Source organism: Gordionus sp. m RMFG-2023, chromosome 4, assembly GCF_954871325.1.
Source record: "Gordionus sp. m RMFG-2023 chromosome 4, tfGorSpeb1-WG-v2, whole genome shotgun sequence".
NCBI lineage: Eukaryota > Metazoa > Nematomorpha > Gordioida > Chordodea > Parachordodidae > Gordionus > Gordionus sp. m RMFG-2023.
Window position 1 is genome coordinate 31,819,825 of NC_088778.1, and position 60,948 is coordinate 31,880,772.

The following is a 60,948-nucleotide window of genomic DNA, read 5'->3' on the forward strand; positions in this document are numbered from 1 at the left end:
AACAAAAAAATAATTATCTTCAAACTATAATTAATTTTTTTTTCTGAAATAAAATTAATAAAGGTGAAAAATATAAAAATAGAATTTACGAAAAAGGATAAAGGGTTAAAAAAAAATAAAAACTAGAGAAGGGAAGAGAAGGCATAGGAATAGGCATGGAAGAGATAAAACTTAGATAGTTATAGCCAATAGTGGTGGTAGCAAGTCTTTGTCTTTAGAAAAGGGATTCCTTAGCGTGGTCGGTTTTTTTACCACACCGTTTGCCAAATTCTATAAAAAACATAGAGCTTTGCTACGTAAGATGGAATGGAGCTGGCGATGAGTATGAATAAGAAAGAGTCTATGGAACTATATTTGGTGATTTTCCGGGATTCTGCGAGAGCGATGGCATCAACATTGTGGTTAGATGGTGCGTTTGGGTTAATGCAGGTGAAGTCCTAAAGACCCCTTGATCAAGGAATCATGGACATTCCATCAGGACGTTTTCCATAGGTTTTAAAAATGCCGGTTGGTTCAAGTTTAGATGGAATGCGGCAATGGAGGCAATGTCTACCCTTGCGAACAACGTTGGTTTTGCAGTGTTTACATTAGTACGGTAAAACAATTCGCAATTGAGCCGTAGTCCAATAGCAAATCTTAGCTCGTCAGCGGAAAACAATAAATCAAGGGTGTTAGAAAGTATGGCTTCCAGAAACTCGTAACCAAATCCTTGGTTCAATTGATGAAAAACTGTGTGATCGTCATCACGAAGGCTCGATTTTAGATAAGAGACGGAGTCTTCGTTGATTGGAATATCCCAGTCTTTCTGTGAACACGAGGAGGGTCGTGGAGTGTGTTTGGGACAACGGAATTGTCCCAAATGGTCTGGGCCTCAGCTAATAAGGGGTCAGAAAAGTGAGAAAGCTGACTAATGAGTGAGTCAGATGAAAGACGGGAAGCGATGAAAAGAATTAGAGGTGAGCGTTAGCCGGGTCTGGACCCCGGGTCTGTGCTCGGGGTTCGTGCTCAGAGCTGGTTTGGTCGATTATTTAGACCCAAACCCCGGGTCTGGGTTTTATACAACCAACCAATTAACAACACTACCCTCGAGTTTGCATGGAAGTGATGTTTGTTGGAACCATAAATAAATTTTAAAGCGGAGATTAAGGATCTCTTCAGCAATTTGACGGAAGTTTCGTCGTATGATTTTAGTGAGTCGGGAAATTTGAAGATTGAGATCATTTAAACTGTAAATTTATCATATTTTGGCGCTATTTTATTTTATTTTTTTTTAGAATGGCAATGAAATGAATCATGATTTATATTTTAATCTCTTAACTTATTTATAACACGATAAATTATATATACATTATCATATATACTATATAAAATTACAATGAAAATAAAACTTGGTTATGTTTACAATATTTTTACAAAAATTTTAAAAACCAAAATTATTTTCGCATTTTAAAAAATAAATATGGAAAATTTTCTGTTGGTGCCCCTGGTTGTTATTGGTCTAAAAAGGAAAAATTAATCAAAATGGCAGTAAAAAAAATATTAAGAGAATAAAATGAGGAATTTTTATTTTATAACCATTTCCGGTTTTTGGTAATAAACTTATTTCCCAATAAAATAAATTTTATATCATGTTAAAGGGCTATTCTAGGGTTATTTAATAAAATTATTTAAATTTGGTTTTTAGTATTACTTTATGAAATATTTTAAATAATATAATATAGTGGAGACCAGGGCTAGTCGGCGCAATTTTCATCAAAATCATCATAGCTCCGAAAATAATGATCATATAATATCTTACAAAATACCCATAGATACCTTAAACATCTTACTATAAATATATACTGTTATATTTTTTATATATTTAATAATTATATCTCTAGAAAGGTTTTAGTAAAAGTCATTTTTTGAACATAGTGGCCCCGAACCCGTGGTTAGTCGGATCATCGATGGGACTGGTCGAATCAAGTGGTTTATTAGGCTTCTTATGGGACGAGAAAATTTTTTTTTAAGATTTTAATATTTAACTATGATACTTTATTTATATAATATTATCTACATTTAAATATATACTGTTATATTTTTTATATATTAAATAATTATATCTCTAGAAAGGTTTTAGTAAAAGTCATTTTTTGAACATAGTGGCCCCGAACCCGTGGTTAGTCGGATCATCGATGGGGCTGGTCGAATTAAGTGGTTTATTAGGCTTTTTATGGGACAAGAAAATTTTTTTTAAGATTTTAATATTTAACTATGATACTTTATTTATATAATATTGTATTTACAATTATTACAAATAAAATAACCATCTTTTTTGACAGAGAACCACTCACTCTACATTGAAACCAATCTTCAAAATTATGAAAATTTTTATAATACTGTTTACATATAATACACACATCTTTTATTAATGTTTATTTTTATTAATAATAAATTTACTCAAAATTCTATATTTAAATATATAACATCATTTGATTTTATTATCAGGCTAAATATAATCTGATGACTAAAATGTTATATCCAATAAAATGAATTAATTTGAATCATATTATATTGTCAATTAAAATAAATATATTTATAAATATTTGTTTGTTAGATATAATTCATTTTAAATATATTGATATTTATCAGGCTAAAATTTATATGCTAAAATGTTCATATCTAATAAAATGTATAAATTTGAATCATATTATATTGTCAATTGAAAAAAAAAATATATATATTATATTTGTTTGTTAGATATATTTAATTTAAATAATTGATCTTATTATCAGGCTAAAATTTATATATGCAATATATATAATAATCTGTGACAATATATAATATATTATCACATTATGTATTCGAAGATTTAGCTTGCAAGATATTTATTTAGGTTTGATATTATATTAAAATTGAATGTATTATGTAAAATCATTAATATATTACATTTATAAAATATTATATTATCTGTGACAATATATAATATATTATCAAAATATGTATATAAAGATTTTAGTTTGCAAGATATTTATTTAGGTCTGATATTATATTAAAATTGAAATGTATTATGAAAAATCAATCACATTAATAAATTTATATAATAATATATTACATTTATAAAATATTATATTTTAACCTGTAATAAATGGTATTTTTTTTAATGAGATATCAATACAGTTTTATACTTTTGGGTACCATAATAATATAATAAAAATTGACTGATTGCGCCGACTAGCCACGATTCTACTAACCTCAATGGTGGTAATATTTCTAATTAGATCTTAACATATATTTAAGCATTATATATCAATTTGAAACTTTCCCAATTAAAATAGATATTTACTTTCATATAATGTTTATTTTGTCATGCTCAAACTTTTATATTTTTAATACAACCTAATAATATTAAGTGAAAATATTCTAATTTTTAGGTCAAAAACATGTCATAACGGATAAAAATTTAAATAGCTAATTATAAATTATTTTCATCCCTAATTATGGATATTATAGAATTCTATTTTAGAACTTCATTTCAATTTTTATTATTTACTGGTTTTAAATAAAATCCTTAGAACCGAAGCCCCTTGCGCCGACTAGCCCTGGTCTCCCCTATTTTGGAATTTTTTGCGTTTCTAAAGATGGGTATATCTCATGAAGTAAGCTGAGTTGGGAGTTAAAATTTTATATTTTTTATTAGTTAGTCTATATACACTACCATTGTACAAATTTTATAAAAAAATCAAAGAGGGTCGGGTTGAATCTTTAGTTGATTTGATATGGAATGCAACATTTCGATCCAGCAAGTATTAATTTTTTTCTGAAGCTAAGTGGTTGTATGCTAGGGGGGTATCGCATAATTCTGTATATGAATTTATGCTAAAAATGTATAATTTAAAAACCCGGAAAACAAAATCTACTTTTCAAAATTTTAGGAACTAGAACCACAGTCAAAAAATATCTTGAACCGGAAGCAGAAGCCATTTTAGTCTCAGTTAGTGAATGCAAAGCAAAATTCCTTCATTTGAGCCGATTTTTATAGACGAATAACTCAGTATTTTATCGAAAGAAATATTAAGCGAGTCTACACATTTTGCTCATAGATGACCGAAAGGTTTGGAGCACCTTTTGGATAAATCTTGAGACTTAGGCGATATTTACTAGGATTGAGTTAGCCGTTTTTAAAAATCGACCCAAATTGAATAATTTTGCATAAGTAGTTCTAGTTTTAAAACTATGATGTCCTTGATGTACATACATAAAATTTTGTTTAAAAAAAATAATATTACTCAGATCCTTACCTTTTGTCACATTCTATAATTGACATATCGGCTAAATGTCTTGTCATTCGGTTGTTCCCCCATTGATTTTGGCAAGAAATGAATTCTTCCAATGTCAACATCGACAAATTTTGAAGGTGATCGAAGCAGGTAGGTCGAAAAATCAACGTTTCCTCCTGGCACATTATAAATTGTTCGGGCCAATCTGACTCTGTGCGAATGTGGTTGTATTCACTTAGGTATCTTTTCAAAGGTTCCCTCAGCATTGTCACAAAATGTCTGTTCTTGTTTTATTATAGCATATATATTTCAATAAGTAGCTTGCGTAAATATATTATATTTATCTAAAGTGCTAAGTAGCGGCTCCTGGGGAGAAAATAAATTTCAGCTTTTTATTAAGAACCAATACAAATCGAGATTATCGAGAAGATAAAAATTTAATAAAAATTAACGCCCAATAATCAAAATTTGGTGGCCCGCTCGCTTCCCCGTTTACGCGGACCCGCTTCTTATCAATGTCAGCTGTAATTATTAGGTTAATCCTCGAATCTTATAAATTAAAAAAAAATAGTTTTATCCCTTCAATCATTTTGTAAATTGAAGTTCAATTAAAAAAAAATATTTCAATCCCAAATTTCTGAAATTCTGTTTTCCAATCCTATTATGATTGAATTGATTGAATGAGAGACATTTAGTGGTCAGACTTCTTAAAAACCTTTATAGCCATGTCCTAGGGCGTCTTAATTTGGATATTTAATTGCTTACAAAGTATGCTATTGCACCTTATTTTACTTTTAAAGTATTTGGATGCATTTTTTGCTTTTTTTTATTTTATTTTTTTATTTTGTATTTTTGTGTTTTTTATTTTTTTTCTTTCTTTTTTATTTTACTTTTTGACTTATTTCGCCAAAAAAACGGCTAAATAGCTAGCTATTTAAATATTAAGCCGACCTAGGAGACGGCCTATGACCTTGCAAATTGTTATTTTAGCGTTTTTTTTTAAAAAATTTTTTATTCACCAACCATTTTCAAAATTCACCAAATTGAGCGCCTGCCAAAAAAAAAATTTAATCAAAAAAATTGTGGCTTAGCCTTACATTTCAAGTATTTTTTAGCTACATTCAATCATGAAAATCTAAAATGCAAGTCCATTAGAATATAATAATCGATTAAATAAAAATTAGTTTAGAAATAAAAGAAGAATCTAACATACAATGGATCTTGTGTTAATTTTCTTTCGTATCCCTTCTTCGGATACAATATTTTAGAATCTATTTTAATATCGTTTTCGGCGATAAATTGTTGGTAATAATTATTTCCGGTTGTTGATAAACTACGAAGTTTCATTGCCATGGGAAGACAGTCTCTCAAACGAACATATATGGGGTGTAATCCGCAATATATCCAACCATATGTGAGTCGACTATACAGCCAACCTTCAGTAATGTATGCGCTCTCATTATTTATCGTATTCTTCAAAGATTTCGTATTTGGGCGTTCGCAGATGCATTTTTCTACTTGAACATTTTGAATCATTTTTGGTCGGCATAAACACTCAGGATCCACTTGAACATTATGCGCTAATATGGAGGTAAATTCTGTTCCACCGGTCTTTTGTATGTGCACGAAGGCAAGGATATCTCTGTGAAAGTTAAAAGTGATTGGTATGATGGGGTCTAATAAACAATCGCTAGCGAAATCATAGCACTTACCAACAGCGCATTTACAACTCGCCTCAATATTTTGGTGATAGTCGGGGTAAGCCCGCGAAAGTTTTAAGTAAGTATATGAATTAATAACCGACCCGATCAAAGTGTTACTGTACTGGTCATAATTTTTGTTGACGATTAAATTCACTTTACCATTTTGGTGGCGAGAAATGTCATTGATCTCTAGTTGAAAATGATACCTGGAGAAAATTCTGGGAACATTGATAAATTTAGGTGGATAGATTGCTATTCGAATGGGATAATACCAAATAAATACATAAAGAAATATTATTATACACGAGAGCGGCTTACATATATTTTTGACACGTTTTATTAAATACATATATATATATATATATTAGTAAAAAAAAAATTTACAAATAATACTTATTACGATATTGTATAATTATTTATTTTCATCATTTTGTGCTAAATCAGCCAAAAATATTGATAAATATAGTAAGGTACAAAATTTATCAAATATTGTTTACATACCATCCATGGTAAATAAATAAAAATTGGATATCATAACTATTTATTCAACCCCTTTTATTATTGGCGGATTAAATGATTATTTCTTCCTATTTGGACAGAAGTCCCTAAAATATATCATATAATAATATCTGTAGTAGGAATGATTATTGTCAACGGTAGAAAAGAATAGTGAAAATTTTTGAAAAGAAACAAAACTGAGTAAATTTGTCTAAATCAACAAAAATATATATGTATCAGAGACCTGCACGTATTTCAATTTTGTTAAATTTACCCGGGCCGGGCCCGAAAATTTTTTTTAAAAACTATATCCGGGCCGGGTCAGGTCGTATATTTTAAAACCAAATATTTGAAATCGTTATTATTAGCTGTAAAATTCAAAAATTAATAAAATATATTTTAAAAAAAATCTGGGCCGGGCCTGTTTTATAAAAAATAACTCTGGCCGGGCCGGGCCAAAATTTTTTAAAAAAAATCCGGGCCGGGCAGAAAAAATATTTTAAAAAAAATCCGGGCCGGGCGGTACAAATGGTATTTCTGCAGGTCTCTGATATATAATATATAATTAATATAGCAAAAAATAAAGCACTTTAACAAAAAAAAACATTTGCATTTTATAAAAAATATAGAATTTCAATGAAAAAAAAACCATATACTCCTTTACTAAAATAAACAGTAGTATTTAATAAAAATAAAACATAATTTTAATTTTAATAAAATAGAATTTTAATTAAAATAGATAGCACATAATTTCTTTGTTCCCCTAAAAAAATTTTATAAAAAAAAAATAAATAAATGGTAAAAATAAAATAAATGGTAAACGTGAAATGAGATGAAATGATTAAGATATTTTCTTGGAAAACATGTAGTGATTATTGTTAAACGGCTCATTTTTGAGAAGATTTTTTAAGACGGCTAACTCAATATTTTAGCCACAAAACTATCGCCTATAAGCCTCGATATTTCGTTAATAAATGTCTAGACCATTGTTCCTTCTATAAGCAAAATCTTCAGGCTTGCGTATAATATTTTTCTGGTTAACATATTGAGTTAGCCGTTTCTAAAAATCGGCTCAAAACGAGCCGATTGACATCACTAGAAACATGACTAAATTTAAATCGCATACAAGACAAGGTAAAATAATCAAATTTGCTGGAAACATTATATTAGTAAAATTCTTTTCGTACCGGCCGAAGATAAAATAAATAAAAATTTAAAAAAAGCATGAAAAAAAATAAAATATATAATCGATGTTTCACTTTAATATTATAGAAATATATAAGTGTATCGCTGCTATGGGAGACATATCGAACTCATTTACACAATTAAGTGCATTTAGAGATCAGCAAAAGTAGGCCCTGTCCGTACCCGGCGCGGCCCGAGGCCCGTTATGGCGGGTCGGGCCTTAGAAATATATTAAAATATATTTAAATTTATCAATTTCATGTTTAATTTTTTATGTAAAATAAAAATATGAGATTTTATTTATAGAAAGTAGACGCCATATAACTCGTTTATCTTGAGTAATTATAAAAATTAATTTCTATATTTAAATAAATATCGGCCCGGGCTGTTCTGGCAAAATTTTTTCAAAAAAAATATCGGGTTCGGGCCGTGTCGGGTAAAATTTTATAAAAAAATTTTGGGTCGGACCCGGTTTGAAAAATTAGGTCTGATTCAGATCACTAATGTATATTATTTATAGAGATGTAAATTTCCCGCGAAAATTGGTTCAGGGGAAATTTCCCTAAGGAAAATTGGGGTAAAAAAGGGAAAATAACCACAAAATACACTTTAAACCTTTCAATTATTTTTATTAAATATGGAGAACTAAGGAAAAATAAAATAATTAAACAATAAGGTCAAAAATACAATGTAAACATTTTTTTAAATAAATTTATTAATTAAAATAAGCATAAATTATATATTACATTTAAAATTCATGGGATGATTATGAAATAGCATCATCATCTTTATTGGATGTAATTAAAATATCATCATTATAACTTGATATTGATAAATCGAAATCTAAACTCTTTTAATGATATCCAGAACTTGATGTATTTGTGTGATCCTTTAAATGTATGTTATGCCTGATTGATTTCATCTTTATTCTATTTCTCGTTTTTGAATGAATTTTTCCAAATGCTGACCAGACTCTCTCTAACGAGTCCCTAAAGGGTGGTATCGAAAGACATCTTACTGCCAATTGACAAATGGGTTGATTTGTACACAACAGGGTTTAGTATGGATTGAGCTCTCCCATATGCCAGCTCCTTTTAGAAACCTTGTTTTGAACGATAATCTACTAAATTACCCATAATTTTTCCAATCTCGCAATTAATTTAGCCTGGAATAATATTAAATTTAAAGCTATTGTTAACTCAATTTAGGATCCTGAAGATTTGTTACATAATAATATTCTTGGCATCGTTCATCTTAACACTTTTCCTATCATTTTCATTAAAAATAAAAGTGATAGTTTATCTTTTATATCCCAAAATATTTCTGGTACGTCAGATAATATCGCTGTATCCGATTCTACAATTATAATTTTGTTATAAATAAATTTCAAAAAAGTCCATCCTTCTTTGTCCAATATAAATACGCCTTCTTGTTTGTATATAAATAATCCTGAAATTGCAATTTCTTGCAAAACTTCCTTATTTTTTCACGTAACTTCGCGACATTATAACAAAACTCCCCATCTTGTCGGACTTAGATTTTGTTAAGGAAGATTTATATCCTTTCAATTATTTGTCTCTCCTTAAAAGTAACCAATAAAATACGATTAAATTTTTTTTTATATTTAATTATTTGTTTGGTTTTTTTTGGTGATCTTTTCAATAAAACATATTTGGCATAAGGCTGCATTGAAAGTGGAGACGGATCCATTTTTTACAGCCGTTCCGTCAAAGGTAAATCTCATTAAAAATGATACATATGTTCAAAGTGCTTCCGTTCCGATAACCTTCCGTCTTAAAAACGGTTCCCGCAAATTTCGAAGTCAAAACATTCTGACTTTTTGATCCGTAATATTTTATGGAGTGTTATAACGTTACTTATAATTTTTTTAAAAATGAAAATCAATATACATCATTTTTAATGAGATTGACTTTTGACGATGTAAAAAAACGGATCTGTTTCCACTTTGGAATGCAGTCTAAATCTTTAATGGGCAGATTCAAGGCATGTGCGGCACATTCCAAGGCATTCAATATAATTATATTTTGCCTTAACAAGACTCCAGGCCTTTTCCATATTCATTGCATCATCAATTACTAGTGAGATAAATTATTTATTACCAATTTCTTCAATTACCATGATATCAGCTCAGATGCGATATCATCACCAATGTGAGCACTTAGATCCTGTACAAATGGATTTAAAGAAAATGGGTTTTGGGGTCATAATTATGAAATTTAAAATATAAATCATAATTTTGCCATAAAATATTATTATATTAAAGGAAAATTCGGGAAATTTCCCTACCTTTACATCTCTAGGTGGGAATATAGTGGAGTACAGTGGTCATTAAAAGTGATAGTGAAAAATTGTATAGTGGGTTACAGTGGTGTTAAGTGTTGGTGAGAAAAGGTGTTAAGTACTGTTTTGTCGTTTCAGTGCTGATTTTATTAATTATATCATATTGTTTTAACTTAGCAAATAGTTTAAATATTTTTTAGATAAGTTAATTATTAATTTTTTTTATAAATATTATTTAAATTAGATTGTTTTTTTAGAATATTTATATGTAAAATGAAAGTAACGAAATACAAAAATTCCATTAGAAAGAAATAACGAATACCAAAAATCTATACATATATATATATATTTATTTACCTTTCCTTTTTTAAATATTAATTATATATCTTTTACCTCTTCACTTTTTAAATAATTATAGATCTTTTCTTCCTTTCTTCTTTAATTAATAATTAATGAATCTTTTCTTCTCAAATATTTCTTTATTCAAAAATTTCCATAAAAATAATAAGTGATAGTATATACATTAAATTTCTCTAAACATCTTTTTCCTTTGTTGCCACTGTATTTTTCTTTTTCCACAAAAATAAACAAAATACATGGCTAACAACAGGTTCGTAAATATATATATATATTAATTATAATCCTTTAAATATAATGAATTATTATCATCCTAATACAACAATATGGATTTAATTAATTTAAAGATAAGTAAAATTTTTGTTTCAAATTATTTTAATTAATTATTTTTTAGTTAAATGAAGAATTTTAAATTAAATATATATGTTGGTTGAGGTACAATATAATATACTATGGGCAATGGTGATATTGGTAATATGGTTGAGATATTAATAGAGTGCGCCGATATAGGAGTATTAAAATACTAGGGCAGGCGTTGTTAATTGAAAGACCAATGGGAAGAGAATAGATAAGGAGGCTAATGTGGTTGCCTGTGCAAGAGATGTTGCAGGGGTGGGCAAGTAACGAAGACTTGCGAATCGGTGAGGATAGGATGGAAAGTGAAGAGGAAAGAATGGCGATATATCAATGGCATAGGGAATCGATACGGTTGTTTGCTGCGGAAGGGTCGATGAATAGAAAAATGTTATGTTATAGATGTAGGGTAAGAGGACACATCGCCGTAGTGTAGTCTGTAGGGATATTAAATGTTTTGAGTGTGGCCACAGTGGTCATATTTCGACATTTTGTCCTGATAGGCATAACAGCATAGGGTGGCGGTGAGAATGACCCATGGTGTTTGAAGGGCCGGGTGAGGAGTACCAATGTGGTATATGGGTGGTTTGTTGTGACCAATGTGTTTTGGGGGTCAGTCAAGAAAAAGGGCACAATAGTTGCTTTTGAGAGTACCAGTGTGTGATAAGGGAGTTTTATTTGCCGAGGAAATGCCCAATGTGGTTGGGGGGAGGGAGGTGAGAAAAAAATGGCTCAATGCGTTGTGGAGTCGTTTGAGTATCCCAGTGTATACCAGCGTGTGATATGGAAGGTTTAGGCTTGGAAAAATGACCCAATAGTTGGGAGGGTGGGGATCGGGAAAATATGCAGAATGTTATGCCGTATAAGATTTCTGGGTGGGAGAATGTGGGGTCAGGCATGCTGACCAGCTAAGAAGGGAAATAGAACCAGGTCGAGGTCGGTTGAAGTCAGGATTTTTTTTCAAGGACATTTGACAATCAACGGGTTACTCTCCTCAAGATGGGCTGAAGAGTAAAAAAAAATATGATATCTAAAAGATTATTTTCTTATCATCTTATTCTATATATATATCTTATTTTGTAAAATGATATTATCTGTAAAATAATTTGTTTTTTTAGAAACTTAACGAAATCTGAGACTCGGTTAATGAAAGAAGCTATATATTCAAAAGCCTGTATCGAAATATTAATTTTTTTTGTAAGTTTAGTGGGCGGGAAAGCTAATATAATATTGCGGGTTTATAAGTCATGTAAACTGGAGGAATAAAGAGTTGTTTTTAAAGTTAAGTTTTTTTTTAAAGTTTTTTTAAAGTTTTTTTTTAAAAAAAAAAGAAGGTAAGTTTAATTTTTTTTTCAAAGTAAATATAAATAGTGGTGTTGTTAAATGGCCATTTTTTATTACGACTAACACAATATTTTAGCCAGAAAAATCTCGCCTAAACCTCGAGATTTCGATAATATATGTCTAGACTATTGTTCCTTCTCCGAGCAAAATCTTCAGGCTTGCGTAATATTTTTCTGGATGAAACATTGAGAGCGCCGTGTTAAAAATCCAAAACGAACAACACCAATAAATAGAATAAAGAATAGCAGAAAAAAAAATAATATACGGTAGCAGTTAAATATATATGTGTTAGCGTCAAGGTGTCTTTTTCCGTCATTGGGTTATATTATTACAACTTTAAATCATTTTTTTAGGGCGTTTTTTTTTTAAAAATAAAAATCGGATATTACCGGAAATGTATTACAGCATGTTTAGAATTCCTATCTCATGGATTATAAATTATTTTTACGGTAAATATATATTATATTAAGTTCAAAATTTCATAGCGGGTAGGTTATTCCAAATATGATTGAATATGCATTTCCGGTAAAATAAAATTTTTAAATTTTTTTAAAAAAAAAAACACGCTTTAAAAATGATTTACAGTTGTAAAAGTAACACATTGCCGGAAAAGAAAACACATTCGCGCTAACATATATGAATTATTAGTGAATGTTTAAGAGCCTGTATTTTATTTTTTGTAAGTTGATCTTAATAATCATTATTTGTAATATACCGGTAAATTGCAAATAAATCTTTGTAAGAAAAAGACCCATAAGAATGAGGAAGAATTTGGATCACATTTTTATTGTAATAATTTGAGAGAGAAAAATAAAATAGATAGAAAATTTTTGTTGATAGAAAGAAAAATATATATATGGTAATAACGTTTTTTTTTTGTAATTGAAAAAATAAAAATGAGTGTAGTAAAGCGATATGAGATGAATAAGATAGTGATTTTATATAGAGGAGTGTTGAGATTGGAAAGGGAACGGGAATAGATGTTTTACAATTGAGTTTAGTGAACCAAAGTTTTTATATGAAAAGTAGAAATTCTTATTGGTAAAAAGTATGGAGAAACGAAAAACATATTAATTCTGTGGTTCCCTTGATTATTTCGAGTTTTTGAAAGTTAGGACAGAAACCTAGACTTAATGTTAATTAATTTATAGTCTAGTGTTGTTTACATTTTTATATTTTTGCGATATAACATAATAATTTAAATTTCTTAATATAATGATGGGACTTTAAAGATAATGTTCAATTTGTTTTTTATAAGATTGGATGAGGGATGTTTGGGGTAGGTATATTGTTCTTCTAGGTATTTTGTGGACTAAGAATCTCATGATATTGTCATTGTAAAATGCCAACTACCCCGTTTGACTTAATAGAAGACGAAAGAAGAAAAAGAGTTCATTGAAAACAACTACTATGGCAAAACGTATGGTCGGGGGTAATGCAGCAGTCAACAGCTGGGAGAGACGTTAAAATTGGTGTTGTTTTTCTTTATTTTGTTGCGTATATTTTTTTATCCTTTTTATAGTTTGTTTTTTTTACGTGCAATAATTTGGCGTGTAACAACGGCGCCAGCATTTGACTTTGAATGGCATGATTTAGACTCAGAATGAATCCTATTTTTATTTTTAGAGAATTATTTATTAATTGTTTTATCGTAGAGTAAAAAAGTCCGATTTTGAGGCAATATATGATCATCATATTACTTTATTTTAATAAAAAAAATTTTCTCAGACAAGCAATAGCTTGTTAAAAATAATTCTCAGTGGATAACCGATAGATAATACTTTTAATAAAGATTAATAATATATTCTCATATTATAAATGAGAATATATTCATAATCGTGAAAGATGTCCAGCTACAAATGCGGCATGTAACAAATGTAAAAATTTGTCATTTTTCGATTTGTAAAGAATTTAAAGTATACAAGAGTGTCATCAAGTGATTCCATTCATAATACATGGAAGATTCAACAAAATTGATAGAACCAAACAAAACTAATTGCATTAATGATGAATTTGATTTTGACACCGGTGCATAGGCCTCATTAATCCGTAATATAAGGACAAGTATTGGACGGCCAAAAATTATGCCAACCAGTCTATTGACCGCATACAATCCGTTAGACGTTAAGGGCGAGACCCAAGTTAACGTTAAGATTGATCATGGACAAGGACTCTTCCAGTGGTAATAATGAAGACTACTAGGATGCCTCTCTTCAGGTTACCATGAATAGTAACCTTAAATTTACAAATTCCTCGTCAAGTTAGAAAAAACAAGTGCGGAATTCGGTTAAGAATGCTTCCTTGAATCAATCTAGAACATCGAATTACTCTAGAATTGATTAATAACCATAAAACAATTTTCGATGTTAAGATGGGACATATACATGATTTTGCGGTGCGAATACATTTAAAGGATACAGCTGTACTGATATCGTTTCCAGCCCGTGACCGGCTAGTGGCCTCTGGGATTAACGAAAAGATTGATTTGACTATAATTAGGGAACAATGGTCAACGTCAACCTTAAATGTGCAAAAGAGTAATGGCGATATTTAAATTTGCGTTGATAACTAAGTTACGCTTAACCCGTGTTTATTGTATGACCATCATATTATTCTTATTTTAGATGATTTGTTAGAGAAATTCCAAGATGGTGATAAATTTACCATCTTGGATCTGATGGATGCGTATTTACAGATGGAAGTAGAATCGGAATGTCAGGAATTTCTAACGATAGCGACTCATAAGGATTATTTCTGTTATCAACAAATGTCTTTTGAATTGGCAAGTGCACCTACTTTCTAGGGATACCTGGATGAGTTGTTAAAAGATTGTCAAATGACGTGTGCATACTTAGATGACGTTATTAGTTCTGGTCGAAACGATGAGTAGCACATAAAAAATTTGCAAATCGTTTTATACAAATTACAGACGGCTGGTCTTATAAGGTTCGATTTTTTTAAAATCGGTATCATTTTTAAGGGTGATTATTCTAATCCAAAGGTGAAGGCTAATAGTAAAGCTGCGCTATTTCATAGATTAATGAGGGGGAAAGTATCTTGGCGGTGGACGAAAGATTAACAAAATTCATTTGAAGAGGTTAAAAAATTATTGTCACCCGAGGAAATGTTAATTCCTTATAGCACGCAGTTGCGGATAATTTGGAATTCGACGCGTCTGATTCAGAATTAGGGGCTGTGTCATTAGTAAACTGAAGGACAAACTATCTTGTTTCAGAATCAGAGAAATACTACCCTCCGATTGATAAAGAAGCTCTATCTTTTTTATTTGGTATTGAGAAATTTCATTCATTTATTATGGTAGAAAATATTTACTTCGAACTGATCACAAATCATTAGAGCGATTATTTGGAAAGAAAAACGTGAAATACCTTTTAATAATCGTTTGACTTGTTGGGACTAGAAGACAAATTATTTCACAATTGAATATAGGCTTGGAAGAAAAAAAGTGATCGCAGATGCATTATCAAGGATTCATATTAGACGTAGAAGAAAATTAAGAATTTAAACATGCCTTGGATATTCTAGGTATTAATTTGGTTGACATGCTTTGTGAGAAAATATTCTACGAAAAGCGTCGAAGCAAGATTTAACTTTAAAATAATAGCATCACATATTCGTTGGCAAAACTTTAATTGTCATAAAGGTAGAGATATTGTTAATTTTTATAATCGACGGGAAGAGTTAACTCGGAATATAATAGAATGGAACAGAAGATTGGCTAAATCTAATAAATTAAGGAATGCAGCTAGGAATAATTTATATGAGACATCCTGATGAAAATGTAATGAAATCTACTTTTAGATAATATTGTTGGAGGCCCAGATAAGATATTGATATAGAAAATTTTATCAATATATGCTCTGGGTACCAGAAAAATAGATCTTGAATTCAAGAAATACCTGTATTCTTGGATTGTAGTTAAGGAATTTTGGGATATAATTCTTATTGACTTTGCTAGACCAGTGTATTTGCAACACTGGCTAATTGTTGTCGATTCCTATTTCAAATTGCTAGGTTGATCTAATGCAGAATATCTCTACTGATTTTATGATAAAATGATTAAAAAAATAGTTTCCTAGGTTTGGAATACCAAAATACATTGCATCAAATAATTGACCACAATTCATATCTGGGGAGTTCCACCGGTACTGTAAATTAAATAACATACGCTATATGTTCGACACCCTATCATCCGAAAACTAATGGATTAGCTGAGCGTAATCCGAACTTTGAGTGGTCGATATTACGCAAGGAGCGAGTCAATGTTTTGACAATCTATCACATACCTAAAACGAATTATTTGTTATTCGATATTCGATTCGTATTTTACGAATACGAATAACACAATTATTCGATTCGAAAATTCGAATCGAATTCGAATAAGGAAAATATATTATTCGTCGAATAATATTTTATCTATAATTCGATCGAATTATTCGAGATTATTCGACTAAAATAATTTATAGTATTAATATATATTGGAAAATAATCATATATAAATCATATATTATTATTAGGAATTATTTGAAATTATTTCAATTTAATAAAATCTCCTAGTGGAATAATGAAAATTGCGCCAAATTTTGAAACTTCATTTTAATTTATCTCATAATAGACCATTACTTTAGAAATTTCTTTTATGATAGAGATGGACGAAGAAGGTAATTTATATAACACATAACATATACAATTATAATAAACTGTTAATCCCATCACATCAAGAATGACGGGCAAACCTGATATTTCTCTTTCATTTGATGATGGAGAAATCATAAATTTGACTTTTTGCTTAAAGTTTTTACCACTTTATTTGTAAAATATTGCTAATGCCGTGTTATCTAAAATGGCGAGGGACATATTGTCGATACAGGGATCTTCAACCCCATGTGAGCGACTTTTTTCTGTTGGAGCTCATATGGTTACAAAATACAGAATGTCGTTAAAGGAGGAAACAATCCGAAAAACTTTATGTTTGAAAAATTGGCTGTTGTCAGATTTATCTTCTACATTATAAATATGAATATTATATTGATTTTTCCACATTGTATATAAATATATTATATATGTATGCTTCTATTTTGTCTCACTAATAAAATTTGTTTGTCTTTATCCTTAGTTAAATTTTACAAAATAAATTTTATAATAGATCTTTTTTAATTCATGGTAAATAAAATTTTCGAATCGAATAATCATTTTATTATTCATACGAATACGAATAATAAATTATTCGATTCGATTCGTATTTTTGTAGGTATAATCTATCAACTGGGGGATATAGCTCTATGGGGAGATTTCCTGCCAAGATTATGTCAAGACAATTGAAAACGAGTTTGGATTGGATAAGACCAAATTGAACATGAAAGGCAAAAGAAAATCAAAATCATGATGCGAAAAGGAGAGAAAAGATTTCACAACATGTGATTAAGTAATGAGAACACTAAAGGTTGGAGAAAGGGAGGGATTAAAGATAGGATAGGGTTCAATTCTTATATCGTTGAAATTTTCCACCACAGTACATTGCGTAAACATGCAGATCAGGTAAGAGATCTTTCATTTATTCTGACTCATCGAAGTTTATCGGAAGTTCCGGAAATGTTGTACCAATAAATGAAGAAGATACAGATACTACATTACGTTGTTCATCAAGAAACCGTAAATTCACAGAGAGGCTTATTGAGAATATTTGACTAAAAAATGTTTGAAGGAAATATACATAGTATTTATTATTTTAATGCACTAAATTATTATTTATTATTTATTTATAAAAAGAATGAAACATTCTATTAAAATTAATAAATATGATGTGATAAAAAACGATATTGAAAATTTTTTTTATTTTTAAAAAGCATTTCATTTAAAAAAAAATTAAATACAAATAGAACAATATCAAATTATATTTAATGCAAATAAGGGTATATTAAAAATCATATATATATATATATATATATTTAAAAGGTACATACCCTAGAGAAGTATAGTCTATTCATGATAGTTTTCTAAAGAGTTTAATTCTTGGGAATTTTTATTATATTGTTTTATCAATGAATAAAGATAATTTTAAGTAGCCATTAAAATATACTGGGTTACGGAATAAAGCGCATACGCCCTCTCAACGTTGTAGAATTTTAAGAATTGCACATATAAAATTATTATATATTGCACTATAAATTCTACATAAAATATTGTACCGAGTATAAATTTTATTGTATACATATCAGAGTTGTTAAAAGATACTTTTTAAATGGATCTAGATACAGATACATCGTCGATACAGATATTTTAATCAAAAATCTATCTAGGTTATAAATACATTATTATTATCAACATTTTATTCATACACTCATTTATGTTTAATGGTTTAAAAAATTTTCGACAAGTTATAAAATTAGGTGTAAGATACCGTAAATACGATGTGACAGAAAATATTGTGAGACACGAGAAGGTAACTGTAGATATTTTAAATCGGAAATTTGAAGATGTGATAATGATTGATAGTTATAGTGCCACTGGATTCAAGATTAACAATGGATTAAACATATATGGTCCATTAATTATGTTACCCCGAACTGTTTTGAGCTGGAATGTAAAAATAATATAAATATCTTATCTTAAATAAATTTTTATCTAGGTTGCTAATATTGATGATATTACCATTAAATCTTTAGCACTTTTTTACTTATTAGAGCCCAATTTAGGTTAATATTACAATAATTATATAATAGTTTACATTTTTTAATTTTACTTCCCTGATATTAATTATGGTTACAAATTTAAATTATACAATTTTTAATATTGAATCACTTTAATTATCAAAAATATACTAATGTGAAACTACACTATATTCCATTAGAACTGATAGCTTTTTGTTTTAGCAATCAATCTCAATTCTAAATATGCAACAATATAATTTTATAGTTTGAAAGAGAGAGAGATATGTTTTCTGCAAGTTTCATCAAATTCCATTAAAATGGTCCAATATGCACATTCAAAGTTTGACAAACCAAATTTGAACTTTTTAACATAAATATTCATTTTTTTTAATTAAGATTTAAAATTTGACAAAAATGTCAACATTTAAAATTAATTTGAGTCAAAATTGCTTCAGAGCTGACAAATTGTCTGCCATAATCTGATCTTGCCAGTCATTGATTACACAAATGTAGCATATGTGGGTTTGATAAACACATTCTTGAAGGATGCTTCATATAGAATGGGCCAGATTGAGATCAGAGCTTTTGGGAGGCTAAAGAGTGGATGAAATAAAATCTGCAGAGCTTTACTATTTTTTTGGCTTGATGAGCTGGAGCACTGTGCTGCTGAAATATGAAATAATCACTGTCACAATAGTATGTACCATTAGTTTTCACCTTTGGACTAATAAAGATAAGCCCTTTGCACCCAAAACTTGATACCTTGACTGAAACCATGAAGGATTTAGAGAAATTTGAATGAGTAGGAAGCAATCAATCAGCTGCAACTAGTTTTTTTTTCTTTAAAACTGCAATGTACACCCTATAATTTTTATAGATTTATCAGTGGAATTACTGCAAATAACTTTTCATCTCTGAACCATATGAAATGGACAAACTTTTGAGTGTATTTTAGTAGAAGTTGTTTGGTATGTACCAGATGGGAAGTCCTAGACTTGTGTTTTTTAAAAATATTTTACTTGTAGATCCCAATGGATAACCTAATGCTCTTATGCTTTCTAAATACAAGTTTCTCTGGATATAAATTGTTCTGTGAGTGCTAGGTCAGTCTTCTTCATTCAATACAAGTGTTTTGACAATAAACATTTTTTAAAGTACAATCTCTGTGTGGTCTACCACCACCATACTATTTTTCTGCTGATCCAGTAGCATCAATTTTTGCAATCAATGATTCAAGGCTGCGATATACCAGTTTCTTTTAGTTAATTTATTCATAAACCTACTGTAATATTTTATTGTCGTATAATTTTATTTAAAATTGAGTCATCTTTACTAAAAACCATTTTTTATAATGATCCCCTGCTTAAAGGTAAAGCTTAATATAAAAAAACATTAATTTTTACATATTGGAAAGTTCGACTTTTGTTTGTCCAACTTTGAATGTGCAAAATTTTCCTGTTAATAGGATTTGATTAAATTTGCAGAAAACATTATTCAATATGACTTATATTATAGTGTCCATTCCATTATCTAAAGGATTTTATCATAAACTTAAGTTTATACTTTTAATTTACATATGACATTTTTTAAATATTGTTTTTCACCATCAGATTCATTGATAATTGGAGTGGGGGATCAAAAGAATATAAGCAAGTTTGATAACAATATTATACGTTTTATGAAAACCAAAGGCATAAATGTTGAAGCATTAGCCACAGTAAAACTAACATTTTTGTTTAAAATATTAATTAGATTACTATTATACATCTTTTCAAAAGTTTTAATTTTTTTAGTATCATTCTTGGGTATTAGACCTTCAATTTACAAAACTTTATATTAAATAACATATATCTAAACTATTCCAACAAAGTAACAATTCTAATTCAAACATCATTTTAATAATTATATTATTATACCCAAATCTAAGGTGGTGATCAGAAAATATAAACTTTGTTACTAAATAATCCCTCAATACATTTGTAGGCAATGTGGTGCTTTATTTTAGAATCTTATAAGTATTATTTTTACAAAAAAAATATAATGTATAATTTGAGACCTTTAAATAAGGGATTTTTAATTCTCAATATGAAATTCATCAATTAACTAACATTTATTTCAATCACAATTCTAAAATAAATATATATATAATTTAAATAGGCTTAATGATCTATGCTATACTATTATGCAAATTAAGTCACAAGACAATATGATAATTTAAATAAAAAAAATTTCCACATATTTTTTTGTTGCTATAGAATGAGATTATTTCAGAATAAGTGATTTGTCAAAAAAAAATAATTCAATATTGATTAATGGGGCACATAGATTATTTTAATCCTTGCCAGACAAATTATTTCTATCCTCGAAATATGCACTGTTAATGATTTTGTTGTCATTTTTTTAAAAAATTATTTTTTTAATATCAGGACAAGGCATGCTCCCTGTACAATTTGATGATCTATGAAAGGAGAATGGTAGCAGCCGCTCTTCTTCCCCCCGCTACCTTCAAGATATCTCAAACCGACCTGGAAAACTTGTATATGGAACCCATGGAACAAATGGATCGAGAGTTGAAAAGGATCGACGACGCCATTGAAAAGGGTGAAGCCAAGTTTGCGGAAGAATATAAACTTTTGGGGAAACAAACTATGTCCGACGAAAAAAAATGATTTTTTTTTGTTGCGTATTTTTTAAATATTTTAAAAACCCGCATATTAAATTACTCGCTCACTAATTTAATAAAAGAAGAATATATTGCAATATTTAACTTAGCAATATTGATTAAATTAATTTAATTTTATGTCCTAAACTCTTGAAATATTTACATATCTTTTATCTCATTTTTCTTGTAGCTTTTGTTGTAATCTTCCATTTATTAATAACCTTAATTACATACCCAAAACATTTAAATTCAATGACATATATAATACCTAGACTGACTATTCATTCATTAAAAGTGTGCATCGATGCAAATCAGCTGGAGACGCCATTTTGGTTAGACTAATCATTATTAAAATTTTAAACGAGAGCCTAATTTATTCCTATATCCAACGCAAACTTTATTAAAGAATAACCGGATCATCGAGATAATAAGGAAGCAAGTTACCAATTTAATAGTAGTTTTTAACATGATAATAATTACTATATGTGTTACCAAAATGGCGGGACCAGCTGATTTGCATTCAACGACGCTTAAAAATGCATTTTAATGAATGAATCGTCAATCTAGGTATTATATATGTCATTGTTTAAATTATAAACGTAACACACCATAAAGGATAGAACGATTATTTAAACGCAATTTCTTTTTATATAAATTATTTTTTTTAAAATAAATATATTTATATATAAATCGAGTATGTAATCTATTTATACTATACAAGGACAAATTTTATACTATTCCTTAAAATGTGCATAAAAATTCTAAATTGTATGTTAAAGTTCCCCACTCCGTGTATAGTACTAGAATTTGTTTTAACTCTTTCCCGTCACCAAAATCGACCCTATTCCACGTGTCTGGGAATCGGCTCTCCCATTGGATCCTAGATATTTAGAGATATTTTCTTTAATTAATCGCAAGGGGGAGAACCTCGCCGTATTGTTTCTTCGTTTCGTAACGATTACTTATTATTTTTCCTGAATTTTTATTGTTGCATGATTGACAAAGTTAAAATTTAAAATAGAGTTAAGTCGAGAGGTTTCGTTATTTATACGGCTATATAGTAAATACATATAGTACTGTTATTAAAAGAAAGTTATTTTCTTAAGAAAGGGGTAACATTAGTTGCCGTTAAATTTTGAAGTAATTTATTACATTGTAAAGTTACCTTACGAATTATATAGATAACTTGAGCCGCCTAATCAAGGGGATTTGCCTTTTCTCGTAAATATCTTTTTAAAGCTGATTAAAAATTTCCACTCCATCCCACCCTCTCCCCAAAGAAATGTATACAATTATATCATAAGGAAGAATTTGAAAGAAAAATTTAATAACTTTTTAAAAATAACGACTTACATAATTTTATAAAAGTGGAAAAGTTAATTTTTTTAAAAATAAAACAGCCAAAATGCATAACAATAAATCGAACTAAAGATCTCCAATAAAAAATGTTAGGAAAAAAATTCATCTAATAATGTTCCCTCCTTAGCAAAAATCTCGGATACCTCTGACTTAATCATTTTTAATATAAATTTTTATTTATTATTATTATTTAATACAAAAAATAAGTTTGCGATTTAACAAATTTAAATTCGAAATACAATTTAAGTAGAGAAATAATTTCACTTTAAAAAAATATATACTATAATATGTATATATCATTACACAATTTGATTATAAACGTGGGTGCTAATCCCATGCAAATGGGGTAGCAGCAAATACAAGATCGCCGATATTCGACTATTTTAGAGGGACATCCATATTTTGTTTGCCTTTTACATGTGAGTTTTGATTTTAAAACGCATAATATTACATTGATTATGCATAATATATGCCTAACCATTCCCAACAAATTATTTGTATTTCTTCATAATGTATTGCATTAATATTTTCTGATTCGTATAAGTCGTATTTTAACGGATTCCGTATTAAAAATGATAGATAAATCTTCATTATTCTCAATCAAGGAGAAATAAAGAATGGGAATTGTTAACTCGAGTTTGAAATAAGTTTCTGGCGAATAAATTTTTTTGAAATAAACCATTCGAAGTTTATACCTAAATAGCGTGCTACTCAAAAATAGGCTTCCCTAGATTAGGCAAACGTTCTACTAGAGCGCTAAATTGGGACATATTTTATAAACATCGGAAATCTCGGTATTTTTTTAAATAGTTATTTTTTTTGCATATTCTAACACCGCCAATTGCCTAACAAAAACAGGGTTGTCCGAGATACCTCGTAATAGCTGTTGATGATCACTCCCCTTCCCAAAATTTCGTTAAACCTGATGCGGAGGTACTTAGTAGCCAAGCCTTGCATGAACAGTTCCTTTTAATGTTGATCTAATATGATATTTTAAGCGTTTATCATGCCTTTTACGAAGGCTAAATTTATTTGCTATATCCTTCGGGCAAATTAGGTTCATTCTTTATGACAAGTTATTTGTTCTGAAACAGGTCTTTCTAGCTCTGACAGCTGCACGCCGGATGTATTCCAAACATGATAGAATATAATTCAGGTAAGATCCGATTTTTTAAATTTATTAAAACGATCTCAAAAAAAATGATTTAATAAAAGTCGTAATTAAAACACATTGACGCCAACGTATACAAATTTCATCTGTATTAATTACAGCTATTTTTTGTATAAATAGTTAAATAAGACGAAATTTTTGAGACAAGTTAATTAGACGAGTGATGTGTTGTAAAATTTTGTAACAAAAAAAAATTAATTACTTCATTAAAATTATAATTAGCCAGATCTATAATCACATTGAACTCTCATATTCGTTATCAAAGAAAAATAATTGAATTTACTCTACCTAATCGATATCTCTCAAATACCATTAATTAACCACCAATCCTAACCCATGCCACAAATTGGCGCTATAACTGACTCATATGCAAAAGTATACTTTTAAAATGCATTTAATTCACGAGACGCCAAATCTAATAGTATATATATACCTTATTGGATAGTATATTAATTTTGTGACCCCTTAAGATTATTTATGAACGATAATGAAAAAAATGAGAATTTATTTTTTAAAATGTATTTTTAATATTTGTTTTATGATAAATTATTAATTTTATATTCGTTTTTTGTGGCTCTGTATTTATAAAAAATAAAATTGGTTTTATTTGTTGAGGATCCTTTATTTTCCCCGATTTTTATAAAAGGCATAAAATCAAAAAAAAAAATTCATGGACGAATATATAAATGCGAGCAGAGTTGTTAAAAGATACTTTTTAAATGGGTCTAGATACAACATCGTCTAAAATAATATCTAGATACCGATATTTAAATCAAAAATCTATCTAGATACAGATACCACATTTTTATATCTAGATACAGGATCACAACTCTTTATGCGAGTAAGTTTGTTTGGCTAAACTGTTCTATTTCACCAATTTTAAGTTAAAATTGTTAAGCCAAAAATACGCTAGCCTTGAGATTTCATCGATAGATTTTCCAAGCATTTCTGTCATCAGAGAGCTAAATTTCCAGACTTCCGTAATTTTTTTTTGTGCTAAAATATATAGGGTTAGTGTAGTCGTTTTTTTCCAAAAATGGAACCGACTGACAATAATTATTGGGTGGTTATATGATTCTAGGGGAAAAGAATCACCGAGAAAAAAAAAATATCTTAGGAAATAAAATAATACTCACATGTAAAAAAAATTTTTGTTTGTTATATTAAACGCACAAAAAAGGTAGTATATATTTTCGCTAACCGTGTTAAATATTTATCGTAAAACTCAAAAAAAAAATAACATCTGCTCAGGCTAAAATAGATATCTGCCGCTGTTATTTCTTTTCCTTCAATATCTTGTTTATAGGGATCCAGAGGTCTTCGCGGCTTTCTATCATATTTTGTTCGGGTTTTTTTTTTCCTTGCCATATTATTAGACTCCCATTTTTTCCGATTATCCCACATGTATATATATATTGTTTAAAATCTTGTGTCATTCATTTTTATAGGGTTTAATTGCTTTAAACGAAGTTTTAAATCAGAATCCTTCAAAGTGGCATCGAATTTAAGAACAGGAAACCACTTTTTTAAAGTTTTAGGACACGTAAACAAACCACTTTTTAAAAGGAGTCAGAACCGGAAAGCTAATCTTTTTCGGTTCCGGTTTCAAACTCTGGTTGTACTGGAGAGTTATAGATTTACATATGTTAGATTTCGTAATTTCGCCTTCTCCAAAAATCTTATTTTTCTTATAAATATTAAACGTCTTATTAAATGGTATATATATATAGCCTTTTAGTCACGTGGTTATCCTTCCCTTTATCAAAAACATACGTTCCTTTTTCTATTCTAGTTATCAGGTAAAAACAAAATAAATCACATGTTTTAAAAAAAATAAGTAAGGGAAGTATTTGACTAAAGAATATACTATAATTTAACGATTAATTTTTTTATTAAATGTTTTATATTCGATAAACGTGTAATGCAAATATATTTTATAAAAACATATCAAAATATCAGCTCCGTGAAGTTGGCCGAACATTTGGAAGCACTAACGATAAATCATATGTCATTTTTTAGCGCTTCGTTAGTGATTATTAGTGCTTCAATCCGTATAGTAGCCGAATTTAAGGAAAAGTTATAAGCAAAATTAAAAATTTGTGACAACTTCGCGCTTAAAAGTTGATTGAAAGCAACTAAACGATGAAACTTATATTATTTTTAGGGCTTAGTTAGTAGAGGTTAGTCCTTCAATCACTTTTGTAGCCGATTAGAAAAATTAAAAAAATTTATATATATAAAAATTATAAATATAATAATTAATAAATCAGTAAAACAAAATAAATGATAATACTTTTATGTTGATGTTGAAGCAAACTGGAATTATAAAAAAAAATGCAATATTTATAAATGAGTTAATAAATATTATATTTATAAAAAATTATATACATTTTTGCTATAAAAAATATTACGCATACTAAAAAATAATTATAAATGTTCAATTTTGAAAAATGTGAATTAAACTATAAAAATTTATGGATACAATAATTTCATTACACTATATATTATGCACATAATTTGATTTGTATCAATTATTTATTTTATCATTAAAAATTAATAGATTAGGCAAAATATTTTATATAAAAATTTGATTTTAGAAGCCTTCATTTTATAATTAATATTAGCAAATTCGATGATAATAATTATATAGAAAAATTTGTATTACTTTTCAAAGGTTCCTGAACTATTTGGGGGAACTTTATAATATATTAAGTATTTAGTTACTTTTATTAAATATTGAGTCACTCGTTCCTTTTTCCATCAGGTAACGAGTAACAGTAACGCTACTTTTTTCAAATCTAACAAGTAACGTGTTTCTTTTTTAAAGTAACGTTAGCAATAGTTACTGCTAAAAAATAATCTTTCTACAATATCGCACTTAAAGTCTCCATGATGGATTCAATTCACTGTAGAGTAATGGTAAAATATAACAAACTATGAAATTTCTATGTCATAAATCGTAAGAAAAGATAAAGGAACTAAGATGGTAATGTAATTTATTGAAAGTTCCCGAGAAAACGTGAAATATCTTATAACGATAATATGAGTATTTAAATTTGTTATCTAAAAAAAATTAATAGTCCCAACTAAAATATATAGATATTACTTTTATATTGAAGAGAATGTAAAGTTGTAAGTTATACAAAATTTGCATCAGACAAATCAGAAGGATTTTATGGAGAAATGTGCCCATGATATTTTTGGTTAAGTGGGACTTTTAATAAACTTAAAAATTTAAGTTTGCAATATTGTCTAACCCTTTATTAAAGCTCTCCAAATGGCATAAGCGAAAGAATCAGGAATTATTTTTCCTATGATTATGAATATGAAGAGGCATTTTTGGCGTCATTATACATTTTCTTTCTTTCTTTCTTTCTTTCTTTCTTTCTTTCTTTCTTTCTTCTTTCTTTCTTTCTTTCTTTTTCTCTTTAATACCATACTTTAAAAACTTAGGATTGAGTCGATAAAAATTTTAAATGCTTGATTATTTAATCTACCCCTTATCAAATTTGGAATATTTATATCAATTAATGTAAATATACATTTTTTTGCTAATATAAAATGAGCCTTTTTAAATTTATTTTTATTATTATATTAAAAAAAATTTTATACGGAACTTACCCATTTGTGTTCCTGACAATAGAAAAACCCGATAAAGTCACTAGGCTACCTGGAAAGATGGCAAGTTCTGTTCTTTCTCTTAGAATTCTTCCTGCATTGGCCCTTGGGCTTCCATCAAACCTATTCCAAAATTTGTTAACGATAGAAAAAGTGAAATGTGATAACTTCAGAATTTGTTTGATGAATATTTTTTTTCGTTCCAAGAAATCATGACTACTCTCACAAGTCCTCGAGCCCAAGATATAATTTTTTTTTTTAAAAAAAACTAAGCAGACGAAATTCGATCAAAACAGACGAACCAAAAGAAAGATTTTTTCTTAGTCCAAGAACTTGCAATTAAAGGTCATCAAATCAAACATCGGCTTATTAACTCATTTCCCTTTTGATTTTGTTTCATTTATATTTAAAATAAAATCTCATTTTAACCTTTATATTGTATATTATTTATTTTAAAAATTGTATTTGTTTGTACTAAATACATTTGAAAGGACTAATAAAAAGATTTTTAATTATAATTTATGTTATGTTCTTTATCCAAATATGAATGATATAAAAGTGTTTATTTTTATATTTAAAACTTTTCCTTAAATAGTTAATGATCTTTTTTTATAAAAATGTATCTTGGTATTTATGGTGCCTTCTCATTTAGCACAAGATAAAAGTATTATCGGGTTAATTTTTGTTTTAAAATTAAGATATTAGTAATCTGTATTTAAGATCCATTATCGGTATCTAGAGATTCCTCTATTTAGACTCCTGACAATAATTTCAAGATTTGATTTGAGAAATTCATCATAAAGAGCATTAATGAAATAGTAGCATCACCCAACTATTTTAACTTGAGAGGACTCATAATCTAAAAATTTTCCAACATTCGCGAAAAAAGAGGTGATTTTCTATCTAAAATTAGGACAAAAATAAAAAATTAATTCTACCTAAAAATTTGCCGGAAAAGATTATATCTAAAAATAAATAATATTTTCAATGGGCGTGCGTGAGTCTATGCCTCCCTACTCCGAACGATATTTTTAGGATGAGATATAAATGTGCCATAAATTGCCATGTTTGAAGAGTGGCTACCACTCTTTAACCCTTTATCTATTTGACCTATTTCTCTCAAAATTGGTCAAAATATGTATATTTATGATATGCACCACCTTACCTAAGTTCATTTATTAGAGAAATCCAATCAAAAAAAATATTTTTAATAAACTGTTTTTAGTAACTCTTTCCGGTAAAATCACGTTACACATCTCTTGTGTTTGGTGATAAAATTTTTAATTTAGATTACTAATTTTTTATATAAATATATCCATACACATTTATCATTATTCACACAAAAAAAATTAGGCTTTATAAGCTTTATTTAATAGATATATATAGGCGCTTAATAATAATAGAGAGGTGGGTATTAACTGGCCATGTATTGATTGGGCACAATTCGCACATTCACATATTCATTGAAATGAATAACTCGTGCAAAACACCTTTTGGTGAAATCTCGAATGGTGAACAAGCTTAAGAATGTTTAGCAAAAAGATGATTAAGATATTAATTTTTAATATTATCATTAAATAGATGATGATAAATTGAGACATTAATAATAATAAAATTAGTGTATAATTAATTTTTTTTATATAACTAAAATAATATAGAAATATTAACATATTATTTTATATTTATAATAAAATTCTTAAATATTATATTATGGCAAATCAACAACATAGTATATGGCCAGTCAATACATAATTATGGAAAAACATCTTTTACATAGAACCTCATCTAGCTAAACTATTATAGAAAGAGCTTTGTCAATTTTTATTTTGAAGATTAATAATTAAGCCTACACATTGATATAAAATTTGTTTGGTTAAACTCAAATCTTAATACCTTTTTTTTCAAAAAAAGAAAAAAACATGGTTTCACATATATATATAAAGTAACTTAAAAAATAACTAATAAATTTATTAGTGTCGAGTTACTAACTAGTTTATTATTTACAAGAATGTAATTAGCTGCTCTGCTTATAACTAGTTATATTTTTATAACACTAATAGAACCATTTATACTTAAAAATAATTTTAAAATTTTTTAAAAATATAGTTTCTTTTATAAAACAAACCGATTTATCCTATATATTGTATCGCGATAAGTGAAATGTATAATTTGATCAGTTTTAATAACTATATTTATTTTGATAATGGGGGCGATAGATTACAATTTTAAATGATACACGCGCAACATGCATATAAGTAATGTTGTTTATAAAAGCAGATCTATTTTAAAAAAAACGGCCCGGTTTAAGATTATAACCAAAATAACATTATATAAGCCTAAAGATTTGTGCTCGTAGCTGGCAGAAATGCTTAGGCATCTATTTGCCCAAATCTTGATGTTTACATAATATTATTTTAGCTAAAATCTTAATAATCCAAATCAGGCTTTGTCACAACACTCAGAAAAGTTTACTACTCAACCTACAGCGTTGCTAAACATCCCTGGCTCCTCCAGATGGTTCATTAAAAAAAATGCATCAAATTTTTTTATTTATTAATGTTAATTATTATGAGAATGAAGGTATACATATAATATCTACAATTGATTTTTTTTTAAAAAAGGTTAAAACATCTAGGTATAACATTTAATATTAATTATTTTATTTGATAACAACATTAATTTACTAAAAAAAATTACAAACACATAAAACCCTAATATTAATATATATTTCCCACCCTTTAGGTTAGGAGTACTCTTAGTTCTTCTAAGAGTAGAGACAGCTGTCTTAGTAAATTTTGATGCACCTAAAATTTTATATAATATACATTAATAATTTATAAATTATATATTATATAGTACAATCGCGATTCGTAAAAAAGAGGGAGGGGGGTGAATGTAAAAGCAATAGAATAATATTAAGTGACATTAAAAGAAAATAATTAGTGACAGCAATGGAGAGTTGTAAAAAATATTACACAAATATCCACTTTTCCCTATAATACTTAATCTTGTCAAAATAAGGATGGGTTGTTTTATCATTTTATTTTTCATATATATACGATAAAAAGGCTTATTATTAACATACTATATCTATAATCTATATAAAAATATATAATTAAAAAAAGGGGAATTGAAAAAAAAATAATTTAAAATAAATATATATTAAGGTATGGGCGGCGGGGCTTAATGACCCATGTACGGAATACAGTTGAAACGACAGATTTCGATTGATATTCTTTGTCGAGGTAGGAGTCTTCTTTTGGATCACTCGTGATTACTTAGCCCTATTGTTTTGAATTTTAGGGCTTGGGGATCCAAATGATCCACAAGATGTCTGACTACCGGAGCGAACTAAAAATTATTAAGGCGGCAATAATTATTAGGCTTTTGTATTCTCCGCTTGCGTGATAGGGTTGGCAGAAATAGATTATTATTATTTTTAAAGTAATAGATAGAGATAGGCAAATTTTTCTATATTCTATTTTTAAGAACAAGTATATATCTTTCTGTGATCATTATAGTCTTTTTAAACCTGAAATGTAGACATATTTTTTTTTTCCAGATAAGATAGTATTTCATTATATAATGCAAAAAAAATGATTATTATTTATTTTATATTTTTTTAAGAGAATTCTTCTTCTGATCCCATTCTTAATTTTATTGATAATTTCAATCGCGATCTGATTGACAGTTGGGTGCAGAGCGAACTTAAGGTAAGCGCCTAATGCGTGGTTAGCAAACCATAAAATATATACGATAGGAGAAACTTTATAATCGATATTAATCGTTTCATTATAATTTAAAGATCTAAATTCCATGTTAAAATACCGAGAACCATTCGTTATCGCGTGCGATGGGTGCGATCGCGCAGCAAAATCGAGAGAGTCAAATTCGAATATCTGGAATAGGTTGGGAAGAGGATAACCAGCGAATACCATGATGATCATTGGCAACATCAGCACGAAAAATTCGATGCTCAATCCGCTCACCAATAAAGTGATCTTAAAATCCTTCGGCTTCGAATGTTTGACCACGTGACTATCATTTTTGTTCCCGGCTAATTTGATTCTTGAAAAGTTTGAAGGAATTTTGTGCTCAGGAAATGGCCCTATTAAGTTGTTTTTCGAAGGGGAGACAATCGAATTGGAATACGCGCTATTTAAAATTTCGCGTAGTTTATTTGAATCCTTGGGATCCCTAAAATCGTTATTAATGGTTTTATTGTCTTTCGATAATAGATTAGAGTGGGACTTTACGGTTTGAAGTTCGAGATGACCACTAGTAGATGGCAAATTATGGTTAACATTAATGGTTTTATTGACTTTTGACGATGGGTTAGGGTGAGACTTTAGGGTTTGAAGTTCGATATGACCACTAGTAGATGGCAAATTATGGCTAATATTAATAGTTTTATTGTCTTTTGATGATGGAGAGTGGGACTTTACGTTTTGAAGTTCAATAAGACAACTAATAGTTGGCGAATTATGGTTAATTTTAATGCTTCTAATAATTTTAATTTTTGTTAAAATACTTGACGCTATAATTTCTATATGCCTGGAATTAATCCGTTTCAATATATAAATGACGCCCATATTAGCGAATGTGCTGATAATCAATGGGCACACGAAAAACAATATATTTACTGTTTTATTATATATTTTAAAAGAATTTGGTAGACTATCGTTTCTAACCATGGAATGATTATAACCGCAAAATTCCGAGGAGCCCTCACGAGTATAGGTGCTGTCATTCACTGAAAGGTTTCCACCCGAAAACAATGATTGTGTCTTAAAAGACCCCAAGTTGAAGTAATAATAGTTTAAAGGTAAGAAAATAAGGTTTAGACCGAAAATGCCCATTAAAATGTATTTAGGAGAAAGTTTTGTAGCGTAGCTGAAAGGCCATGCCATGGCAGATAAACGATCTATAGACATGGCCAATCTTAAACTGTTGCTACAGCAAATGAATGTCAGCAAGAAAGCATTCAGTATCTGTAAAACTATCGACGATTTTGGATCAAAACACATATCACTCATGGAAAGTTGTTGATGAATAAATTGGTTTTCTTTCATCAATGAATTATATTTAACACTGAGCGATAAATCTATGTGAGATCTGGCCCAATTAGCCTCTTTAAAGTTTCCAGGCATAGTATAATTATATCCATGACTGTAGGAATCGTCAGATATCAACAATTTTTTCAACACACGTATAGAATTTATAGAATCTAATTCAGTGTTACATTTCCATATCCAGAAGGGAATGATTATCAATGAGAAACAAACGCAAAAGTCTATCAACGAAAGAGCCCTTACGTATATGAAAATGATCTTATCGCGCATCTTCATCGTACACGCGAAGTATAATAAATTTCCTATTAATCCTATAACAATTAAAGCGGGTAATATTACCCCGTAGCATACCAAACTTATATTGTTCTGGCGAATTGGCGTAGTTAAGGTCCAAAATTTTGCGTCTTGCGATGCGAAAGAAGTGAATGGCATTATTGTTATTATTATTATTTATGTGAACAATCTGATTATAAAATTCGATATAATTTTTAATAACCCTTTTTTTTCTCAAAATTAGAAGATCTTAATCACAAAATTTATAGGTTTAAAAATATGAAAACAAAAAAAAAATGGCATTTGAATCTTTGCAAAAGTCTTCCCAAAATTTATATTTTTTTATGCTTTCAAAATGTGTTAAAATTAAAAATAAGGAATAGTTATTTGATAATTTATAAGTATTTTATTGATTGCCTATTTTTTTAAAAAATAATATAAATTTTTATGCTTAAAAATTCAATTTTCACTATTTCCCGTTTATTAATGATTAAATAAATTAGATGAAAGTATTTATTCTATATATTTTTATTTTATTAATATATATACGTAAGTGTTGTTAAATGGCTGACCTTTGCTCCTTCTATGAGAAAAATCTTCAGGTTTGCGTAATATTTTTCTGGATGAAATATTGAGTTAGCCATTTATAAAAATCGGCTCAAAACGAGCCCTTTAACGACCACTAATATGTATATATCAGCCTTACAATTACTGGTCCATAGTTAATATCATTATAATCATGGTTCATATTAGTAAGATGAAGTTATAATTTTAATATTTTTGGTTTTGTAATTAGGGTTTCCGTAAATTCTCTCTGATAATTTTATTTCCTCATTCATTTTCATGCCTAGGGTCTTTATGTTTGAAATTTATATAATTTAAACATGTAAAATGCAATGGCAATGAATAAAAAATCAAACAATAAATATATAAAATATTTGCAAGAGATCAATTTGAAAGATGGTTAAAATAACAATATGCGAATTCGATATTTTACTGTATAATTTTTAAATAGATTGGAATTTTTTTTTTTTAAAAAAAGCTAATTTTTATTAAATTAGAATTTTGCGAATAATCTGATAGCAAATAGATAATGGAGTCAAATAATAATTTCCTTCAAAAGATTGTCTGGATAAAAGGTCCCGAAATTAATAAATCCAGCTTAAAATTAGTATATTACTATATATAGTCAGAGGAAGGAAGTAAAAAGTATATTCCAAAATATCTCTAATTGTTTTTAAATCAGGAATAAGAATAAAGCTAACATCGGAATGGTCTATGATTTTTTTTTTTTAAATTAATTAATTTATTTATTTTTTGCTATATTTGATATAAATTTAATATATTCAGTAGCCTAGAAAATTTCTCCGCTGTGGTTACGATAGGATCTCAATTCCAAACTTCTTTGCCTGGTTTTCGGTCAGCTAATTTAAGTTGAATTTTAAGCTTAGATTTAAAAAAAATAAATAAATATGAATATCTAACGTTGACACCGTTGAAGTAAGCCGAATAATTGGAAGCGTTGTTCTTAGGATCTTTGCAAATATTTTAATGTTTAATTAGCAGGGCTTTACTGAGAATTGTGGCTGATCGAAAGAAAAAAATGGGTTCGGCGCGACTTTTTAAAAAAATCAAAATTAGGCGCCACTAAAATAATCTAATTTTGGCGCCCAAAACCATAGCTTCACTCCTCTCCTACCACCCCTCCGTGTGAATGAGCTTGTTTATAGAAATTCTTTATTTGTGTTTAGTGCATAATTAATGTGTGTTTTTTAAAATATACGAGTAAAATAATATGAGCGAATAAAGATGGTAGTGAAAATAAACAAATCGTCAAATTGGCATAATTCTAGAACATGTCATATAGAATTGTAATATTTGGTTCTTGATTAGTACTCATTGCAATGACATTAATGTCATTGACTCATTGATTCCTCTATTAGGTTTTCAAACCAATAAAACAAGGTAAAAGAGTTATAAACTGAATAAAAATCATTAAGCGTGAAATCAACCAAAAATTATTTTTGAAACTTATGACCAAATCATTAAATAGGGCTTGAATTTGTTTGGCAGATAGTTTAAAAAAAAACATTGACAAAATAAGAAAAAAATTGGCATCAATGCCAGAACAAAAATAATAGAGGTATACAGTGTATAGGTATCTAATTTTTGTCAATATTCAATGCAGGATTTGTACGTACTAAATCATCAATCAGTTTCTCTAGCCGGAAAGACAGAAATCGAGTTATTAGTTAATAAAAAATTACTATGACGGTATGCCTTAAGAAGTTGGTTAAACTTTTGGCAGCATTAATTTCGAAAGCCCTGAGTTTGTATGTAAGGCTTAATTACTATAAATTTTAGTTTAGGACCGCCTCAATCTATTTGCCACACCTTAAACAGGAAGGTGAAGAAAATTACTATCATAATTTTTTTTTTTAAATTGTATCCTTTCATGAGAAAACGAAAAATACAGAAAGTACTAAAATCATTATTAATATATAAATTGAAAAAAATTTGTTATATTTTAATCTAAATTTCTAATTGATACAATTAAATATTTTATTTACTAAAATATTTTATATATCTATTTTTCAACAACATTTTAAAAACATATAAAAATGAATTTTATAATGCTTCATAAAAATCGCTAACTTTTAAGAAACTTTTTTTAAAATTCTAAAATAATATTAACCTATTAAATAACTGGTCTCAATTGTTTTACTTATCTTCCATATTCTTGACACCTTCAGTAAGCTAATCCAACCATATGAAACGATATTTATAATCATATAATTATAATATCCAAAACAGAAATGTTCAATTTAAAAGACAAACTAAAAAAAAAATATACAGTCTAAATATTTCTAGCGCTCTCAAAATAGCCAGTTCAATTGAAGGACTTTCATCAGTAAATATCAACACAGCAAAATCCCCTCATTCAAAATATGCTTCTAGTTCTTATTAATCAATCAGTATCCACCCAATTCTCACTCTTTAGATTTCATTGAGATTTAGGTATCTTTTCAAATAAAATACTTCAACAAAGATTCAGTTGGAGAAAACAGTATACGCCAAATTTATCTCCAATATGAAGCCATCTATCCCATTTAATAAAACACTATTAACCAATCTGACAACATTCTTAAACAAAATACTCATAAGACCCCTTCAGACATCAAACCAGTTATATTCGGAGCTTGACTCACTTCGTTACTTAAATATATGGCGGATTCATCCGATATCCGTTGTAATCGCTAAAATAATAAGTAATAGAATAAAATCGCCCCCCATCGCATTGTTACAACATTGAACAGTAGGTTTGGACTTCAAATGTAACTTTTTATTTTAGCAATAAATCTGTCAATTTTAAATACAATTCAATAAATTTTATTGATTGAGAGAAAGATAAATTATCGCTGCAAGTTTCATTAAATTCTATCAACAGGTTATAAAGTTATTGCACATTCAAAGTTGGACAAACAAAATTCGAACTTTAAATTAAAATATTCTACAAAAACATTAAAAAAAAACATTCAAAATTAATTTGAGTCAAAATTTGTACTAATCGATTGGTGGCAATGTATCTTTTCTCATTGAAACTACAACAGTGCAACAACACTCTTTTGAATATTTACGATAGTTCAAATGGCTTTTCATTTGTGAACCATATGATATGAAGCTAACCTCGTAAGAGTATTTTTGTAGAAGATGTTTAGTATATCAGACGGGAAATCTTATATTCATTGATTAGGTCCTGGTTCTGTTTCTTTATAACCATTTAAGTTTGCGGTTCTTTGTAATAATAAGATGCACTTAAGTTTTACAAAATACCGGTTTTCGGGATACTTGACTAACAGTGGTGTGGGTGCCAGGCCGGTCTTCTTCTAACTTAACACGAGTGTATAAACAGAATCAGCATATTTCATAATACAAGCTGTAAGTGATTTACCACTATTATACCGTTTTTCTGCTGATCCGGTTAAATCCATTTTTGCAATCAATCGATTCAAGGCACGATAGACCAGTTTTTGCCAGGAAATTCTTTCAAAGACCTTTTGGCGCCGTAATATATTTATTATTGTATTAAAACTTAATTAAACTCAAGTCACCTTTATAAGGATAAAAATAATAATTTTTTATATGTCATAATGTTCGAATTTGGTTTGTCCAACTTTAAATGCGCTTATCTTTAGACCCTATTGATAGAATTTGGATAAAATTTGCAGAAAACATTGATAATTTATTCCTCTCTCAATCTTTAAAATTTTACTGAATTACAGAGTTGTACATTTGCTCAAAATAAAAAGATCTTCAAAGATCTAGATCCCTGAAGATCGTAAAATTTGAAGATCTTTTATTTTTTAAAAATTTTGTGTAACGATCTTCAAAGATCTGCGATCAACGATCTTCAAAGATCTGCGATCAACGATCTTCAAAGATCTTCATGATATATTTTTTTTACCCCTTTATTAAAAGCCCATATGTTTTTCAATTTTATTAATATAATATTTCTTTTATGTTTTATACCTCTCCTCCTGCCTTGATGAAAATTGAAAAACATCTGGGCTTTTAATAAAGGGGTAAAAAAATAAATATCATGAAGATCTTTGAGGATCGTTGATCGCAGCGATCTTCAAAGATCTAGATCTTTGAAGATCGTTACAAAAAATTTTTAAAAAATAAAAGATCTTCAAATTTTATGATCTTCAAAGATCTTGCTCAAATTTTTGAGAAAGAAGATCTTTTGTACAACTCTGCTGAATTATTTAAAATTAACAGATCTATTGCCAAAACAAGAAGGGCATAACTTCAATTGGAACACCACAGTGTATATATATTATATATATATATATCATGATAATATAAAAAAATAAAAATTATAAATAAAACTGTATTCCAAATAAATATTATTTACCATATGAATAAGATATTTTATTATTATAACTTTCTTCATTTTTCTCCTTACGCAAAGGCATAATAGTAAAAATTTAAGATATTTTATATTATAAAATTCATATATTTTTTTTTCTGATTTTAGAATATATAAAATGCTTTTATTTTCCAATTAATTTGATATATTGAATTAGTTTCATTTTTTTTCTGAAAAAAAATGCAAAATTAAAGGACGAACTTGTAAGAATATTTTTCTATTTTTTTTGATAGGAAGATAATCTAATATGTTAACATTTAGGTTGGTTAGGATTTTTTATTAGTCATAAAATTATAGCGTTTGAGTTAGATTATATATTATTTGGATTAGCGAATACATGTATATTATAATTAAAGTTGGAGATATACATCTATAGGCATAAGCCTGCCTAAGACGGAGCAAATGCGCGTCGAAGGCCCATCAAAAGGGAGTTGTGGAAAAGAGGGGGGTGAGGCTTCCTTAAAATTTATATAAATAGAGTAAAAAGAATAATAGACACGTTTTTATACATAAATTGGCATCTTTTAGTACCCGCTTTGTCAAAAGCTAACGGCAACCCTGTAGACGATGTCACATTCAATTAAAATTTAAATATCGATTTCAGATACCTGTGACCTATTTAGCATGTTACTTCAACCAGAAATTAATAAAGCATAGTACATAACATATATCCAAATATTCCCTTACATATTATTTATGTTATAAAATTTTACAAAATGATGAAAGTTAAAAATTAAAATATCTGGATCAACAAAATATAATAATAATAATTCCACGAAAAAATTATTTTATGTTTAATTATATAAATAAAAATAATTTTGACAACCCTAATTTTTTAATATTGGGGCTAATTTTAAAATGGAAGTGCTTTAGAACAAAACACTGCTAGCGACGCGTCTGCGTTATACATAGATTAATTGTAAAATGTCGGTACTAAAAAAGAGACATGGTCTTAATGATATATATAGTTAAAGTATATATGAAAGGCATCTGGCAATTAATAGAATAATTCGCCATAATTTTGAGAGGGCTTTTATTCGACATCCTGTGGCCTATTTAATTTATCATCAGATGATGGACTGAGGCCGATTTAGCCCCTATATTACATATCATTTTCTAGAGGCAAAAATTTATACATACCCTCTACCATAAAATTACGTTTTTGCTTATACTGGTACTCCCTTTATTACATTTAAGTATAACTTATATTATCAATACTCTACTACCAACTATCAATAAATTCTGAATATAAAAGGTTTATTTTTAAAAAAATGGATTAAATTAAAAAAAAAATTCCTCATTTGCAATGAATGCATAATTATAGTGTATTGTTTGGAATTAATATGAGTTTGGTGATAGAATATCTAACCCTTTCAAATTAATTATAAAGGAAAGTTGAAATTTTTCAGAAATGAGTTTTATTTGAAAAATAATGACTATGATTGTAAGCAATATATAGATTTGGTAAATGTTTAACAATATCATTGTTAAATGTTTAAAAATATCATTGTGTTATAATATATCTATAATAAAAGTATCTAATATTTTATAGCAATATATTTTACTTCATTTAATCTTAAAATTTAATTGATAATCCCCTAGCCCCCCCCCCCCCCCAATAAATTTATTCTAACCCTTACATGTGCCCCTAAATACCTATACTCTATCCTTTTTAAAAAATGGAAGCAAGCACCTAACCCCCACCCAGCTCATGTTGAAGCTTTATAATGGTTTTAAGGTAGTAATGTTTTCCTTAGAAAAGTGAGTTGCTGGTGTGTTTAAATAACAGTAATTTATATTCATGATTATTTAAACACACCCTTTTAAATATAAATAAGAAATTGCGAGTTAAAAAATTTTATAACTGTAGGTAATTTTTCTCATAAATAAATACTTAATTTAGATAATATAAATCTTCCTAAATATATTACTATGATATAATTATTAAAGACTCGTTTTTATCCTGCATGCATTTGCTGAAAGGAATCTGACATTATAAGCGCATTTGCGTCTGCGAAAAATTAAACCAATGAGACCTTAATCGGATAGGTTTAAGTATATTTTTATATGCATATATAAATAAATTATTAACCTATTTTTTTCACTCATTAAAATTGTGATAATTTTTAACTTATATCAAAAAATTAGTTATTTTAGGTCGGGGTTTAGCCAAGATATCGATTTATTTTATTCATCTATCTTTATTTCATATGCTCTTTGTTTTTAAATTTTTATAATGGCTGGGACAGTATTGGAGAGATTAAGCGGCAAAAAATTAGCTATACTGTGTCTTATATTATTTATAAGTCAGATAATATGTTTTCTTATTGGAGGGTTAATAGGTAATAAATGATTTTTAAAACTACATATATGATTTTGTTGTATAAGAAACTGCACATTTTTTTATTGATTTATTTATATATATAGTAAACTAGTTATGCAAAGAAGTTAAGAATAATTTATTTTTCATAATATATTGAAGAATCATATCTGTTTAAAAGAAGACTTTAATAGTTTATAAATTTAATAAAACGACATAAATGTAAGTTTCATATTTGCTTGGGAATTGATGAAAAATATAAATCAATTCATTGTTGCCTTTTCTTCCTTCATTCTATTTTTTGAATGATCACTTGCACAATGTTCAATTTATTATTATATTTTAACCATTTCTCTGATATTAATTGCTGTTATTTGTTTTATGATTCCATTTTAAATTGTAGAAAACTGCTCGGTTCAGCCTGCAAATATTTTTTAAAAGTTTATTGATCTAGCCCAATATTTTTTTGCCTGACCTCTAAAATAATTTTGCATAAATTGTTGCCTATATTTTCTATTTATTTTATAAGTGGCACAGGACATATAAAAAAAATAGGCTTTTAGTTCATCCAATCATCAAACTATCTTATTAAAAAAAAGCATTTTACCTTATCTTAGGAATGAGTCTTGGCACCATTTCCTACAAATATATCTTATTTTTGTCAATATCTTTACTCAAAAAATAAACCAAATACTTTATCTTTTATATTGCCTTGGTTATGATGAAGATAATTTACATAATATTATTAACACCAGCACTAATTTCTAATTTGAGAATAAATTTAATAGACCAGTAAAAGATAAGAGTGGAAAGAATAAATGAAATGAGATGTGTTGATATATTTAGTTTTGAAAACTTGATTTTATATTTTGATTTTATTTATATAATACATTTATATAGATGTCAGATTTAGACATTGAACAATTCATAGAACAAAAATAATTATAATATAATAATAATAAAATAAAGTAATGGCTAATGACTAAATTTAAAGTGTAGGCATATTTTTTGAATAGTAATGCATTTACCCAATTTTTTGGGGAAAGTACATATTAAATAATTATTTTTGAATTAATATTTATTTTGAAAGTTGAAAAGGTATTATTAAGCAGTGGGCCAGATTATGACAACTTGGCCAGGTCAAAAAACCTAAATGAAAAATTTTCACAGGCCAAGATGACGACCTCTACTATATGCAGCATATATTTTTAATTGGTTAAGTTTAAAAATAGGGGTATAATGATTGTTATCCAAATTGATGCTATCTTTGATAAATATTTCTAGAAGTGATAATATTTAATTTGATTAGAAATATATTTTCTTTTAGTACCATTGTTGATTTAATATTTATTTTAGAGTTTGTACCTCTTTAGAAAAATATATATTGATTATTTTTTTCTATTTTAGCTCCAGAACCTTCAAACGTGCAACAAATTTTAGCCACAACATGCTTTGACAAGAATAAGCTTTTTTCGAACTCTGGCAACAATGGAAGTTTCATATATCTTAGACCATCTCAGAAGTCTAATTGTATCCCCTTTGACTTGGACGAATTTACTAGTGACGAGGAGTTGACCAAATATTCTACAAAGCATAACATACAAGCAGACAATGTTATATTTGTTTTCCAGGTTTCTTATATATATATATCATTTTTTTTATCAAGATTGGATTTAGGAGAGGCTTTTCTTCCCCATCAAATGCTTTTGGGTCTTGACCCCCCCCCCATTCACTATTACTAAAAAGCTACTGAGGTTTTTTTATAAGTTTATTTATATCTATATAAATAGAAAAAATATAATTAAAAAATTTCAATTATATGTTTGAAAAATAAGTGGAAAACAAGATAAGGATGTATCATGGCGACAAATATATAACTATTTTTACTGCGTTAGCTCTAATCGTAAAATTTTGGGAGTGGTGGCACGTTGGGGGAAGAGTGAATAACTGTTTTGTTGAAATTTATCTCTAGTCCAACTCTATGACTCAATGTCTCAAATAGGTACAGTATTTTTAGTTTCTCCTATCACAACAATGTCATTTGCATATGATATTTTATTTTCTAAACCTATTATCTCAATTTGTCCCTATATCTACTAGATCGGCTGCAGTGCTTCTTTAATGATTTTATTTATTATGAAACAAGAGTGGCGATAGAGTAAGTTCCTTAGTATAGACTCCTTACCCCCCCCCTCTCTTTTTTTTACCTTCAGCCTCATTGTGGCGGGGGAGTGGCAACGTCTTTTGGCGGCAAATGGAGGTCTAAAAGGTTCCCTGTGATCTGGGTCTAGAATAGGATCACCGTCTTCTCGACGGGGTGTAAAAACCACTTAAAGAGGTTGATGTCAGGAAGGGCATCCGATTGTAAAAACCTTGCTACAAAAATTTCCCTATGGTTACAACAAAGCATGGGCGGGGTACAGCCCAAAGTACCCCGTGGGCCTCCTCATCCGCCTACGACAAAAAGAAGGATGGGAAACCTGGTGGAACCACTATTCATGAAAATGAAACCTATGACGGCCATAAACGACCTGATAAAAAGTGGAGAAACCAGTTTACGGGTGATCGAGTTAGGGTCGCGACATGGAATGTTGGGAGTATGACAGGAAGAGCGGGAGAAGTCGTCGATGTATTGCACAGAAGACATATAGATGTGTGCTGCATACAGGAGACTAGATGGAAAGGAAATGGGACCAGAATGATTGGCAAGACTAGCGAAAAGTATAAATTCTTTTGGCAAGAAGGTAATGATGGTAAGGCTGGAGTTGGGGTATTGGTTGCGGAGAAATTGGTAGACAAAGTAGTCGAAGTGAGAAGGCTAGACAACCAGATAATGGTTATCAAGATGATTAATGGTAGAAAGCTATATAATATGATCTCGGCATATGTTCCTCAGGTTGGAAGAAGTGAAGAAGAGAAAGATGTATTTTGGGACAGTCTATTGGGGGTGACATCGAGACTGGCAAATGAAGAGGGGATTATCCTGGCTGGCGATCTGAATGGACATGTGGGAGCGAGTAGTGAGGGTTATGAAGGAGTACATGGAGGGTTCAGTTACGGCATGAGAAATTTGGAAGGAGAGAGGATTTTAGAATTTAGTGATGCTATGGATATGATTGTTTGTAATACAATGTTTAAGAAAGAATCAGAGAAGCTGGTGACTTATAAGTCGGGTAGTACCAAAAGTGTTGTGGATTACTTGTTATTAAGGAGATGTGATCGGTGTATAATAAAAAATGTGAAAGTGATACCAGGAAAGGAATGTATAAATCAGCATCGACTAGTTGTAGGAGATCTCACTCTTAAAGGTGCCAGGGTCACTAAAAGAAAGTTTGTCCCAAGGCTGAAGGTTTGGAAATTGAAGGAGGTGAATGCTAGACGTCAATTCAATATGGCATTGGCGATTAGGGAGGCGGAGGTGGCACAAGCATCTGGGGTGAATGACAAGTGGGAAGCCATGAAGAAAGCTTGGGTAATGACAACTGAGGAGGTATGTGGATGGACAAAAGGGCCGCCTAGACATAAGGAGACTTGGTGGTGGAGCCCGGAGGTAGCGAAAGCCGTGGATGAGAAACGGAGGTGTTTCAAAGTATGGTATAATAGCAAAGAAAATAGTGATAATGATATTTACAAGATGGCTAAAAGAAATGCTAAGAAATTAATAGCGAAGACTCAAGAAGAAAAAAGACACGAGTTTGCTAAAGAAATGGAATGCGCTGATGGAATTGGAAACATGGTTAGAATGGCAAAACAGATGTCAAAAAAGAGGCAGGATGTGATAGGTGTAAAGTGTTTGAAAAATATGGAAGGAAAAATGACGATTGATAGTAGTGGTATTAAGAATACCTGGAAGATTTACATGAAAGGACTTTTGAATGAAGAAAATGAATGGAATAATAATATTAGTTGTGCAAAGGTAGAAGGTCCAGGGTGTAAATTTGGCAAGGACGAGATAAGGAGAGCAGTGAAAAAGATGAAGAAAGGGAAGGCATCGGGTTTAACGATGGTGGTATCAGAGATGTTTAAAGGTTCTGATGATTTAGGGATTGAATGGTTAATGAATTTAGCAAATCAGATTGTCACAGAAGGTACTATTCCCGAGGACTGGCGAAGAAGTATAATTATCCCAGTATACAAGGGGAAAGGTGATCCTTTAGATTGTGGGTCTTACAGAGCTATTAAACTCTTGGAACATGCAATGAAAGTATTTGAGAGAGTGTTAGAAAAGCGGATAAGGGAAAAATCGAAATTGATGAAATGCAGTTTGGTTTTACATCGGGAAAAGGCACGACAGATGCAATTTTTGTGGTGAGACAAATTCAGGAGAAGTATCTTGCGAAGGAAAAGAAACTCTATTATGCGTTGTTGATTTGGAGAAAGCATTTGATAGGGTGCCGCGTGAGATTACAAGATGGGCCTTGAGAAAATCCGGTGTGGAGGAATGGTTAGTTACCGCAGTGATGGCAATGTATGTTGGAGCACAAACAGCAGTACTGACGGATTATGGTGATAGTGACAGCTTTGAGGTGAAGGTAGGACTTCATCAAGGATCCGTGCTGAGTCCATTTTTATTTATCTTAGTAATGGATGTGGTGGCTAGAGAAATGCGTGAAGGACTTCCCTGGAAGATATTATATGCAGATGACCTTGTATTAATGGCAAACAGTGAGGGAGAATTGAGGGATAAAGTTAGTAAATGGAAGATGACTATGGAAGCAAAGGGCCTGAAAATGAATGCATCAAAAACAAAGGTGATGATTGGTGGGGAAAATCTAAAGATAGAAGAATCAGGTAAGTGGCCTTGTGGTGTATGTGGGAAAGGAGTTGCTAGAAATTCTATCCAATGCACCAGATGCCAGAAATGGGTACATAAAAGATGTAGTGGGAAAAAAGGCAGTTTGATGTTAGAAAGAATGACCTTTATTTGTAAAACATGCATGAAAGGGATACATAATAATGATAACCTAAAAAATGGTGGTCTGGATATTGGCAATGGGTTAACCCTAGAAAAAGTGAATAAGTTTTGTTATTTAGGTGATATGCTAAACGCAGATGGTGGTGTAGATTCTGCTGTTGTTGCAAGGATCAGACAAGCTTGGAAGAAGTTCAGAGAGATGTCGTCTATTCTTACAAATAAAAAAGTATCTCTGAAGTTAAAGGGGAAAGTTTACGTAAGCTGTGTGAGGAGTTGTTTAGTTTATGGCGGTGAAACATGGGCAATGAAAGCAATTCACGAAGCCAAATTAGAAAGAACAGAGATGAGGATGGTTAGATGGATGTGTGGGGTATCTCTGAGAAAGAGAAAAACTAGCAAGGAATTGCGAGCAAGATTAGGTATAGAAATGATTGGTATGGTAATGCGACGAAATAGACTAAGATGGTTTGGGCATGTGGAACGTATGACAAGAGATGACTGGGTAAAGAGATGCACAATGATGGAAGTAGGAGGATCAAAACCTAGAGGAAGACCCAAGATGACGTGGACAAATGTGATAGCGGCGGATATGAGAAGCTTGAATCTTACAAGTATTGATGCTCAGGACCGTCAAAAATGGAAAAGAAAAATCAGAGGGAAAACTGGCTAAACCTGGAAATCGCCATAAAACGGAGAAGAAGAAGAAAAAGAAGAAGACGTTTAAGCAACATTTTTCGAAATTTTACGTGTAAATGCAGTTTGCCCACAAAAGTATAGAGAGATCCTCATATCTTATTTGGTTATATCCCCTTTTCGCTTTTCTCGTCGTCGACCATTGTATATATGAGATTTCCACACGATTCCCTTAATGGAATTTTATATATCTTCTATAGTCTTCTTTACCTTCATCTTATATAGTAGGTCAGATTAAATTTTAGGAATCGATGCTGGCCATTCAAAATACTGATCCAACGTATCGGGGCGATGATTACCGTTTAAAAATATCGGATCTGGCCGATACTTCCAAAATCCAATTCAATATTTTTATTTGTCTTGGGTCATTTTGTGATTGTAAATTTATTAAATATAGTTCAAGGATAGATGGTAAATATATAAATGAAATAAATTCAGTATCGGTAACAATTTATGGAGGCAGAGTACACACGTGACTAAGATATGCACACTGTATATCAATCCACGGTGCTATTACCTAGAGTCACTTTCTCACTTTATTTAAAAATATAGTCTTGCTTGTTTTTTTAAGATGTGTCCTAAATCTGGTTTAAAAATTCGCAAAAACAAAAAAACTTTCAAAAGTTTTTAAATTTTAATTTACAAAAAAAAGAAAGAATTGAAATGTTTTATTTTTCTCTTATATACATTTATTTTTAATGTTTGATATACCATAAAGCTACCTTTGCCTAAAGATAGGATGGACTTGGACATGTCCAGATGGTTTAATTCAATGCTCACGTTGCTAATGGTAGATATCGAATATCGAAAAGACATCGAATTGAGTGAATTTAAAAAAAAAATATATATACGCATATATTAATACTTATATTTATTAATCTCCTGTTATGTGAATAGCCTCAAAATATATAAGGATAGAAGCCAAATTGGCCTACAGAAATAAGAGAGACAAACCTGATCAATGGACACTTATGGCTCACTCTTTACAAGATCGATTACTCAAATGCCACATCGACGAAAATTCTGTAAAAAATGGCCCCTTTTTTTCTTTTTTACCTTTCCTTACTAAAGTTAATTGGCATAAAATTTTAAATTCCAACCCTTGATTCTATAACCCTAAATTTTAATATTCTTGTCTATTTACCCCTCCCCTCGACGACCTTTAAATGTTTTTCATAATGAAACCTAAATAAACCCAGAAAATCGAAGGATATTACTACAACTGTTCTACTCTCCCATTCTTCGAGCTCGGGAACGTTCACCACGATTTCTACCTCGTTAACCTCAGGCTTCCTACCCACCCGGGTTCCGATATCAACACTGCCATCGGTAAAATCAAGGATATTTGGCTTGTGGTAAAATCCAATTTTCTCATATTTCTTTTTTTTTGTACGAATGAAAATTCCAGAAAATAAAGGTTTCGGATATCTGGTTCCGAATAATATTTTTGAGAATGTCGGTTCTAGTACCGGTTTTTGAAAATATTTAAAAGGTGGTTCTTTTACCGTTTTTAGGCTCGACCCGGTTTCCTCGAGTTTTAGTTTTGGTAAGCCATATTTTTTTAAAAAATGTCACTCAAGAATACTAACTAGTAAAATAAGAAAAGGAATGTAATAAAAAAATAAAAGTGTTATTATGCCTCATTTAAATATAAATAATCGCTAAAAAAAATTCCTTCCAGGAAATTCATCAAAATGGAGGTTTTACCCGAGTTTGGTTCTCGCTCAAGATAGTTTGGTTTCCGGTCATCTTAGCATTGACCATATGGTTCTGGAACAGGGTCGTAACGAGTTCTGGCTTAAATGACGGGAAACGCTCGGAGACCTACGAAAGCGGAAGCGTGGCTGTTAAGAGCTCCCCTAGTTTATTGGAGTACACTATACTCGCGCTGGCTTCGGCGATGACTTTGTTGAATAGTAATATTTATTTATCTTAGAATTAATGTATTTTAAAAAAAAATCTTTTATATTGATAAAGGTTACAAAGATTACAGCTACAAAAATATTTACTAATACGAAGTATGAACGATTCCTTTTACTTTGGATGAACTTTGAACGTGAACGCGTTTCTTTCTTTTTTTTTGATGAACGCGTTCATTTTTTACGTTCGTTCAATTATAGATAATCTTCTTGATTTTATTCTTTGTTTTGAAAAATTTTTTATTTGCAGCACATGCGTGCGACAGGGCTTAACAAAAATTTGGGCAGCACTTCCGTGCGTCTGGTCGTAATGTAAAATGTAAGCGCGAAGGTCGCTTACAGATGAGAGCAATATCTCTAACTCTCTTTTTAGATTCAGCCGCCTCACTTAAGGAGATTTTGGTAATCTCTTTTTTTATATTCATCTGCCTCGCTTAAGAGGACTTTGGTAGTTCTTTTAACCCTTCGCGCATATAATACATACTCTTCTTCTCGTGAATATTCAGAGCGGCTGAAGCAAGATTTTCAGTTATTAAGCATGAAGCGTTGACTGATAAAGTGTTATCTGATTGGACAAAGATTTATGATATATACATATCATAAACTACTGGCACACCTGTTTAAAAGGATAATAAGGGGTTGACATTGATGTAGATAAATCTGAGGTCGATGTCCATTTTGCATTCCTTCTGTTTGGTAAAACTAGCCTAGACACCCACCCCCTCCCACCTCGGCTACTCGTCTTGTGCCTGTGGTGGATACAAATTGGATTGGAGACCTTTCCCGGGACATATCACGGGTTATTTGGTTCTCCAACCTAAGTGTGCATCTGTTCTAGACATCCCCCTGGAATGACATTGAAAGCAGATTCTGGTATCCCCTTCCCTGGGTCGGGGCACAGGCGAAGATGGTAACCTTGGTCGTGGTAGCCCGTTTCGTTTTCTCTTTGGAATAATGCTAAGTCTCACCTTTATTTCATCAAAAAACCATGGCTTGTATACTGCCATCGATTTAAGATAAATAAGATTCTGATATGATGGCGACAAAGTATATTGTGTTACTTTATCTTCAATCTACCAAAATAACTTTATTAATAAACAAAAACTAATTATGTAATTTAAATAATTATATTGCATCCTTATTTGATTTTTAATCGTACAACAATTTGGAAATAAAAAATATTAATTTAATATTTATAGACATTTTTTAAGAAATGGGCTATTTTTTAATCAGCTGTTTCCTTTATCAAATTTGAATATTTCTGTCCTTTACTCTAATTTATTAATTTGAATATTATTATCTATAGAATAGTGTAAGCATGGATATTGTTATTTCATCATCATTCAACCTATTCTGAATTTTCAGAATCATATGAATTAACATTACCATTGCCCCAAATATGATAAATACTTAACAGTAAAAATCAGTATATTCAATAAACTAATTCTATCCTTACCAAATGTAAAATGTGTCCAAAAAAGTATAATATCGGTTTCATAATCTTCAAGTTCTAATTTAAAGAGATAGTAATATTTATTATTTTATATGATATGACTATAAGTATCCTGTTAATAATTTATTTTAGATTGTTGTATTTCATAAGCCTTCATTTATTGTTAGCTATATATTATATGAAATTCTGCTATTATTCCTAAGTTTCTATCTAAGGTCTATATTTTAGTAGGTGAACACAATAAATATTATAAATTTATACATTATTTTATTAATAATTAATTTTATGTGGCATATAAAAATTTTTTATATATTAAAAATTAATAAGAATTTTTTTTTTATTACTTAAAATTAATTTATTTTAAGCATGGCTGGATATAGTATTAATTTATATTAAATTAAAGTTTTGAACGAGCGTGAACGCCTTCATGAACGTCCTTTTTTTGAACGTGTGAAGTCGTTCGATTTTTGTAAATGAACACTGAACGCCAACGCGTTCGATTTTTTAAGAGATGTTTACAGCTCTAAACAAATAAATTACATTTTATTCATAGAAATGTAATTTAAAAAAAAATAAAATAATAGTATATATTCTTGCTAAAAGGTATTATTTTATATTCGAATATGCTTTTTATTATAGGTAAGAAAGAAAAGGAAAATAAGAAATAGAGAAAGAAATAGAAGAAAAAAAAGAAAGAAATAGAAGAAAGAAAGAAAAGGCAATAGGAATCCTTACATTTATCATCGGGAATTATGAAATTAATACGCAAAAGAAACTTTAAAAAATTAAATGCGATTTTAAAAAATAATAAAAGTGCCGGTAGACGTATTCTCGCTGTGGTTCGACATGCCTTACATGCTCTTCTTCGGCGACATCCGTCAAGGGATATTTTACGTTGTCCTCTTCGTGTTCTGGATCATTTTCTGCGGGGAACACCTCATAGTATATCACGATTTAAATATATTTTTTTTATCATATTCTTCTTTATCGTTTCCAGGTTTATCGTGGAGCCCTCTCTCCACACGATCTTGGGCGTCGCTAATTGTAAGACCCATTTTTCTCACGTCACCCGGTTATCCCTCCCATCAACGTCTTCGTTGGTATTCCTCGAGTCCTTGATCCCATTACTTCCTACGAAGTGCATCTCAAACCATTTCAGTCTATTTTTTTTTCTCAGCACGACCTCCGATCGCTTCTATACAAATTCTTCCCTGCAATTCGTTGCTTGTTTTTCTCTCTCGTAGACACCCCACGCATCTTCGTTCTTTCCCGGGTTATCTCCATGCGTCGCTTTCATTACCCACGTTTTGCCACTATAGACTCAGCTTCTCACACAGTTTATGCTAAACTTTTCAGTGTTCTTACCTGTTAGAATAGAAACATCTCTCGAAACTTCTTTCGCGCATATTATCTCACTCTTGCAACAACATCCGAATCAATACCTCCACCTACGTTTAACATTACACTCCAAATAACTGAACCATTTTTATTCCTCATCTGATCTTTCTATAAGTTGGTAATTCGGGTTTTTTTGGAAATAAAAATGTTAAATCATAAATTTATATTTCGGGAAAGCTTGAGTTCGGGCTCTTGTCCATGACTTAATTTCTCAACTCGTTCAAAACCTTATGGGGAGGGTGGGGGGTCTTGACTTCCCAGTGTCGACGGGCACTGCTCTGAACTATTTTGTTAGCTAAATGGATTTTGGTAAAGCTAAAAATTCGCCCCCCAATCAACCCTGTTATTTGTTCAATCAAAATCAGCGAAATTAAATATTTGATTTTACTCTACTTTTTTTTTAAAAAATAATATTTTGCCTTCCATTCTTGTAGTTACAATATGTTCTTAAACGGACACGCTTTTGAACTTAATATATATATATATACATACCAGAGGACATTTATCAAAGTTTTACGATTAGTTGAGAATAAGGCAGATGATTTTTTTAACGAGGAATTTATAAATAAAATGAATTACGAATGAAGGAGTTTTGAGAATCGTTACAATTGAAGCCACATTTGTTATTATTTATTTTTAGCATTTTTTTATATTTAGAGATGCGTCTATGTGTATGATTTGTTGTAAAACATTTCCATATATTTGTAACGACTTTCTTATAAAATTGTTTCACTCGCTATAATTAGTATAAAAAAATAAGATATCGATAACATACAATTTATTTTTTAAAAGAAAGTTGTTACAAATGTATGGAAATATTTTACAACGAATTCATATTGATACTATATTGCACCGTGAAAATTGTGGATGTTATTTTTTTTTTCTATAATTTATTAAAATTTTAATATATAACAATAAATAAATTTGCTTTTTTTATTAGGAACAAATTTATTATATATTTGTTATGATGGAATATTAACGTTACTCAAGAATAACTATATTTATATAGGATTGACCTATACAATATTTTGGGATAATAACCGTCATACGTAAAAAATATTTTTGATAAATTGAATCGTTGAGTTTGCTAAAAAAAAATTTGAAGGGTAAATTGTTAAACTAACCATCAGGGATGTGAACCCTCCTTCTAAAAAAATGGGTTCGGTTTTGTGTTTTGGGTTAAGTGAAAAATCTCTGAACCCGGTTCGGTTTTAGGTGGGTTCAGGGTTCGGAGATCAAAAAAAAACGACTTGTTAAAATTAGTTCAAATAAACAGAAACATCATTTTTTTTTAAAAAAAAATTATTTTAATTAGTATTGCCATAAAAATAATTTATCATTATAGTGATTTTGTACTGATCCACAAACAACAATATCCTAAAATAGATATTATTATATATTATCATCATTTATATTAAAAAAACTTTTAAAATCTGCGTTTGCTGGTATAATATTTAAAAAAAATTTTTACGGAAAATGCCGACTCTTAAATATAACAAAAATGATTCCACGAAAAAAAAATGATCAAAAAATCTTTCTTTTTTTTTGGAATAAAAAAAAACAATTGTTTTAAATAGGAAATCTTTTTATAAATTAAAATAGTATATTTTTTTTTCCGGTCATGGGTTACTTTATTAGAATATTTACTGATATGATATGTTGTCAAAATGTGGTAGCAAATAATTAATTTTTATAAAAGGTGAAAAATGTAGAAATAAAATTTACGGGAAAGGATAGGGGATTAAAAAAAAGGAAGCTAGGAATATGGAAGGTTATTCAATGGAAGAGATGAAACTTAGATAGTTAGAGCGAATAATGACGGTAGCAAGTCTTTGGCGTAAGAAGAGGGATTCCTTAGGCTGATCGGTTTTTTCGCGGATCCGTTTGCCTAATTCTTTGTAAAAAACGTTGAGCTTTGCTACCGAAGTGGTGAGAATAGAGCAGGCGATGGGTATGAATAAGAAAGAAGGGTCTGAGGAACTGTACTTTATGGTTTTTCGAGATTCAGCGAGGGCAATCGACGTTATGGTTAGATGGTGCATTTCGGCCAATGCAGGTGAATTCCCAAACCAGGAGCTGTCCCCTTGACCAAGGAATTAAGGACATTTCATCAGGACGTTTTCCATCGGTTCTAGTAATTCCGGTTGGTTCAAGTCTAGATGGAATGCCTCCTGATTTGAGGGCGCGTAGTATGATGTCGTTGCATTTGGTGTGCCGTGAAAAACGGCCACGACAGAAGCGACAATGAAAACAATGTCTACCCTTGCTGTCGACACTGGTTTCGCAATGTTTGCATTGGTACGGAAGAACAATTTCGCAATTGAACCGTAGTCCAATAGCAAATCTTAGCTCGTAAGCGGAGAGAAACAAATCAAGGTTGTTGGAGAATTATAATTTCCAGAAACTCGTAACCGAATCCTTGGTTCAATTGGTGAAAAACTGTGAGATCGTCCTCGTGAAGGCTCGATTTTAGGTAAGCGACGGAGCCTTCGTTGAGTAGAATATCCCAGTCTCTCTGTGAAAGTGAGGAGGGTCGTGGATTATTTGGGATAAGGGACTTGTCCCAAATAATCTGGGCTTCAGCTAATAGGGTCAGGGAAGTTAGAAAGCTGGCTAATGTGTGAGTCAGATAAAAGACGAGAGGCGATGTACTGATGGAAAGAGTTAGAGGTGAGCGTATGCCGATACCCCCAAGCTTGCATGAAAGTGATGCTTGTAAACATGAATTATGGAAATTTCAAATGATTTTAATGAGTCGGGGAATTTGAAAACTAAGGTGGATCGAAGTGCATAAAGAATTTTAGGAATGTATTAAAAGTTTTTGAGGAAAAAAAAAGCTTGATGAGGAAGGAGAAACTTAAAGATTTTTTTGAAATGAAGTAAGCTGGATGATGCGTTAGTGAATAAGTGATTGATGGATTCCAGACCACCGACTGGAGAGCCGAGATGACTGAGGGATGAGAGTTCGGTTGTGTGGAAGTTGTGAGTGAATGGAATGGAGCAATGAAATGGGCAGATCTCGGTTTTTTGTTCGTTGGGTCTTGGGTGAGAGTCCGATAGCATGGGAATGTGTTTTGATGATGGCGAGTGCCTTAGCAACCTCGTTAGGGGGACCGCAGAGTATTCCGTCGTCAATGTACCAAGTGTGCATCCATAGATTATTCCTATAATTACTAGATAAATAAAGGAACAAGACTAGACAAATCAAGGATATGAACCACGACTTCGTTCTTTGAAGAAACATGTTACGATAATTCGTAAGGAGGAATGCCTCTGCCCCTTAATGCGTTTATTATATAATCTTGTGGATATTTTTTTTAATCGACCAAACGCCAATAATAATTCCTGAAATAATGATCCAATTTATTTCTCCTTTTTTAATTTAAAAATAATTTTTCTTCATTATAATAATAATAATAATATAATTTTATCAACAAAGGGATTTATTAATATAATTTAATAAATTTTAAGAAGTGAATATATTTATAATAAAATTATTTATTCATTTTATATATAATCGCGCATATATCAGCAGAACCTATACAATAAAATTAGAGGCGCGGGAGGAAAATCTCAGAATTAGCACGTACAAAATGTGCCCATTTGTTGGAACGGAAATTCGGATATATTAATCATTCTTGACTGTTGTTCCATTTTGCTCATAATTTCCTTTTATCTGGGCGGCCTAAACGAATGAAAGAGTTTTGATAATCATTACAAACTGTAACCACTTTTGTTTTTCTTTTTCCCATTTTCTTTTACTTCGAAGTTACGTCTCATTTTTCTCGCTGATACTGGATATTTATATTTTATTGTTATTGTTATATAACTATAATACATTGCTCTAAAAATTTTTTTTTTAAAATTAGGACGACGTTCCACGTAATCGACTCTCGGCGTATTGGAAGTACTTGATAGGCGTTGGATCGGCCTGCATATTCCTATTCGTTTTTGAACTCTGCGAAAGGTTTGGCTACACACACATTCCTTCCTTATTTACATATATTTTAATGGGGTATATTCGCGCGTTATAAAATATAACAAGTTTTCTCAAAATTTGAGAAGAAATGGCTGGATTTATGAGAGAGGGTTTCATTTATGATTGGGCCAAAGTCGGTAAAGTCCCGAACAAGTATCTAATTCACTTAAAGACCAATAAATTGAGGGGGCTTTCTTTCGGACCTTTTGGTATTGGCTCGAGAAAAACGTTTTCTATAAAATGCCGGCCCGTTTAAATGCCTAAATATGGTTGGCCAGGAGTATTTTATGCTTTTATATATATATGCCAAACCAACCAATAAAAAATTTGTTTTTTAATCTGTATGCTTGAAGGGGGATAGAACTCAAGGACCCTTTTTTCAGTATATGGTCCACTGAGGCCGGTACCAGGATAGCCATATCGATCCTGTCACTCTCCGTCATTTGCATGGCGTGTTATTTAGTCATGCTTTCTCATTTGATTTACCGCGTATTCGCCAACGTTTCCAAGAAACGCTTACTCCTTCCCGCCATGAATAAGAGCGTCAAATTGAAATATCAAGTTATATTATTTTTTTGTATATACATATATAAAAAATTATTACGAATCTTATTTATTATGGTCAAGTTAGGAAGGGAGGGAGGGAATACCGCACAAGGTGGTCATCGAAATCGAAGGGAATAGTTTGATTGAGATTTCCCTTTTTTTCTCTTGCTACTTTTGAGTTGATAAGTGGTTAACGGGGGGGGGGTTAACAATGATTAGTTTAGGTGGGTTTAAAAAACGTAATTTGGAAAGCATGGAACATTCTTGCTTAAAAATTTATAGGAATTTAAAAATTTCCCGGATACCAGTTTCTAATAAAAGTGCGAATAATTCATATTGTATATTGTTTAAAATGTCTACGCGAATCATTTTAAAGGGTTAGTAATCGTCGTTTAAAAATTTATTATTAAAAACATTGCCTTTTAACAGAGTTTGAAATTAGAACACTCGAAATCGCGCCAAATTTACGAACCATTTATCCACCTATTTTTAAAAAAATATATCCTGAACCGGAACCCTTTTTAGGTTAGGTTCTAATTCAGGTTAAAATTAACGAATGGTATGATCATTGTTTATGATTACAATTTTGAGCACGAGTTCCTAAAAGGCTTTGTGGGGTGACATCATAGTCGTCACTGCGAAACAACTGTAGAAAAAAAAATAAATTATTTATAACTTTAAGGGCATCATGTACCGTTTCCGTTTTCTGATGTCGGCCACGTGCGCATGTGCGGCCATGACGGTAGCTTTCTTCCTGGCTAGTCACGTCAACGAAAATAGCTGGAAGTGGGATTTAGGCGACTCGAGATCCAAACAGCATGGCGGAGGGTATGCTCCCGCACTTCAATACGCGTCCGCGTTTTATACGGGCGTATACGGCATGTGGAACTTATACGTGGCAGCGGTGTTAGCTCTGTATGCTCCCTCCAGGAAAACCAAAATGGATGGTATATGATTATATATTTGGGAAGGTTTGATATAGGGTAATAACTTTTCGGCTCGACCTTTTTGATTTCGATAAAATTCTGTATGCTGAGAGAATATCATTTGAAAGCATCGAATCCAAAATTTTAGCTTCTTAGTACTCATAGTTCCAGAGATATCAGTGGTCAAAAGTGCCAAAAATGACCTTTTTTCGAAAAATACGATTTTCTGAAATTGAGATAAGTTAAAAAATAATAATTTTAAAAATATAAGTTATATGTCATTTTGTAACACTATTAAAGGCCTTTTATTAAATATTAAGGATTTTTTTGAAATAATATTGTTGCGGTTTTTATTAACGTTATAAATTTTAAACATAAAAATTCCAGGTGTTTCGCTTTCCAAATTTTTTTGAATTTAATATTTTCTTATTCTCTAACCTTATATCTATTCATAAAAAAATTTAAACTTGGGACAACCATGGGTTTTTTAGTTATTACGATTTAAAAAATCAAAAAATAAATATTTATTAAAAATAGATGGCGCTCCTTTATAAAACGTATTTTATTATAATAATTATTTTTTTAAACTTTTTTTCATTTTAAACATAAATAATAATATTTTCCAACATTAATATCATGAAATGAGAATATTTAGCTGCGGTTATAATCATTTTTTTTTTATAAAAAATTTTAATTTTTGAAAAATTATTTTAGAATGAAGACATAATAGATAAATTAAAATTCATGAAAGATATTACCTATTTTCGGTTTTTCATTAAATTTAGTTTTTTTGACGCCATGATAATTTCGTTTTGCGATAAATTATATGTACGCCCAGTAGCCGTTAATGGGCTAACTATTGTTAAAATATTATTTTTTGGTATGAAAAGGATATCTTGTGCAGCTGGATAAACAAAAGAATTTGCTGGTTCTTTAGGGTGATGAAAATTAATTTTTACTTCATCTCTAATTACATTCACTTCTTGTACAAATCACCAATCTAATCTCATCGATTAACAGATCCTCATTCAAAAGATCCTCACGTGGATATACTATATTCTCCACAATAAATGTTTGCTTAATTAGAATATAGTTTAGTGTTGAGTTTAGTTAAGCCAATCGGAAACACTGCATGAATTCTTTGTGTCCCGGGTATTGTGAGATAGATTTACTAAATCTCTCACTTAGCCTTATCTCTTCTTCTTCATAATCTGGTACAGTGGCATAAGAAAAATTTATATCTTTTATACGCTCTTCCGCATATTTATAAAATTTTAAATGTGTAATTATTTGATCAGTATAAGGTCTTTGTAAGCTTGCCTTGGCAACTAACCTTTTTACTGTGCCGCCTATGCCGTCGCAGGCACTTTTACCATGTGCCGTGGGAAAAAATGTCATTCTGCTTGAACACCTAAATCGATTTCGTGGTAGCAAACATTGATGAAGTTTTTCCTATTTTTATATTGAGCTGCTGAACCATCAGAAAAGCAGTGATTTTTTTCTGGTGGAGTGTCGAATTTTTTTTTTTTTTAAAAATGAATCAAATGCGATTGGAATAAATGGAATGAAACAGTATTATGAATTAACCACAAAACTTAGATTGTTTATTTGATCTCCTATTTTATAATAAATTGAGAATGGATGCAACGTGCGAAGTTGTCCAATGATAACCCTGAACTTCGTCTTGGACAATAAAGGAATAAAATTTCCGAATAGTCACAAATAATTAGATCAGTGATTATTTTTTTAAACTGTTATTAAGGTTATTGTGAAATGAACTTTGTTGATCACGAATAAAAGAATGGGCATGTGAGAATATTCATTTTATCGAAAAAATGATTAATAAATTCGTCTGAAGATTGAGAAATAGTTGCAGATTTGTTCTATCTACCGAAACCCACTGTTTAAATGTAACAAGTGCTGTATCATTTTTTATAAATAATTTTCGATGCGTTCTTTTAAGAGTGCCGAGCCAGGACATTCGTTGCAGTCACCAAAATAACAGGTGGGTAACGGGGGATTGCAAATCATTCTGCCTATAACATCTCTAGAAGTTGTTAATGTATCCTCACCATTTTCAGTCAATGTTGCTAATTCACAGCCTAAAATCATAAGTTTAATATTCTGGTGTATGCTACAAACGCGTACACTTATGTGTTCCGCTAGGCCCCTGCTAATATACAATTTTTTGGTCTTAAGCTAGCAAATTTCGAAAATCCAAATGTTAAGTTTGAATTACTCGTCTTAAAATGATTAAGAACTAACCTTTTTTGAGCGTTCACTCTTTCCCCCTTTTCAATGATAGATTATGCATTCTTTTTTTCCTGGTAATACCCTTACTAACTTCATCACTGCAAAAAAATTTTTTTTAACAATATCGACTGTTTTCTGATTGAGATATTTTGCAGGCTTTCGATTTGGAGTTGAAAGAATCCCCTTTTCTTCTAAAATGATTTTGGAATTATATGCCATATGATATGTTATTTTATTTGCGCTCCAATTAGGAGTCAGAATGGTCAGCAATTGATATTTTTTATTTTTAGATAAATTGGGATATTGTAATTTCATGTTATTGAGTATATCATTATTATCTTTCGTATCCGAATCTGGATTGTTAATTATTATATTTGTAATCGCTTTTGTTATTTTTGCTACCTATTTTTTTTGGATACTTTTTTTCTGTTAGTTTTTTTTTTCTTAATAGGAGATATTCCAATTTCATTTAAAGTTTTATATTGATTTTATCTATTGATGTTGATGCTGCGCTGTTATTTACATATTCACTATCCGAATTTATATTTTCAATTTTTTTTTGTGATAACCGTTTAACGACATTTATCACAAATATAAGTGTTCCGCCTCAATGTTTGGATATTGTGTCATCCACGTCGTTACTTTACGCAGGTTCTTTTTATAATTAAAGTGTTTAGATTCTTTAAAAGGATTTACGCATTTATATTTATACATTATAAATAATTTTAAGAAGAAAAATAATTAATATCAAAATATCTGTAAAAAAAAATTAATTAATATTAGGGTAGGTGCATGAAAACTTGCTTTTATCTTTCAATAATTAATTATTATATTTTCTTGTAGGAGATGGAATCTTAACTTAAAACTAATTTTTACAAGTTATCAATATAGCAATAATAATAACTAAGCCTATCAAACGATCTATATAATATTTTTTCCTGATAGTAATGCTGAAAAATCTTATTATTTATGTTTAAAAATGAAAAAAAAGTTTAAAACAATAATAATTATAACAAAACACGTTATTTTATAAAGGAGCGCCATCTATTTTTGAAAAAAATATTTATTTTTTGATTTTTTAAATCGTAATAACTAAAAAACCCATGGCTGTCCCAAGTTTAAAATAGAATAAGAAAATATTAAATTCAAAAAAATTTGAAAAGCGAAACACCCGGAATTTTTATGTTTAAAATTTATAACGTAAATAAAAACCGCAACAATGTTATTTCAAAAAAAATCCTTATACATAGATATTAGTTTATCAGTCCTGAACTTGGCCTGCCAAAATTTTGAGTCTAGTCCGTAAATATTTTTGTACACGTTATCCAGCCCTGCCCAGTTTTTATGAAGGAAAAAAGACATCCATCCATTTGCCTAATTATAAACTTAAATTTTTTTTTGTGAGATATAAGTCTACGACCCTAAAATTTTTTAGCCTGACATGCGGGCATCCAGGCAGACTTTTTGGAATTTTTTTATAAATCCATGAGTTTTATATTTCGTATTCGATATTTCAAATCACAGAAATCCAATATTTTTTTTGACTTTAAGTATCTCTTATGCTAAGTATTCCATGAAAAAAATTCAGTTATCTAAACTTCCTTCTTTTTTAAAACATGTTTAAGACATTTCGGAAGAACAGGAATGTATCGAAATCAACAATAATCAAAATCACTACGATACTAGTAATTCTAGTAACGCTTATTACCCCAAAAGTAACGAAATCTCCGCACTGACCTCATTCCTTAGAAAGGAGAATATTGATTAACCAATTTGAAAGATATTTATCAATTTTTTAATAGGTTATATTTTGAAAATATCATATTATTTTTTTTTATAAAATAATTTAAATTTTATAAAGTCTTTTTTAAACTGTGTATGTGTTTTTTTTAAATGTTATATAACAGTAATTATTTTGCATTTTACTGTTATTAGCTTATTTTTTTTAAATCGTGATATAATTTTTTTTTAAAAAACAAAATTATTTGTTTTTTTCAAAAGAATTTTAACCCAAATCGTTTTTTTTAAAAATAAACTATTTTATTACTGACTTATTTATATCCTTTATTTAACTCTTTTTTCCTAAAATATATATATATATATATTACAACTTATATTTTTATGAAAATATTTTTAGGTATTATAATTTATTTTATTGTAAGCATTTTATATAAAATTATTTTTTGTAATTTTGAGGATCTCATACAATTTAGTAATTATTTGAAAATCTATAAAATAAATAAATAAATAAAAAAAATACTCATTATTTGTCCAAATTATTATTTATTTTGAATAAATTTAGTTTTAACGCAATCACTAATTTTTTTTTTAAATCACTGAGACTGCGTTGTTCATTCCACATATAAATTTATGTTCCTAGTAGAATTTTCGCAGATTTTTTTTTTAAATTAGAAGTTATCCTTAAATAAATAGGCACACGATATTTCATAAATTTATAATCACAATTTATATCTCATATGCCCAAATAATTCCTTAATACATTCTATACGTTTCTCTTTTGGTGGCTAATGGAGGTCTAAAAGGTTCCCTGTGGTCTGGATCCAGAATAGGATCACCGTCTTTTCGACGGGGGTGTAGAAACCTCCTAAAGGGGTTGATGTCAGGAAGGGCAACCGATTGTAAAAACCTTGCTACAAAATTTCTTAAATGATGGGTAAACCTGGAAATCGCCATTATACGGAGAAGAAAAAGAAGATATTCTATCCGTTTTGTGGCCCCTTTTCCCAAGTTTACACCCTGTAGGCCATTTTTCCTTTTTAATCCCC

General features: G+C 29.7%; 3 protein-coding genes across 3 annotated transcripts in view; 2 read left to right on the forward strand and 1 right to left on the reverse strand.

Moving 5' to 3' along the window:
• LOC135928837 (heparan-sulfate 6-O-sulfotransferase 1-like) overlaps window positions 1-6,470 on the reverse strand; it is a 7,221-nt gene extending 751 nt beyond the window's left edge. The window contains exons 1-3 of the mRNA XM_065465301.1: window positions 6,464-6,470; window positions 5,469-6,214; window positions 4,281-4,543 (exon numbers count right to left, since the gene is read on the reverse strand). Coding sequence (XP_065321373.1) covers window positions 4,281-4,543; window positions 5,469-6,214; window positions 6,464-6,470 — 1,016 coding nt within the window. The remainder of the gene's footprint in view (window positions 1-4,280; window positions 4,544-5,468; window positions 6,215-6,463) is intronic.
• Window positions 6,471-18,361: 11,891 nt separating this feature from the next.
• On the forward strand, window positions 18,362-21,687 carry LOC135928133 (NADH dehydrogenase [ubiquinone] 1 alpha subcomplex assembly factor 3-like). The gene is made up of 4 exons (XM_065464495.1): window positions 18,362-18,605; window positions 18,651-18,717; window positions 20,283-20,389; window positions 21,099-21,687. Exons 1-4 carry the CDS (start codon window positions 18,369-18,371, stop codon window positions 21,339-21,341), a joined length of 654 nt encoding a protein of 217 aa, XP_065320567.1. The 5' UTR covers window positions 18,362-18,368; the 3' UTR covers window positions 21,342-21,687.
• An 18,272-nt stretch (window positions 21,688-39,959) lies between these two features.
• On the forward strand, window positions 39,960-60,063 carry LOC135928174 (protein wntless homolog). The gene is made up of 11 exons (XM_065464543.1): window positions 39,960-40,102; window positions 41,488-41,711; window positions 46,407-46,512; window positions 46,586-46,713; window positions 46,888-47,043; window positions 47,370-47,604; window positions 49,875-50,002; window positions 54,328-54,425; window positions 54,791-54,998; window positions 55,666-55,930; window positions 59,788-60,063. Exons 1-11 carry the CDS (start codon window positions 39,997-39,999, stop codon window positions 59,928-59,930), a joined length of 1,797 nt encoding a protein of 598 aa, XP_065320615.1. The 5' UTR covers window positions 39,960-39,996; the 3' UTR covers window positions 59,931-60,063.
• The last annotated feature ends 885 nt before the right edge of the window (window positions 60,064-60,948 follow it).

What these genes read in the sequence shown, in the direction of transcription:
- LOC135928133 (XM_065464495.1), top strand. Translation starts at nt 18,369, where the DNA reads ATGTTTAATGGTTTAAAAAATTTTCGACAAGTTATAAAATTAGGTGTA. An exon ending in GAACTGTTTTGAGCTGGAAT is followed by an intron (nt 18,606 to 18,650) that starts GTAAAAATAATA and finishes ATTTTTATCTAG; the next exon opens with GTTGCTAATATTGATGATAT. An exon ending in ATGTTGAAGCATTAGCCACA is followed by an intron (nt 20,390 to 21,098) that starts GTAAAACTAACA and finishes TTTTAATATCAG; the next exon opens with GACAAGGCATGCTCCCTGTA.
- LOC135928174 (XM_065464543.1), top strand. Translation starts at nt 39,997, where the DNA reads ATGGCTGGGACAGTATTGGAGAGATTAAGCGGCAAAAAATTAGCTATA. An exon ending in TCTTATTGGAGGGTTAATAG is followed by an intron (nt 40,103 to 41,487) that starts GTAATAAATGAT and finishes TTTCTATTTTAG; the next exon opens with CTCCAGAACCTTCAAACGTG. An exon ending in TCAAGGATATTTGGCTTGTG is followed by an intron (nt 47,044 to 47,369) that starts GTAAAATCCAAT and finishes AATTCCTTCCAG; the next exon opens with GAAATTCATCAAAATGGAGG.